At 37.6% G+C, this 61,257-nt stretch overlaps 1 protein-coding gene across 1 annotated transcript; it reads right to left on the bottom strand.

Moving 5' to 3' along the window:
* Positions 1 to 14,807: 14,807 nt before the first annotated feature.
* Positions 14,808 to 30,992, bottom strand: LOC139742772 (lactadherin-like). Its single transcript, XM_071653290.1, has 6 exons — positions 30,716 to 30,992; positions 29,500 to 29,840; positions 25,843 to 25,969; positions 25,217 to 25,416; positions 15,289 to 15,438; positions 14,808 to 14,951 (listed from the first exon to the last, which is right to left on the bottom strand). Exons 1-6 carry the CDS (start codon positions 30,990 to 30,992, stop codon positions 14,808 to 14,810), a joined length of 1,239 nt encoding a protein of 412 aa, XP_071509391.1.
* Between the last annotated feature and the right edge of the window lie 30,265 nt (positions 30,993 to 61,257).

Genomic DNA, 61,257 nt, shown 5'->3' with positions numbered 1-61,257 from the left:
TATCGTATTACATTTTGTTTCACTACTTGTTCAATGGAAAAATAAACAGAACTGAACTGAAGTGAAATGAAAAAAAAGAAGGAATCATTTAAATGATACTGCACTAGCTATAAAAAGAAAAACGTTTGAAGATACTATCAAAATGATCACAAAATATGTTTTGGTAATTTTCTTTCTTTTTCAGCTTCAATCTGAAAGTATCTAAAGTTGATGAAAATTGATATATTGGGGTTTGCGTTTATATTCTTCATATGAATAGATATATTTATTCATATACCCCCATTTCTGTATAGGACATCACTCTCCCGACCCTACAAAGAGGTATGCTGCGACTGACTATCAGCAATAATATTATCAATTCCAAACAGAAGAAATTGGGGATATATTTAAGTATGATATACTGAACGCTGTCTTCAGAGACGAAAGATTCACAGACCCCGCAGGAGATAAGACGCGCCCATATAAGCACGTTGGGTGTGGCGTCCTAGCTTATAATTATACTCTTCCACACACTTTACAAAATCTGGGCCCCGTTTCATAAAACTTGTCATCAGTGACAAGTTGTCATGGATGTGATAAGCTACTGAAATCCTTGCATCTGATTGGCTGAGAGCAAATTTGTCATAGAAATGTGACAGTTGTCACTGATAACAAGTTTTATGAAACGGTCCCCTGGACAGTAAAAATTACATTCACTGTTAGTGCACCCCATTGACCATGGTGCACCAACTAGCCACCCTAATAGTGCGTTGCATGGACTCAGCAGCTGCTGTGTACAAGTACTATTGAATCCAGTGTGACAGGAACAATACGTTTTTACTGCAAAGCAATTTCAACACATCATTAGCATCGGGGGCACTATAGGTGGCAGAGTGAATAAGACTCTTGACTCTCAAACGGAGAACCCGACTTCGAATCCAATCCAGTGCTTACATCCGGGACAAGAGGTTTCTCCTCATTACAGTGCACTCCCGTTGTAACAAACACGGTTATAAAAAAAAATTCCGGTTACAATGAAGTAAAAATTCAGGACGTAACATTATCCGCTCTATGTTTTTTTTAATCATTTATTTGTTCGGTTATAACGAAATTTTGATATAACGAAAGAAAACTTCCGGTCCCGAGGACTTCGTTATAACGGGAGTCCACTGTATGTCCCTCTCGACACAGGTGTATGAATGGGTACCTGGCAACGCTACGGTGAGAGTAATGGCAGGGCCATCTCATAGAAGAGTGTCAACACTGAAGAGACTACCCTTGATTGAGAATACCAAGGTATTATAACTACTATAATGTATTTGCCTCGATTCTTTACGTGATGTGTTTTGAAATCTACAAAAGGTAAATGAAAACGCCAGCACTTTGAACAAACAAAGATAAGTAATCTATATCATTACTTACGCTGGGCAGACTTATTGGCCCGAATTCACGAAGGTGGTACAATTGGAAACCATAGTTTAAACCATGGACAATTTGTATGGAGCGCCAAGTGTCGCATGGCCCATTACGAAATCAGTCATTTCGTCAACGAAATATTCATTTCGCCGACGAAATGTTGTCATTTAGTTACGAAATGATCACTATCATTAAACATATTCCACAAACACTTATCAACTGAACGTATCTAAAAGGGCAAAGGCAAGTACTAGTACTTGATGCTAAGAAAGAAGCACAGTACATTACAAATGAAACTACTGACGCGAAGCGAAACCTCTAGGCATTTCACATGCTATGTATTATGTTGTATTATTAAGGTATTATCATAAAACGTACATTACTATATTTTAGGCTTCTATAATCCACATTGGTTGATGCCATTGTATTTTGGCATTTGTTTGGTTACACATTTACAACTGTTCCTTGTAACACTCCAACTGACAATGACATCATTCCAAATAAGAAAAAGGTTCTACACCTTTAATTAGACAAGCGCTCTACATGAATATAAATATTCCTTGCTCATTCATGTCACCACAGGTTCACAGAAAATTTTCTCTGATGCTCAAGAGAATCAAATCCACATTTCATCATTTACCGAAAGATCAACTCTATCCAGAAATAAAGTCAATGTTGACCTTGTATGAATTCAAGTCAAAAAAGAAAACCAAAAAGAAAATAGGTAACAAAAGGTAACAAAAGAAAAATAACGGGAAAAGGCTAGTTCAAAGACAAACAAACCACATTTTACTTTGGGCAATGTAAGTGAATCAAGCATAGTACCCTAAGGGCGGCGAAAAATCATGGAACCAATCCATGATTACAATCTGAGCATTTGCTGAAATAATAGTCATTGCAGACCTTCTCCTGAAATCAAAATTAACAAAAGACATTCATGCAGAACTTACAGGTAGATTACTTCTTTGTGCATGGCTTTTCCCCCACCCCCTAACTGCTTTTCTGAAAGATTCTTCCATGTTTTGTATTGTCTGTGATTCCAGAGGTTATAGCAGACTGGTGCTAAGTGTGAAATGGCCTAATAAACTTAATTCAAGATCGGGTGACGGATCATATTATGCTCTTTTGCACAATAGCTCTTTCGCGCTTCTTCTGAATCGGTTGTTTACGAAGAGGTAGACGAAGGCGTTGCTGACGTGGTTCACCATTCGGAGCTGGTAGAGGACGATGACGATCCATTGTCCGAGAACAGTCTTTTGAATATTCACTTGCATATCGGCGGGGAAATTTTCGATGACGATGACTGGAAACAGGGACACGACAAAGACAACCGTGACGATCAGCAACATGTACGTCATAGCGCCCTCTCTAGACTGGCGCCTTCTGAAGACTTTTTGCTCATCACAATGACTTCCTTGGACATTGTTCAGTCCTGCCTTGTCAGGGTGGGATGTAACGCTTCCCTCATCCTTGGACGACATACCATGTACAGAAGAATGATTGTCATTTCGGGAGGTAGGTATTTCAGTACAAGGACCATTTTCTATTAGACCAACGTCCCGTCTGGACTTCAAGAACGTCTCAGCTAGTTTACGATCCGGATCCTGCACCGTCAGGTACCGGTCATTTGCAGGAGAGGACTTTGAGCAATCAGGAATGTTTGCGTTCTCGGGGGAGCATGTACCGGTTGTCTGTACCGGCCTCTTCGCACGAAAATTCTTGCCCCTTACTGCATCCCCCACGGTTCCAGGGATAACTTGATCAGAAATCATAGGGTGTATTTGCACCACAGGGGCTACAGAACAACCTCGATGGGGACGCATGGGACCTCTGCGCTTTCTGTTCGATGGATTTGAGTCTCCGTCAGCGGGAGGGGTACGATGAATTGCATGGTTTTTAGACGTTGACTGACTGTCCGCAGAATTGGTGTCAAGGTCTCGGGTTACCTGGAAAACTGGCTGTTCTCTCGCAGATATATTCAAAGGTCTCTGTTGTCCTGTTGAACTGGAATGCGCGCGGTGTTGCTTGATTTTCAGGTAGATATTGCCGTACGAAAATCCACTGACTAAAATTGCTGTGACAAACGATGCATCTACGACAATGTCCATGATTGTACCCAACCAAAATGGACCTGCATAGCCGCATATGTACTGACCATCAGAGTCCGTCACATCGCCGAAGAGCAAGAAGTATATTTGCGTGGAAAAGCTGTAGGCAAGTCCTGCTAGCACAGCGATGACGCTTCGCTGTTTCGTTACGAGCCATTGTCGACTGCACACGACATTGTAGCGATCACAGGCAATGATTATCATCTGAACCGAGGAAGCAACCGCTGTGCTGCGTCTGACGAAGTATAGCACACGGCAAAAGACGCGGTCCTGGAGACTCGGGACAAGCGTCCAGACAATCACCCCGGCGAGCAGCACACAAGACACGAGGTCAATTGCCGCTAGAGCAACGATGAATATATCTGTAGAGATTTTTCGCCGCTTTCTGGCGAAGACTGCTATGATCAATCCATTGCCGAGGGAGCCGAGAAATAGAAACATGACCAAGAAGACGACGTATGTTACCGTAATGACGACAGTCATAATTGCTTGTACGAAATGCTAATCCACTCTGTCACAAATATGTGGAACCGTCTTTAGACTTGGGAATTTGACTTCTAGCCTATACTTGTTATAGGCTACTTCTGTTCTGGAAATAATACGAAAGATTTAAAAACGATCCTTTATGACTTCCTTCTTCGGAAAGAGAGAAAAAGAAAGATCTCTACCTGATGCATACAAAGCTTCGTTTGAAAATTCCCTACGACTTGAAGCTCTGTGAACATAGAGAGCGAATGCTCTCAAAGTCTGAACGAACAGAACCACAACCCACTGACGGGAACTTGCAGCTAATCCCTATTATATATCGTAGTCCATTATAATTTGCTCCAATTCTATACACTCTTTTGTCTGTGGACCCACTCGATAGTTTCGCAGATACATCCGCAGCTACTGGTATTTACGAGTCATTAAAACGTCGACCGGCTCCTTCACACGATTTACAGCTCACACTCTGCCCATGATGGTATAAGATGTGAAGTGCCGAGTTCATTGACAGTATGCAACACTTTTCGTACGGTATCTCACCCAGGAGAAGCCTTTAGGCCTACTGTAGACACCATGACAAGGTGCTCAGCAATGGGGGACTGGAAAAATAAAATCGATATAAAGTGACCTTTGAAGAATAAGCAGGCACGAGAAAAGGAACGTTTCTTTTGAGCTTTATATTTTGAACAGATGCAGTCGGCATTAATTGAAGGAAAGACGCGTTATATTCTAAAATATTGCGAGAACATCGGCGTGCTTTTCAGCTCTATACTTTGAGCGGCATAAAGTATCGCAGGAAGTAAATAAGGTGAGGTATGATGGTTGAAATTATCAATTTGCGATTACAAAGAGATCCAACATACCTCTTCAATTTACTAGCGTTGGTAAACTTTCCACATTTAGACTGTTTTAATTTCCCATGAGATCACACATCGGTTGAAGATGTATACTTGAGATAAATTTATGATCTGTCCTCTGTACTTATAGCCAGAACATATTGCCATGTGATTGATATTGCACGTGTACAGGGCCGACCGGGAAAGTACTGAGTCCAAGATGACTGAAAACATGGACACACCTCTTGAATGACAGAACGAAATAAATGTTTTAATTTCTCATAGACAATGTGTTATCGGGTAAAATGAAAAGAAAGCATCAATCACGTTTAATACTTTTTTAGAATATGTCATGGCATATAAAATGTTGGTGTGTAAGCATTTACGATATATTTCATGCCTGCTGAATCAGTACAGTTTTGCCAAGCATTCATAATGGCAGGAGAATTAAGCGCCTTGGTGAATTGCTTGGTGAATTACTTAAAAAACCCTACTAGTGTCTGTGTGTGTGTGTGTTTATATTACTTTCCTTTTTCTTCCATCTATGTTATGTAGTAAAGTAGGGAACGTATGACAGGAAAGTAGAAGATACAAATGGATGTAGAAGTTGCAAGTTGTCTAAAACATGGTCCGTATGAAGATAAGATAATCATAATAAAGGAAATAGTTTCTTATTTAAACAGAGTCATTGTATATGGATAAGAGGGAGAAGACAATTTAAACAGATCGACTTGGCTTCTCGTGTGTGCAGGTAGGTATTTGGCCTGTGATTAATAGATGAAGTCAGTGTATTATCATTGGATTTAAGAGTGTACATTGTGATTACGAGATTGTGTATATTGTGAAAATGTCAGATTAGCAGTCAGATTTGGGAGCATTTATCTTTCGAGTATATTCCACACAATGAATTATCGTATTATGACCGATGAGGGTGAAGAGATTTTACTTGATACAATACTTGAATAATTTCCCCTGTCTGTCCTCACAAAAATACCCAATGATTATCCCATGTGCCAAGTTCGATGTCTATAGGCTTCAGCAATAAAAATCAACCATACCAAGTTCTTCCTCAGATAAGAAACATTTATTGTGACAAGAAAGCGCAAAATAATGAAGTGCCTCTGTGTTATCGTTATCAATATTAAACGTTTATATCCCACCACAAACTTATCAAGGATAGCTATATTTTGTTGAAAGAAAACACAAACAGCTTCTTCTTTTTCTTTCATTTTCCTCTTCGTCATGTGGCACTCGTGTAGCCCAATGCGCCTGGTTGAAAGCTATTCACCATCCAGGGCGAACCATTAGGGCCTGAATTCACGAAGGTGGTACAATTTTAAACCATGGTTTAAACCATGGTCTAGAACTGAACCATGGATTGTACCATGGTACAAATTTAGACCATGATTTTTCTGAACCTGGCTTTGTGAATCGTTCCAAGGTCTAGACCATGGTCTAATTGTACCACTTTTTACCAGCTTCACATAGACTATAACATAGGGCTTCAAATGTCCATGATTTCAAATTGTTTCGCTTTCATGAATTGATTCCTAGGGGTCGGCATCACTCGCCTGTTGGTACCATCTTCAGTCATAAGTTGAGGCTCCAGATATTATGCCTTGCTTGTCCTGGAGACCCTCCTGCATGGAAGTTGGATTTTTCTTGTTTTATATCTTTGTGTTTTCTCACGATGATTTCTTTATCTGTCATGTGCAAAGTTAGCCATGATAAATGAGGAATCAATGTGTATGCTTTCTAAAGTGATATGTTGACTCGTACAATGCAGTAACAATAAATAAAATGAAAAAAGGTAAGGATCTCGTAAGCACTACCTGTAGTCAGGAATAGAATAGACGGGTGATGGCCATTACGATGGGTTTTATTGGACGTCTCAGAACATTTGTTTGAATATTTCTTGTTCATTTTCTTTAGACATTTAAAGGACAAGTTCACCTTCATAGACATGTGGGTTGAGTGAATGAAGCGATAATAGGAGAAGACTTCTGTGAGAGTTTGAGGAAAATCGGACAATCCTTTCAAAAGTTATGAATTTTTAAAGTTTCTACTCACTCAAGGCTGCATGAAAAGACTAATATAGCTTGTGATGTCACATGAGTACAACGACATAAAGAAAGAATAAAGAAAAATCAACATATTTCAATTTTTCTCGCATAACAAAAGAACACTCGACTTCTCTCTTTCAAAAGGCAAGGGGGAATAATATTACCCTTAACATACATCAGTAATAAGTCAAAGAAATGTGCACTTTATTAAAAAAAAAAGAAGTTTCGTAAAATTCTCTTTATATTTTCCTTATATTGTTGTACGCATGTGACATCATACACTGTAGTAGTCTTCTCATCCAGCAGTGTCTGCACAGACATTTTTTTAAAAAAAACTTTTGAACGGATTGTCCGATTTTCCTCAAACCTTCACTGATGTGTTCTACTAATATTGCCGCATTCTCTCAATCCTTATGTATATGAAGATGGACTTGTCCTTTAAACGATGAAGAAGAAACTCTGATTGTGATATTCATGATTTTTGTGATGATATCATATACCACAATCATTTTTATCAACATGTTAAATTTGTCAGTTGATCATAATAAAATACTAAGAGACTGTAATGACATTTAAATCACCATTGTCACTAGTTGTTAGAGGAAGATGATTATATACTTTCTGTGAACTCCAGACAGACAACAGATCAAAGCATGAAATTGAATAATTTGTTGGTTTGGAATTTATTTCTAGGAGTCAGCTGTCAGCAATCATTCTAATTGACTTTACATTTTCTTCTCAAAAAACATAATTCCATTATTGTCATGTGATTGTATAACATTGTCACAGCAGCTCTGTTGCTTAAAGGTACAGTTTACCTTTCGGAGCAATGATTTCAAAAATTTTCGAGTTGTCGCATTTTAATGCATCTGTGTAGTTCAGATGTATCACAAAACATCATTATAAAAAATTTGCAATAAAACCTAAAATATAGGGATATATTACTGTTTTTCTCATTAAACCATAACTTTAGATGGCTTAGTCCTGAAACAATTTTATTATAACTACTGTCCACATTTTGTATCTTTAACAATACTTGACATTGGTTATACAGATTATCTTTTTTATTTTTTTTCTATGTCTAACTCCAATTTTAGAACTATCATGACGTACTTACAGCTGGGCTTTTGTTTCATCTGCAAATGGTAGATAATGCTTTTAAACAGGTTGTTAACAATTATAGCAAGCACAATTAACTTAGCTTGTAAAATCTACATCACTCATATTTCACTGCACACTGATTAATACATAGAGAATTGCTATTGCAGTATACCACGCTATAGTGTGTGTCACAATGTTATGTCTACTCTTCATGATTGTGTCTGACTGCAAGTTCAAAAAAAGAATAGATTATTATATTCTCCGAGAGTGCCTCATTGATATTGTACTCCTATAGTTGTTAACAGGTTAAACTGACCTATACCGTTCTAAAGGTGACTAATTCCATTGAGCAGATCAGACGAAACGAATGGTCGAAATTATGTCCTGGACTTATTAGCAATCACGCGAAATTCTAGGTTAATAAGATCTTTTACACAAAAATGAATTGCACTATTGTACATACGCTCTTTCTGTTTGCGAATCCTGGAATTTCATGATTTTGCTCTAGAAGAGTCAGACCATTCGAAATAAAGATTCACAAACCAACACACAAGGAAAAACACATATATTTAGAAGTATTCAGAAGTTCTATCAGCATACACGAAGCATTCCTTTCCAAAAGGTGCTAACTCTATTTTTAAAATAACAAAATAGAGTTATTGACAGAAAATGTAGTCATCTTTAGCAGTCCCACACAGTAACCTCTTCAAAGTGTTGACATTCTTGCGAGAAAAGGGAGAATTCAGCAATGAAAAATGAATTTTGTTCCAATAGGTGCCAAATCCATTTCTGTTATAACACCAAATTCTAAGTTGATAGGATCTTTTACATAGATACCTACATAATTGATAGATATGCTTCTTAAGTCTGGGAATATAGATACACCGGAATTTTGTTTAGACGCGCTAGAATAGTGAGAAATTCTTAAGTAACAATTCTGCAACCTACACACCCAGAGGAAAGAAATCTCAATTCAGAAATGCTAATATATGCACGTGATACCATGTAAATTCTTTCATATTACACGAAATTAAATCAGTTTTCACATAATTGTGTATCATTTCAAACTCTGCAGCTCAAATAACATGTTAATAAGTTAAAGCAAACACAATTAACTTAGGATGTAAATCTACATCACCCATATTTCACTGCACACTGGTTGATAGACATAATACAACCGCATTAATTAGTACATAATTATGCTTAAAAGTCTGGGAATACAGATACACAGGAATTTTGTTTAGACGCTCTAGAATAGCAAGAACATTTTAAATAACAATTCTGCAACCTACGCACCCAGAGAAAAATACGCATTCAGAAATGCTTTTACACGTGATACCACCTAAATATTTTCAGAATTACACGAAGTTCCATCCATAGTCACATATTTGTGTATAATTTCAAACTCTGCAGCTCAAATACCATATTAACAAGTAAAAGCAAACACAACTATAGTTTGTAAAATCTACATCAATCATATTTCACTGCACACTGGTTAAATTATAGATAGAGAATTGCCATTATAATATACCACGCTAGAGCCTGTAACCAAGTTATCTCTACTATATGACTGACGGAAGTTCAAAAACAAAGAAAATATTATCATATTCCACATATCATACATTAAAAATGGGGAAAGTTAAAACAATCTATTCCCGGGACAAGACTATTGATAGCATTTCTGGCATAATTGCTAAGAACTTTTGAATAATACAACCGCATAATTAATAGATATGCTTAAAAGTCCGGGAATGTATACACTGGAATTTTGTTTTTACATGCGCTAGAATAGCAAGAACATTTCAAATAACAATTCTGCAACCTACACACCCGGAGAAAAATATACATTCAGAAATGCTTTTACACGTGATACTATCTAAATATTTTCATAATTACACGAAGTTCCATCCATAGTCACATAATTTTGGAATTATATAATTTCAAACTCTGTAGCTCAAATACCATGTTAACAGGTAAAGCAAGCATAATTAACAAAGCTTGTAAAATCTACATCACTCATATTTCACTGCACACATGTTAATAGACAGGGAATTGCCGTTACAGTATACCACGCTAGCGCCTGTCACAAAGTTATGTCTACTAAAATTTCAAACTCTGTAGTTCAAATACAATGTAAAAAGTAAAACAAGCACAATTAACACATCTTGTAAAATCTACATCACTCATATTTCACTGCACACTAGTTTAGTAAACAGAGAATTGTACAGGAGACCACGCTAGCGCCTGTCACAAAGTTATGTCTACTAAAATTTCAAACTCTGTAGTTCAAATACAATGTAAAAAGTAAAACAAGCACAATTAACACATCTTGTAAAATCTACATCACTCATATTTCACTGCACACTAGTTTAGTAAACAGAGAATTGTACAGGAGACCACGCTAGCGCCTGTCACAAAGTTTATTATGACTGACTGTAAGTTCAAAAGCAAAGACGATATTATCATATTCTATATAATTATCATACATTGAAAATGGGGACAGTTGAAACAATTTATTCCCGGACAAGACTATTATTAGCAAGCCATGTCTGGGCTAATTGATAAGATCTTTTACATAACTACACCTACATACAATAATTGATAGATATGCGAATCTAAAGTCTGGGAATACAGATACACCGGAACTTTGTTTAGACGCGGTAGAATAGAAAAAAAAAATCTTAATACATGTAGTACGGTGTGCTATGTCAGAATATTGGATCCCGTGACATTTTCGTGCCAAAATTGATTTTTTTTTTTTATAGCTAACTTGGTCAATTTTGGGGTGCTGAATCCAAAAAACTTTGGTTCCATTTTTTTTTCGACCACGTCTTCAGCCGCCATAACAAACTGTATTTTGTTACCCATATCTCATGTTGCAATTGGCTGATGCTATGGGAAGTTGCCATTCCAACAAGAGTTGAAATCCTAACATCTTTTATGAAATGGGGCCCAGATCTTTTACACAAACAGCATTGTACAATTAATCGAAGATATGCTCCTTCCGTTTGCGAATATCGGAATTTATTTAGATGTGCCAGAGTAGAAAGATCATTTTAGGGTAACAATTTCGCAACCTGCACACTCAGAGCGCACCAATGCACAATGACTGAGAGACAGGGAATTTCTATTGCAAGATAGCACGTTAACGTGTGTCACAATGTCATGTATTCTAGTCATGTTGCGGCTGACAGTAAGTTCAAGAACAGAAAAGGTATTACATTCTTCGAGATTGTTTCACTGATACTACACTCCTTGTAGTTGTAAACAGGTCGAACTAACCCATACGATGCTAAAAGAGACTTTAGTTCATGGCTTAGAATTAGATGAACAGAATGACTGAAATTCCATTCAAATTGGACATAACATACGACTGCTATTAATTCCACATGACAGTATTACCCAAATATGTCGCTACTGCACAAACAAACTGCAAAATTTCATTATCTGACAGCTCCCTTTTTGCAGTAGATCCGATATATTTATCAATAGCAACCTCTATCCCCCTAAAAGTCGTTGCTAAGCTATTTTAAAACTACATGTATGATGATTTAATGTGAGAGACAAAAAAAAAAACAACTCACTCTTATTATCGAAAGTAAAAAAGGACATTTAACAAAGATATTCACTAATCATAAAGGACTCATGATGGAGTATGATGACGTCGTACACACTGCTGTAATGACTTATTACTCAGTTCCGACTGACTTTTGACATTTTAAATGCTGTACTTGACAATTCATCCATGCTTTTGTATTATGTTTATGGTTTATTTATGTGTTGAAATGTGGAATATGGAACAATAAAAAACAAAACAAAATAAACACAACATCTCCGATTTATGAAAGCTTGGATAACCTTAATATTCAATCATTTCTTTAATCCAATTTTCAATTGCTGAATCATTATCATGATTATACCATTCTGGTTATCTTTTTTTACTCTATTCACTATAACCAACTGGAAACATGATGCGGAATTGCACGTAACTAAACTGCTTCCCCCAAAATGTTCGGAAATCTGAGTTTGATTAATTTTTGCTCTCTTATCTTAGTAGTGATCGAGATGTGCTTGTTACAGCAACAGAAAGACAGAAAGATTGTTAAATTTTCTGTAAAATGATACCGTACTTTTTTTTTTAATAGCTATGGCTTTTAAGATTATGGGGAGGGGGGGGGGTGCAGTGCGCTGAAATGTGGATTAAGGTAAAATTGAAAAATTGCAAAATTACCAAAGTTTGATAAGTGACTCAATTTTTGTTCTTTGCGGATGAGTGAATTTCCTAATGTCCTTGGTTGATATGCATGTTAACATTCAGCATTGATATGTATTCAAACAATCTTATTTTATGTACAAGCAAACAAACGGTGTCTGTTGAACAGCCATTGCTGACTTCTTTGCAGTCTTTCGTACTCGGAGATGGATAGCTTAGAGGGGGGTTCTTATAGGTTGATCGGGGGGGGGGGGCGTTTCATCAACGAGTTCGTCGGAGGTTTTCACCGACGTATTTGCTATCAGCTAATCAGACGCAAGGATTTCTGTAGCTTTTAACAGTTGTCAATGTAAATCACTGACAAAAAGTTTCATGAAACGGTCCCCTGATACCCTGGGCTTGTATTGTGTACACCTTCTCATTATACTTTGCTGGATACTCTAGACGTTAGCCTGCGATCCTGCATAAAGCAAGCACCCATGATGTAACGGTTTATTGCCACTTGTCTAATAGCAGATGGTCTACTTCTCAGTTCTTCTAAAACCACTACGGCTACCAAATCTCATTTGGTCTACCAGCAATTTCGTCTAATGCCCGTTTGGTCTAATATTCACTTGGTCTATATTGTCCAGTTTGGCTAATTTTCATTTCGTTTAAGGACCAGATGTTCTTATTGAAAGCTGGATTCTTTTTGTTCTCATTTTGTCTAATAAACTGTGGGTATTAGACGAAATGAGCAAAGCCTTGAATATCAAATTCAAAATTCTACTGAAATTGGCTTTCATGGCTGACCAGCTGAGAACGAAAGACAAAACTCCATGTTCTTTATTGGCTCTTCTGGGGTTGAATTTGCAACTTTTGAATTTAGATATTATCCCATATTTTAAGATACTGCCCTTTCCCCAATGGCATAATCATAACAAGTAGGGTAACGTTTTAAAGAAAATGAAATAATCTTTCCGATGGAGTTACCATGCATGTATTGATTATCATATTAATGAGAAGATAGAAATAATGTATCAAACTCAGATTTCCATTTCCATTAGTTTATATCGAAATATCCAGAAGGTGACACGTTTCCTATACATACTGTATAATTATTTCAAAGGTAAATGTAAAATGTAATGATATTGAACTTTATTATAAACTTTTTTTCAAAGAGTTTTGTTTTGTTGTAAGTTCACTCATTTTGTTCTGTGGTGAGGGAATGGGAGAAACAAATTAGCCGATAACGAAAGGTACAAAACTTTGTCAACTGCATGTAAAAATAGTGAATATATCAAAGGACATCAAGGTAATATTATAATGAATTAGAAAAGGATTTGATGACAATCATTGCGCGATGATACACATTAAACTATTATCAGGCATTATAGTTCAAAATATACAAATGGAAATCATGTGATGATTGTTTAAAACAAGGGTCAGCATTCACGCCAGAAATCATAATCACTCCAACTCTTAACATGCGCATATCTATAGATGGAGGCTGATTGTCCTCGTCAACGCGATAGCCTGCTTAACTTCTTAAAACATAGAGGCATAAATACATACAAAACTAGAAATGTCGCTACGGCGACTGGTGTATGCCTCCACCATAATGCATGGTTCTCCAAATAGGTCTATAGTACAATGTCTTGGCAATGTGTAATGACAGTTTCACACAATTGGCAAAATACTGAATTGACAGGTTTGCCACAAATATGCTGAATGTTCACTTTCCTAAAACTAGGTTCAATTGGATGAATGATTAAAACGTCAGAGTGCAGGTATTTGGGGGAACTGATGATTTTTACTTGACTTTTGACCCTTTTATAAGTTTATGCATTGAGTAATTTTCGAGGTATTGAGAGAAAGTATAATTTCAGTATCAAATGGTAAAATAGTATTATCTAAACCTGGCCTTTGACCTTTGACCTCACAGTTCTAAAGAGAATCACTGTTAGGTAGAACATGCATAAATATGTAAATTTCATGATAATACCTTGAGTTACTTTTGAGATATGGAGGAAGAAGTGCAATTTAGCATTTTCACTTGACCTTTGACCTTTTGACCTTTGACCTTTTGGCAAGAAACTTCCCACAGAATATATATTGGGTTATACATGCATACATCAAGTTTTAAAAAAATCCTTCAGGCATTGCATAAATATAAGGAAAGTAGTGATATTTTGAGGAGTTGACCTTGACCTTTGACCCCCTGACCTTTGACCCATGACCCCCAACTTCCCTAGATAATCACTGCCCATCGGTACATGCATATATACTAAGTTCCATGAAGATACCTTGAACCATTTGCGAGATATGGAGAAAAACATGAAATTTCAACCTTTTTTTCACAAAATAACCTGTGACCTTTGACCTTTGACCCCGTGACCCTAAAATCCAAACAAAGTATCATCCCCCAGGATATACCCTTATACCAAGTTTGATGGAAAACCACCTCACGGTTCTTGAGATATCGACAAAAACAAAACGGGACGGACGTACGGACGTACGGACGGACGACCCAAAAACATAATGCTTCCGGCCACTTCGTTGGCGGAGGCATAAAAAAAAAATCCCAAGAACAATCGAAATAATGTAAGGGATCATTTAGAAGCCCTCAGATAACTCGCCCCAGAACTTCGACTCTCATCGATGCATAGACCATGAACGTGATTGGATGGATCCTGACGTAACGCGCCCTCAATGGGTTAGGTAGTAACGAAGTCACGTGAGTATCTCTGTCATAATTGGCTGGGTACACCTGAGATATCAATTTCACACACAAACACACACACACACACACGAGAAAAGGGTAAAATCTGATGTAATTGAGAAAGCGTTTACATGTTTACTTTGAAGAAACACAATATCGTTAACCAAATTTTACAAAGTCAATACGATATTTATTCTCACTGCAGTTGTAAAATGGCAGGTATTATGATTCTCAGTGGAGAAGCGGCATCAATTTTTCGGTGTTCTGTAGTTTGAGAGCTGCTGTGGTATCGTAGTTAATCATCGTGCAGGTAATAGTGAGCATGATGGGAGTAAAAGTGATAAAAGGGCATCAATTATTGTGCAAGTCTGAACATTATTCTTACCTTGGGTCCATTGGACAGCGGGTCGATTGCAAAAATCCAGTCGATATCATTCAAGGACGTGGAGATATGAATGGATGTCACCCACCATTCTTGGTTTTTTCTGCCTTGAGTTATGACACCTGTGACCATGAACACTTCACCGAGGTCAATCTGAAATACAAATGTTTGCAAAAAATACAAACACAACAGAAATGCAACACAAGTACAATAATGTGAAAATAATTTGAAATTGGCCAAAAGTACATGCTACGTCTTATGCATTACCAGAGCATTTCCACGATGTCAAAAGAATTACTGTTTTTTTTCCTCCAATATCAAATTTGTTCACCGAGGAAACATTACTTTAAAGCCTGTATGAACGCAGTTTTACCCCCATTTGAATGATGTGATTGTTGACGGACATTGCGACATTACTTATTATGATCATAATAAGAATGATTATGAATGTTTAGGTTGGATATATTGCTACTGTACATTTAAATAAATGAAAAGGATGGACGTGTGGAGGTTAAGTAATTCGTGACTCTAGGTAAAGGATATTGGCTAAACGACAAATTGCTCTGCATCATGGGAAATCATGGGCATACGTACTCGAGGAGGATTCGGACCTACGACCTCCTAATCACTGGAGAGGTGTCTTACCCACTAGACCACCGAGCTTCCCCGACAGTCAGTGCTAGTTTTAATCTTTATAGCATGCTGCGAGTATACTGCGTAATCGTTCAAATTGATCAAATTCTTGATGTTATTGACAACTCTACGCAACAAAAAATAATGGCAGTTGGGTATTGTGCTATTATTGCTCAGAGGACACCGATGTTATCTCATTTTTTAAATTGATGAAACCGTTGAGGATCTTGCAAAGAAAAAATACAGAATGACATTGCTTGTGGATGTGTATTGTCTCAGAAGAATGAACTTCTTTTGTAATGAAACTACATACTTGTATTAATGATTGGAGAAAAAAAATAATTTAGAGGTCATTGTACATGTTGTAATTTCTCAAAATATTTTGCCAGAATGTTTTGCTCTGACTTATCAAGGGAAATTTACATAGAACACAAGTCAGAATGCCCCTATGCCTTTGAAAACTAATGTGCTGTTTTCCCCATAAATTCTAAATGATAAAATCAGGGATAGTAATAGGAGCTCTTATATATCCCTTTCAAATTAAATCTGGAAGATCGACGTCTTAGAAACAGGGCAAATACTGGAAATAGAGAATGAATGAATGAATAAGCGAGCATTTGGTATATGTTTATGCACATAAACACACACGCACATGCAAGAGCATTATGGCATAGATATCATATATATACATATATACTGTAAACAGATACGGGTATAATATGCGCTGTGATTGGTTAGATTGTATCATGTGATCGTGCAAAAAAAAAAGACCGTTGAAGAGGTGTGAAAAATTTACTTGAAATTTCAAGCTGTTTCAATTTTTCGAAAGATAAACTCTCTATTAGATCTACTGATTACAAAACATTTGTCTTTCACTTTATATACGTATTAATTATGAAGAAATATCATGACAAAAATAGCGGTTTCAGAGAGTTTAATAGTCAAAAATCGGGAAACGGCTTCCTAATTTATAACTAGAAATGTCGCTATGGCGACTGATGCCTCCGCCATATTGCACGATTCGCCCAATAGGTGTATAGTGCAATGTCTTCACAATGTGTGATGACAGTTTCACATAACTGGCAAAGCATTGAAATGACAGGTTTGTCAGAAATATCTTGAATGTTCACTTTCCTTGAACTAGGTTAAAAAATAGCTATAATTTGTCTAAGAGTGTAGGTACATGTATTTGGGGAATTGAGGATTTTTACTTGACTTCTGACTGACCCTTTTATAAGTTTATGCATTGAGTAATTTTCAAGGTTCTTTTTTGCATTTAAACCTGGCCTTGACCCATAACCTTTGACCTTTGACCTTCTGGCAGGAAATTTCCAAGAGAATCTCCATTAGGTAATACACATGTATATAAAGTTTGAAAAATAATAATGCAAGCATTGCATATATTAGTAAATGAGGGAAATAGTAACATTTTGACGAGTTGACCTTGACCTTTAACCCCTGACTATTGACCCATGACCCCTAAATTCCCTAGATAATCCCTGCCAGTCAGTACATGTGTATGCACCAAGTTCCATGAAGATACATTGAACCATTTGCGAGAAAAGTTAAATTGTAACATTTTCACCTGACCTTTGACCATTTGACCTTTGACCTTATGACATGAAACTCTCTCTGGAGAATCTTTATGCAGTAGTACATGTCTGCACTAAGTTTCAAGAAAATATCTTCGGGCATTGCATGGATATGGGAAAAATAGCAACATTTTTAGCATTTGACCTTGATCTTTTGACCTTTGACCTCTTGCCAATGTCACTAAAATCTACTCAACTAATTGCCCCATCATACATCATCCTTGGACCAAGTTTGGTGAAAGCGGCTTCATCCAGTTTTGAGTTATCACGTAAACAGACAATTTTCATGATTTGACCTTGATCTTTGACCTTTGACCTCTGTCCGATTTCACTCAAAAATTAATCAAGTAATTGTCCCACCATACGTCATCTTCGGACAAAGTTTGGTGAAATTTGCTTGATCCAGTCTTGAGTTATCGCGTAAACAGATACAATTTCATGATTTGACCTTGACCTTTGACCTTTGGCCGATTTCACCCAAAATCTAATCAAGTAATTGCCCCATCACACTTTATACTTGGACCAAGTTTGGTAAAGTTCCATTTTATAGTACTCAAGTTATCGCGTAAACGAAAGCGGACGGACGTACGGACGGACGCACAACCCGAAAACATAATGCCTCCGACACCACTTCGTGGCGGAGGCATATTGATATGCAGAGACGTCATAACTAGGAAACAACACAGGTGGCACACCTCGACCGAGCTAAATGTGTTTACTATAGTACACTATCCATGCGATTTCGCACATGAAATATGTTTATACGGGGAGGATTATATGTTGGCAAATCAGTACATTTTTAATGTGTGATAGTTTCCAATTTCTAAAAAGTGTAGGAAATTATAGTCTTCGAAGGGTACCAACATGCCAGCTTCATAATTATGTTAAACTAGGAACAACGAAAAAAATTTAGACGTGTTCTCACGGATTTTTTCCCAAAATGGCCATGCAACCCAACGATCGTGGCCGGGTTCGTTTCGTGCGGAATGCCAAGCATCTGCGTGTGGCAAAACCTTCTTCGGTATACTGATCGGAACACTTCAAAGATGAAGGTATTGATAAATTTGTAGCCATGAAGAGGAAATGAGTTTCCCTTGTTGATTTAAGTTGAAACTATTCTCATTTACAACAATCAATTGAAGCACCAACAATAGTATGTTCTACACAACGAACTCTTTCCAATGCTAAGCCCGGTTCTGCACTATAGGTTTTCCTATTCTATTTTCAAACTTTTTTCATTCAATTTCACAAATTTTTACTTCAATTTCGTCGCGGGATGTCGGGAATAGACGAATCTTACATCCAAATTCGTCTTTCGTCGTTCATTTTCAAACAAAGTCCATTCAATTTAGTCATTTGGCATACATTTTCGTCATTTACAATTCAAATTCGTCAGTCTCACTCGCTAGCACTCAAAAAAGCTGGATCGATTTCGTCTTTTGCCAATCATTTTCGTTAAATTTTCATTCATATTCGTCTCATATCTCTATCCAGTGTGATTTTCCAGTCATTCATGCATTTTTTTTTTCTGTAACCGTTCACATTTTACATTCAGGAGTTAACATACGCACAAGTGCCTCCTCCCCACACACACACAAGCAATCCGAGTACACACTGATACAAACAGACGTACCGTCTCGCAAACGAAAACACTGACAAACGATTTCTAGGCAAACATGATAAAGACAAAATGAAAGTGTAGAATTGTAGCCTGTTTAATGTCAAAGAATGGATAAGAAAATTATGTTTCTTGCTTTCCAGGGTACAAAAATTAAAGTTTGCTTCATGCATTATGATGCGAAAACCTGAACATTACGAGTTTAAGTTCAAAAGGTGACACTGACATACTGTCCTGGGTTATGTCTTTTGACTTTCGTTTATCCTTCAATCAATTTTGGTTTGCAGTCATGTTTTTCGTGTGTATTGTCTAAGCAAATGGTTAGGGAATAATGTGTGAAATAACGAGAGAAACTAAAAATATATCGGCTTAAAGTTGGTTCACCATCAAAATAATGAGTCGACAACCTCTGACTAATTTGAATGAAAAATTAATGAAATTGTGTGAACAAAAACGAATTTTATCTTCACATTCTGCGATCCGTCAGAGGGAGGGATGAATTTGAATGACAATTGACGATTCTGAATGCTATGTCTTCGAAAATGTTTGACGAAAAACGAATTACAATGGCAATTGACGAAATTGAAGTTAAGATTTGCGTTCCACGTGCTTCTCGGGACGAAATTGAAGAATAAATCTTTAAAATTGAATGACAAATGTGCGAAAATGGATGGAAAAACCTATATAATAGGCCGGTAGTAGTGAAGTGCTGGGGTACGCCCTGTTGCAGCTTCATGCTCAACTGCAGCTGAGCCTGATGAGGCCTACTCTTCAACAGGAACTAGACTAGGCAAGTTCCAGTTTCAGTGGAGAAAATATCTCAAAAGAAAAACAAAAAGCAAGGGTATGTAGGCACATAGAACATTGGTATCTGTATCATTTGTTTGGGTTTCTAATCTAACGTTGTAATAGTAAATGTAGGCCTAATAGGCTAATTGCCACCCCAGAGTAGAGACAAAATTTAATACTCTCGTATCAATTTTCCACTGTACTGTCTCTAACACTACTAGAAGTTTGGTCCACTACTTGTTACGCCGGTCAGTAAATTTTTCACCTAAAGCGACCTAAGAAGAGCATTTCAGCCTCACTGAATCAGCTCTAGTGGAAGATCTAGTCCTAATGTTTGGCTTACCAATTTTATGAATTAATCCGAATAGATACTTTTCTTGCAAAAGTTTCGTAGCTGCCATCCAAAGTCACAGTCATAGCACCATTCAATATTCAGCCACACCGCCACTGCGCCTACGGCACGGGACAGAAAAGTTCAAATCACGCACAGAGCAATGTTCAAATCAGCTGCTAGATGCAGCTGTAGCTATGTGTCGTGCCCTTATCCGGGGTGTGCGAACGCACAGGGGTCCCCAACACTACGTTGACAGCAGCACCTGAATTGAACTGTGCTGTTTTAATTTGGAAGGCAACTGGAAAAATTGTGCGAGAAAAACATTTTTTTTCTTCATTAATTCATAAGGTCGGTAAGCCAAACATCATTCAGGAATAGATAAGGCCAAGATCTTCCACTATGGAGCTGATTTAATTCAGTAAGGCTGAAATGCTCTTTTCAGGCGTTTCTAAATTCTAGTGAAAATTTACTGACCGCCGTGATATGTGGATCATACTGCAGAAAAACCAGTTGATATGTGCGGCGCTGTGTTTTAGAAGGCAGCTGTGAGATCTGTGCAAGAAAAAAATCGAAATAATTCATAAAATCGGTAAGCCAAACATTAATTAGGTAGGCTTTCAACTAGATCTATGAGGCTGAAATGCCCTTTTTAGGGCGTTTTGGCTAGTCATAGCTGTTCCGCATAGCAATATATTGTCATACGAGAAGATTGTCTCTAGCTAGCTAGGCCTAACTAGGGTTACTCGGGAATGACCATATTTAGCAGAGCTACCAAGTCTCACGCATTTAGGGGCCATCTCACGACTCACGCATGGCACCCATTTTTCTCACGCATCGGGCAAAGTCTGCAACTTGGGCCTATGTAATAATGAGCATAGCTCAAAAGATTAAAGTGATAGTTGCAAATGAAGGTATATTTCCCTTTTGTCTTTCAAAATAAGTAAAAAATAATCACTTAAGTATGCACCTGATCGCACCATTAAGAGCTAAAAATTGAAAAAGCTCCCTACCGTGGGCGGCCACAGGGAGGAAAAACCCCTCCCACACCCTCGCTCGTGCGCACATTAGCACGCCGAGATGCCGAGTAATGAAAATCTCACTCATAAATTTTTTTTGAACTTGGCATCCCTGATTTAGCGTTACTATCACCAGGCCTAACGGGTACTATCGTTAGACAAGAATTAAGTCCAACGAAAAGAGACAGATACGTATATTTACTAAGATGACAAATTAATTTTGTATTCTTACGAACAGTCGCAGTATAATTCACACCGTCGTCAGTAAAACGGGTCTAACGTTAGTGATAGTCCGTACAAATCGCTCTTTAGGCCTATAATAATTATGTTATCAGCAGGACCATGACGGGGACGGGTGCACGTCACGAGACCGACACCCACGAGTCATACAGCCCACAAGTTATACAGCTCACAAGTCATACAGCCCACGAGTCATACAGCTCACAAGTCATACAGCCCACCAGTTATACAGCCCACGAGTTCGACACTGAGTAAATGAAGTCCACGAGTTCGACATCAAGTAAAACAAGCCCAGGAGTTATACGGCTCACGAGACCGACACTACGCACAAAAGGCTCATGAGACTGACAGTAAGCAAACAAAGCCCACGAGACCGACACTACACTTAAAAGGTCCACGAGACCGACGCTACGCATACAATTCTCACGAGATTGACACTAAGCAAAGAAGGCCCACGAGATCGACAGGATGAACAGCGCCACCTAAAAACCAATAAATTGTATAGGGTTCCCTGAAAATAGCATAGAAAGATAATATGAGAGATGGAAAAGAAGAGTTGCCATCTCCGGCAGGGTGTTACCCCATCAGTTGCCCCCCCCCCCCCCGAAATGATCAGGATCTTTAATTGTGTTTGCATGGGTGTGTGTTTGTGAAAAGAGAAAATGAACAAAATACAGTAAAAGTGTGTAACAGATCTTTCCACAGTAAACCTGTGAGGGTGTTGATTTAGTATTGATTAAAAATAAAAAAATAACGTAATCGTCCATTAAGGTAGCGTTAGGGATTCGGAAAAAACCAGACGCATCCATGAAAACAGCTATTGTATTTCCCGAAAAAAAAATGTACTGTTTGGAGGAGAATAACACAAGCCACAAATTGAGGTGAATCCTTGCGATATAAAACGTTTTAATCAGTAGAATTAAATTATAGTTACAAAGAAAATTACAAATAGATCTTACTGCAAAACGTCCAAGCGGGAGGGTAGAATTTCTACAATAGAATAAGTAACTAGTGAATCGGGAAAGAGAAGAGGTAAAAATTATATCCTGTCCATCTTCTAGCTAAAATCTGGGAAAGCCTATTAAAGAATAGCACGATGGCATTATCAAAGCTCTAAAATTAATCCATACATCGTTCTTGTCCTCTTTTTAATTCATTTGTGTTTTTTTTTTTTTTGGGGGGGGGGATGAAGAATACTAATTCTTTTTTTTTGGTGGGGGGAGGCGGGGGCATGAAGAATACAATTCTACAGTGTGTCTCTAAAAAAAGTAAACCCAACTTCATCAGCAAATTTTCAGAAAACTGTAAAATATTTGCACATTATTTTTTCATGGTTAGATAGTCCAATAAATCCTCTATCCAATGATACCACGTAGGTTATGTAATTCTCATGCATGACTGAGCATGATTCAACTTAGTGAATGGGTGTGAAATCATCACTGTGGCAAGTTATTTCTTGCTATTGTCATGCATTCAGGGCTTATTTGAAGTTAATTTTTTGTTTAGGCCTATGATTACATAACAACTTTAGCAAAGGTTGTTCCTGACACATTCACACTTCACATGCTTTCCAAACATGGTACAGTTGACAAGAGCAGAGAGTATTCCTGGTAACTCGATACCAGGAAACAAGAAGTTTCATGGAAGTTCAAGAGGCTTTTCGGGTGCAATTCCCTGACAGGCAGCCTCCTACAAAAAGAGCCATCTGGTACAATGTGAGAAAGTATGCTGATCACGGAACTTGCCACAGTGATGATTTCACACCCATTCACTAAGTTGAATCATGCTCAGTCATGCATGAGAGTTACATAACCTACGTGGTATCATTGGACAGAGGACTTATTGGACTATCTAACCATGAAAAAATAATGTGTAAATATTTTATAGTTTTCTGAAAATTTGCCGTTGAAGTTGGGTTTACTTTTTTTTTAGAGACACACTGCATTTTTCTACTTGATAACAATGTCTCTCCCTGACACACTTGCCCCCCCCCCCGAAGTATGTAGAAACACATAATTGATGTCGTTCATAGTTATGTAGAGGGTCACCATCTTTCAATTGATAGCGTGACGAAATTACACCCGCCAGTATGTTATTTTCCGTTCATGGAACACCCTGTACAGGTGATTGACATGTAGATGGCGCTGTTTATCCTGTCGGTCTCGTGGACTTTCTTTGCTGAGTGTCGGTCTCGTGAGCCTTTTTAGCTTAGTGTCGGTTTCGTGGGCCTTTTTTGCCTACTGTCGGTCTCGTGGGCTTTCTTTGCTTAGTGTCGGTCTCATGAGCCTTTATTGCTTAGTGTCGGTCTCGTGGGCTATGTTTGCTTAGTGTCGGTCTCATGAGCCTTTTGTGCGTAGTGTCGAACTCATGGGCTGTATGACTCCTGAGCCGTATAACCAGTGGGCTGTATGACTCATGGACCTGTTATTGATGTCGGTCTCGTGGGATGCCCCCGTAAATTTGTAGCATATCCTTCATTGTGGAAGCGTTGATAACCGTACCACGTGTCTTTCATGTCGTTGCTCAATTTTCCTTCAAAACAACTCGTTCTTTCGAGGGATGCGATGTACGTTGCATGCAAAATATGAAAAGTTAGCTGTCTATAATTATGCGAGAATGAGGACTGAAAAACAAATCGTCAGTTGAATGAAGTTGTCGGAGAAGAAATGCAGTTTCTAGATAGTACAAGATTACAAACAGACAGACAGACACCCACACATCCACACCCACACATTTCTCATGCAATAACCAACTTTTAATTTTAGCCTTATACGATTGTTGGACAATGAATTTTAGCGCCCGCCGTTCTCGTTCGGTATATTATACCCCTTTCAGTAACCCTCATGGCTCGGGCCAGGAGCAGACCAGTGGCCCGTTGCATAAAACTTACCTTTGAATTTCAATGGTAACTACCGTCAAAATTAGGCGTCACAGCCAATCAGCATTAAGGATTATAAAATTTACCGCTAATTTGAAGACTTACCGCTAGAAAGGAGCGGTAAGTCCAGCGGTAAGGGTTTTATGCAACAGGGCCCAGGAGCGGACCAAGGCGAAAATTTTGAGTTTATGAATGGGTGGGGCCAAAGTGGCCCGCGCCAGGTGCCGACTATTTTGGCGCTGCTGCAGCTAGCACCAGGCGCGGACCAGGCGAAGTGTTTATGAACGATAGCAGCGCCAGGCGCGAGCCAAAATTCCTTTCACGGTCAAAGTTCACAACTTAATTACACTGCTCAGCTCATAAAGCGTACATAATATCGCGCGAAAATGCACTTCCGCTCTGTCCATGAGGTGTTCTGTTACCATGGCAGTTATCCCTTACTTGACCGAGTTTATGAATAATTGGTCATCGTAAAAGTAGCGTGGCTCTGCTATAGTTACTGAACGCAATTTTTTACTACTTGGCGCGGGCTAAATCTATAGCTCGGACCAGGAGCGGGCCAAAAAGTCATGAGTTACTGAAAGCGGTATTAGACAGCTAACTTCAGTTTTAGATTGTGTAGGCAGCGTACGCCGCGATCTGTCGCGAAGGTCGAATTTGTATTGAGCGGCGCTTCCCCTCAAACGATTTCGTGTAAATTCGCGTGAGTAATATTATAAATAAGGTATTATAGTATGAATTATATCCTGTGATCTCAGTGTAATTTTGTTCTACGCCATTTGACATGTAGGGGTATACATGGATATACGAAAGTAGGCCCTACATAATCGCCCGTTTGTCCAGCTGTTCCATCTCGTCGGCCTCAACCCCCGGCTTAGCCGGGCTGCGACACCACCGCCTACTTCTGCCGTGAGCTTTCGCATCCAATAACTCCTCCAAATCCCCATTATATTTGCCGCTGTCATCACTCCTGGTTCCAAGATCACTCTTGTCTTTATCCTCATCGACTTCAAAGCTGTGGTTGAGATCGTCTTAGGCCATTTTGGGTCAATAAAAGTATCAGATTGCTTGAATTTCATTCACCGTGACTGAAAATGCACGCACTCGTATGCAAACAGCCGACGCGTTTACGCCAGTGGTATGCGTCCTTCAACACATGACATCATTAAGTAAGTGGCTGAATTCTAGACGAATTCGGAGGCCATGAGTGAGGGGAAATCAACCCATTTTGCGGATTTTCTTGAACAATTTTTGTTTAATGTTAGACTAAAAAAAAAATCGCATTCAGTATAACTTTTTGTCTTGATTTATAACAAAATTGGCCTGGTAAAAAGTCAATGAATAGGCATTTTAAGCAATTAATGCTTACTTTCATCCACCTGTCTTGATCATCGTCGCGTGGTTGCCATGATGCGCTGTTACCGCCCGAACTTGGCTGTTTGTCTAGTCTGCCATACCGCGCCCGATGAAGGACATGATGAGCAGACGAAGACGACATGCTAGAATCGGGAATCCGACCATCTCCGACACCAAGAGGGAGTCCCCGATCGAGTGGACAGAGCTCGCAGTGGTGATCGATATCGGCTAAAATTAGAAATCATTGTGACAAGACTATCAGTGTTCATTTATAAGGCAACATGGTTCTAATGCTGGCACTATCTGAAGTTAGCGAAAGGCTTATACAAATTGAACATTCGCGTTATATCAAAATGCGTACACATACATTGATATCACAAACAGCGTGACACACAGAGACTCACTTTTCAAAACATACCTGCATGCCATATGATTTGGATGCATGTTAGCTAACGTTTGCTCCAGAGAATATAAAATGCGGTGCAAATACAGTGTGCTGTATTTCTAATAGATTCTGTCTTCAAAAAGGCAATTAGCCTCGAGAAATTGTTTGCAAGTTCAGATATTGTGTATGATGTGTGCGTGCGTGTGAGTGTGTGTGTGCGTGTGTGTGTGTGTGTGTGTGTGTGTGATTGAGTGTAAATGTGTGTGTGTGTGTGTGTGTGTGTGTTATTGTCTGAGTGTGAGGGTTTGTGCCGGCAGTCTCTTCTGTTTGCCCAAATATTTTTTATACGTGTACTTTGGAGACTACAATATGGGATGCCCTAGTTAAATGAACCATGTCTTGTACCTCCCATATTTGTAATACAGTCGTGTCAAAAATGGAGATAAGTATGTCAGTGTGTGTGTGTGTATGTGTGTCCGTGCCTTCTCCGTTCATTAACTGGGCTGGTTTCCCTGTTAGCCTACATGCAAAACACAAATCATACACACAGACTGTGAAATTCAATGATGCGGTGCTGTCACAATCAATATACACAGTATGTGTACATGTCTTTGTCCGTAAAAACAACAACAACAACAACAACAACAACAACAACAACCCCCAAACAAAAATAAACACCCCAAAAAGAACGTGTCACAAGAAATACAAGTTGTATACCAGGTCCATGATCCTATTCTGGACACATGACAAGTAATGGCACACTTCAAGTATTATATCAGTGAACGAGTTACTATGATATTATTATATCCATTATAAGATATGTACAACAATATTTGATGATTGACAATACTGTACTATCAGACAACAATCTATTTGATAATCGTACATTTCCTCAGTTTACATATTTCATTTTTAAGTGTTTGAATTGTCATTTTTTTTAAGATAATGAAGATTTTAAGCGTCAATAATGATTAAAAAAAGCTTTATATCTATCCATGATACATAATTATTACATTACAGTGTCTCACATATTTACAAATTACAATTGCGTGTTTGGTACTGGTTTGATGGAATGTCATTAGTCTTTGGTTTGATTAATTTTTCAATTGGCCTTTCTTACACTGTCTAATATCATACGATATATTCAGAATATATAAACAAAACATATGGTCAAGGCTCGATATCAGCGGGGACCCGGCATTCCAGGATAACAGAAATATATTTAGGGCACATTTTAAGAAATTATACGGATTGGTGGCCCGACGGGTTGACGCGGAATTTGTTAATGTGTACCTCGATTTTGTGTATTTGTGTCATTTCGAATATGCTCAGTGTTTAATGACTGCACGTATTTTTGCTAGGGTTATTTTACGGCCGAATTTAGTCAGACTGATTTCCTTTTCTCACTGCTAAAATTTCTCTACCCAATAGTAGAGTTTGTTTGGTCACGTATCGTTGTTCTTTGTTTTCGGACCATTAAAAATAGAAACTTAGTGATATTTGTGGCCCGATAGTAGGTTTACATGTCTTAAAAGCAAATATATTTACCGATAGTATCTTGCAAAGGTCCATACCCGATCAGCTCCAGTCTGAGACACATGTGACCATTGTAGGTATTTGGATGGAGTCGAATGGAGATTGCTGTTATGGTTCTCCTGAAGTAGTGCCTTACCTCACTCGTCATATCATAATTAGCCGGGAAAACCTTTGAGGGCAAGAACATTATGCAAACGATTGTTTTAAAAAAAAATCCAAACGCAATGTTCAAACTATCACAAAAATGCCTCTTAGAAATTATACGTAAAACTATGCTGTTCACACGAACGTAAATAGTAGATACTTTCAGAATCATTATTACCAAATCTAAGAATTAAGTCACTTCCATTACATTTTAGTATGGTATAATTGGAAATACTTGATTTCCCCCCCCAATCGTTACCATGGCAACGAAAGAAGATGTCAAATTCCTAAAGGGCTCAATATACGTCAGTCATGTCAGTCTATACATATGTGCCGAATTTGGTGCTGTAAGACAAATTTGACCGTTTTTTTTTTTTTTTTACTATGCTGCTGGAATATTGGCGATGTTCCAATGGGGAAGTGAAAATCAGCTTGACCAATAATGACTGTTATTGTAGCTAGGAAAATTCATGGCCGGCGCCACGTTTTCAAAGGGGGGGGGGGGGGCACTTCAGACTTCTGGTGCCACTCTCGCTTTCATCAGCTAACAAGCAAAAAAGAAAAAAAAAAAAAAACAACCCTTACCATACTTCTAGGTTTCTACCTATTTCTTTCTAGTGCAACTTTATACGCACTTCCAGGGAAAAAAAAATATGGGGGGGGGGGGGGAACCAGAGTGGTGACGTCTAATGTACTCCTTTGCATGGTGCAAAAAAAGTGTCCCCCCTCCCCACAAATGGGATTTGGATGAAATAGCAATATCGTGGCTTCTGTCACCACTCACATCATACTCCATTTATTTCGTCACGGCTGGTGACAACTTCCCACCTCCATGATAATATACTTGCACACAGTGAAGACTACGCGCAAGTGAGTGGCAACATAAGAAAAAAGCACGCAGTAACTCAAATATATAAAGCCGTTCATAATTTATTACCGCAGAGTTTATGTTCACGTATTACATTAAGAGAATATTATTATAATGTACGCAATAATAATAGAATTGTATTTTTACCCATACCAAGAACGAATTGTTTAAAGCGAAGTCCGTTTTATTATGCATCTAAATTATTTAACAGTTTACCTCAAAATATTCGAAATATTGATAGTTTAAGCTTTTTTACACAAGCAATTCAGAAAGTAAATTTCCAGATATTATGTTATTTTTTTTTTTGCCATTCAATTGTTACAAATCTTTGTGATATTTATTTTTTTTTGATGACGCATATCATTTTCGTCACAGTTTGATTTTGTTGTCATCGAAATGCCTTCTCCATGTGTAAGCCATTTTATATTTGTATCTATATTTGTTCCAATTCTAGTTTTATTCACTCTATGCTATCTATGTTGTGTGTTTTGTCATTTTTTCTTTCAAATTATTATTGTGCCTGTTCCTTTGTTTTTGATTCAGTTTTGTAAATCCTTATGCACGGCCTTGCTGAAAAGCAGCTTCAAAGCTGATAGCAGGCTTTTTACCGTGTTGAAATAAATAAATCAAATCAATCAAAAATCAAATCAAACATAAACCACGATTTAGCCATTGAAATTCATCCATGCTCATGAACTTTTTTTTTTAAACTCAAAATAATTTTTTTTTTCGTGATATATTCTGCGGCCTTTGATCGATGCACATTAATCCTCAGATTATGTACACTGTCTATGTACGCTTTGGTTTCAGAGACATCAAACTCACCTTAACGCTACCTGTGAAAGGATCCATATATTCTGTCCAAACCAAGTTGTCTACGCTGGACGATATTTTATACGACGTCACATAGCGGTCATTAGCAGCAGCTGTAACTCGTCCCTGCGTGACGATACCTGACACCAGATAGTTCGACTTGAACTGCACCTGCAGCCACTGATCTGTGTTTAACTCGCTGGTACACCACTCTTGAGGTCCGTTGAGACGAGCGTATTGGGGTTCATGCCTAACACTGGGGTCGGAGTAATAGGATGAAGCGGTGATGCTGGAGTCTGGAATGGCGCCACTTTCGAGACCAAGAGGACTACCAGGAGACATGCTGGGACTCGCTGAGGGAATATGTTACAGGATCAAATTGTGACATTGCGTACCGTCATTCCACTTCATCATATAGGACCGATATATACATATTTTCAAATTCAATTTTGTAATGTGTTTTCATATTCTTTCACAAATAGAACAGGGAAAAAATAAATACACAATTGAACAAGACATGAATTAGATGAAACTAGTTGTACAATACTTTGTCTCGATATAAACATAAAGTCTGTATACATTAGAGTTGGGCTCTGGTCATTATGCGACGAATAACGATGGGGCCTGTCTAGAAAGAGCAAGCTTGTATAGTTACAGGTCCCGTGATAAATCACATTAGGGGAATTATGAAATATATATACAATGTATTATAATGAAAAATACAATCTGACAAGATGGCTAGTCATACTGCTAGTCGTCAACATTCAGCTATACTAAGCTTGACTCTCATGGGGTCCGAGTATATACAACTGGACCCCATGGGAGACAAGCTATTCTACTTAAATATCATATAAATAGCTATATCTATATATCTGATAGATCGATAGATATGGTTCGTATATAACATAAAACATGTACGTTCGTAGGTATGTCTGTCTGGATATGAGGGCACGAGTATGTAGTCTTTATTTATGTATGATACTGTACTATGTAGTCTTTTTTTTTCATAACTACGTATACACAAAGGCACATGCACTTTTACATGTAGGCCTACGTACAATGAATACGGTTAAGTGTTTCGCCCAGAGTACATAGGCTACAACTGGACCCCATGGGAGACCAGCTAGTACTGACTGTGGGCGATCAGCCACCTTGTCAGATGGAACATAAGAACAAACAGACAGGCACACAGATGCTAGCCTATACTCCATGTGGTGAAACGTCTCACCTGAACAACACACGATACCTATGGTAGCGTCTACGTCATAGTTCGTCTCTTCGCCAATCCAACAGTCAGTGATATTTGTTGCGTTCGTTGGGCAACTGACCGCACCCACTTTGGCGTACGCATCCTGTGACGATTCGCCGTAGAGGTTCCCATTAACTGTTGCGTAAGATCCCCTGAATCCGAGGTACTGGCAGACCAGACGAGATGCATTTGCCGTCCACCCATTTTGGTGTATAAATCTAAATTTGTCTGGGCTGTAGCGAGGGGCTAAGGCCATTCTCCCTTCAGCGCTCTTTCCTCCAATGATTCTGACAGTTTCGACGAAAGTAGCTGAGAAAAACGATCATGAAACCCAAGAAAATCCTTCAAATGAAAATATAATTTCTACACAGACATTTAAACAAAAGCAACATCTCCACCCATGTATCTATCAGGTTATACGAATGGAAACGAATACATGATTGCAGTTAAACTAATGGAGCGTAGAATACATACCCATCTCTTTTCAATCAAACTTGAGTTTAATTGGAAAAGAAAAACATATTGGTGAAATTAGTCTATCAGGATGATAGAATCTACCTCATCGAATAATCTTTCGAGACCGAAAAGGCGACAAGAACATGAAGAAGACATCTCATAAAAACAAAGACATCAAGTATTCTGCAGAAATTCTGTTTCCCACCTATTTCACATCGTGGACCTCGCAAACCATCGCGACACGTGCAGTTGAAACCCTCGTCCGTCTCAGTACACTGGGACTGGTGAAGACACGGGTCAGACAGACAGGCTGTTTCAACGAGAGATATGCGAGAGTATGGTGGATAAATTTGATTTGATTTGATTTGATTTATTGATTCCTGTATTATCATTGTACATGGACATACATGTAAATGTTTATATTCATACATTGTTGGAGCCATACATAAACATCAGTTGTTCACAAAATATTTTTTTTTTCTTCTTTGCCTTTACACAATGAACAGCAAAAACGTATCAGCAATACAACCGTACAATGAATAATACATTAGGGCTACAGTTTAGCGTTCATGGCTTGATTTACGTGCAGCCCTCGTATATAATACACATAGGAAAAAATGGGAAGGAGAGTGACTTGCGTAGAGATAGGATAGTAGAAAGGAGAAAGGGAAAAGGAGAGGTCTGTCTGCTTTCACTAAATGCTTACACAAAATCATTTCACCTGGATCACTGATCAGTAATCCTATAAAGGCATGACAAAATATTTTCACCGGTCGAGGTACAGGTGAACAGTTACAGTTCATGGTTGGTTACATGATTACATAGTAGATGAAATGCGGCGATATTTATATGAAGGAATTTCGGGTATTTTATACTAACAATGACAACGAAATTACTGATATCGGGAGAGTAACATTATTTCCATAGCTTTCCTAAAAGAATACATGGAATAAATATGTAAACATATGCCTTTGAGTTACATGGTAAATTAAACTTCAAGTTTCTTTACTTAATTGTCTGGCATTTCCTTCCCTGAAACTTTATCAACAACAATTAATCAGAGAAGCAAAGAAAAATGCAAAGTAAGCCAAAGTAAATACTCCTCTTCATTAAAACAATAGTGATAACTTATACTAGTCTCTGCTTTCCCTGTGTTCATTTCAACCAGCTTGTCGTGATATCAGAAAGTTGTTTGACGCAGAAAAGAAAAGAAAAGAGAAAACACCTAGGATTTTTCAGACTCGGATAAGCAGCGCATATACAGGAAGCTTATACGTTGTAAGTTTATTTTAGGTTAGTTGTGTATTCAAATTTTAATTCTCATGAAATTATATCAATTGCTAACTTTTCCTTATAATCCAATTCAAGGAATATAAGGAAAATATTAAAAAAAAATTCTGGAATATATCAATATTATCAACAGGAGGGTGACTACGGCTTCATATTGATGATATATTAAAGCTATGGGTAAGGATAATGTGCAAATGCACAAATGCACAGTTCGTCAATGAGGACTGGTATTGTACCACACCAATCAATAGAGACTCTTACGTATGTTTAAATTTAGATGTATGAACCTACCTGGTTTTGTGCAGACGTATCTTTTCAAGTCTTTTGGGATATTCATTTCAGGCGGCAGTTGTGGTAGAGTGTATGCGTTTGCCTTTATGGGCTTAGGTATGTACTGAATAACGGTACCATCATCTGACAGCACAGAAGGGCACGGGGCTTTGGTGAGGTGGGGGCAAACTTCGGAATCTTGTGATGCTGTGGAAGGAAATTGATTGAAAATAAATAAGTGATCGATTACTTTTTAAGTAAGAAATGTAACATAAACAGTCTATACAAAAAATCCCTACTTATTATCGTAAAAGTTTCTATAAGAAATACAGCACTACAGTGACCGATTGAAAATTAGCTAAAAATAAAAGTTATCAGAAAATGTTAGCCTAGCGTAATTGGAATAATAGAAAGACATCGGATGTGACAACTAACACCCTGGGGGGGGGGGGGGTGCAATGAAGAAAACAATTATTAAAGGGGATGACTAGTAAGTGATCAGTGGGAATCAGTGGGAATGCTGGGGATGATTGTTCAAATCCTTGTGGAATTCATTTAAGAGTACATTACATATCTACTGTTGTGTGAAAATTATTTGCTTCAGAATGGTCTCGTATTCAAGTGATGTGCAGTTTAATGTTTCCAGGTTACCATGCCTGTACAGTGACGGGGTGATCGTTAACGGGCCATTAACGATCGCCCCGACACTGTACGGGCATGCTAACCTGGAAACATTGAACTGCGCATTACTTGAATATGAGACCATTCTGAAGCAAATAATTTTCACACAGGAATAGAGATAATGTACTCTTAAATGAATCTCACAAGGATTGGAACAACCATCCCCAGCATTCCCACTGATTCCCACTGATCACTTACTAGTCATCCCCTTTAAATCTTATAAGTGTGCTAACAAAACAGTTGTTGATAAGAAAGAAACTTGTTATTCATTAAATACATTTTTCCTTGTCAAAATTGGTTATGAAATAAATTCTTATTTCATTGTTCTAACGAAAATAACTAACTCAAACACGTCAAAAAAGTTTAGCCAACGGCATACTTTAAAGGGGATGGCTGGTAACTGATCAGTGGGACTCAGTGGGAATGCTGGGGATGATTGTTCCAATCCTTGTGGGATTCACTTAAGAGTATACATTATATATCTATTGTTGTGTTAACATTATTTGCTTCGGAATGGTCTCATATTCAAGTAATGTGCAGTTTAATGTTAATGATCGCCCCGTCACTGTACAGGCATGCTAACCTGGAAGCAGGTTCTGAAGCAAATGATTTTCACACAACGATAGATATAAAATGTACTTTTAAATGAATCCCACAAGGATTGGAACAATCATCCCCCAGCTTTCCCACTGATTCCCACTGATTGGTTACTAGCCATTCCCTTTAAAGTGACTACAAGACAAGTAAAGAAATATTTGATACTGTCAACATTTTCAGGATGAAACAAGACAGTTGACATGTGATATGTGAATTGTTAAATGACCTATCCAATTAATATGTAAACCCTCATGTGCAATATCAATCATTGTACAGAATCTGTTATATTTCCGGATAGGCTGGGCTGAAGCTACAGTTGCAAGAGTTCTTGAGAGTGATCATTCTGATGTAATGGCAAATTATCTAGCCTGTCTAATTTCTCCTATTTTTTTTGAATAGATGCAATTACACTAGGCTTGCTGATTTCCTTACAAAGTGCAATATCATGAAGAAAATTCAGTATATTGACTATAAAGGGGACACTCCACATCTTCGGCTTTATTGATTGATCTTATTCACAAGGTGAACTGTGCAATACTGATTTTACTGAGCTTATCTTTAGACCTCAGTAAAGCATTTTATACGCTTGATTATAAGATACTTTCAGATAGAGTAAGTTAATTACGGAATTCGCGCTGTTACTTTAAAACTTGAAGAAAAAAAGATATCGAAGCAATTATAAACAGTCTGTATCGATTGATAACAATGTATCAGAATACACACATATAAGAGAACATATGAAAATGTATTTTGCTGATCTTTATCTATTTTATTGATTCACTTGTCTGATTCTCTTACTTTAGAAGTAAAAAAAAAAGTAAATTTAAACATAAGAGAACATATTAAAACGTATCTTACTGATTTGTATTTATTTCATTGATTCTCTTTTCTGATTCTCATACTTTAAAGCTAAAAAACATGATATTTCGGCAATCGTAAACAGTCTGTTTCGATAACAATGTATTAGAATATAAACACATATGGGATTGTTTCTGATAATTCAAAATGTCATTAGCAGATGAAATGAGCCTATTCTTTTCTCACGATGGTATTGATTCTCTTTAAGAGTTTTTTCTATTAAAAAACCGAATTGCAATCAGTTACAACCTCGCTATGAATAAACAAATTATCAATATATCAACAACTAATTTTACAAAAAAGAAATAAATGAAAGTAATGAAATTATAGTGTTGTATTTATCACAGTATAAGAAAAAAAAAACAACCTAATCTTTTAACTCACATTTTTCAAAAAGTATCTTTTGAAACTAATTTACAAAACAAAAGGTTTATTTCATTTGAATTTTTAATTCACCGTCTGGGCCAATGCTCATGAAACTCATTTTAGAATACTTTCAGTACCCCAAAACGTGCAATACGAATAATTTCCACTAAAGATAATGTGATTGAATGATATATATGAACATCAAGCGGGAATTTTTAAATATCTTTGTAAGAATGTATCATTACCAAAGATTCTCTTAGATTTCTTTAGTTTTGTTAATCACATTCAAAAATATAACATGAGATTCAAAAGTGATTTTCATTTGACTACTTCTATTTTTCGCACTTCATTTCATCAACAATCTATTATAATCTGCCTATTATCCATTACCCTTTTTTTACCATGCTGAATTCATAATTCTAAATATTCAACACATTTAAATCTAGCTTTTCAAAAAAGATATTCTCATCAAAATGACACCCAAACTTATTGCTGTTACGAGTATTTTACCTTTACGTTATGACACATCCTTATATTCTATTTGTTTGTCATTGTGTGTTTTGACATGTCTTTGCGATGCTCTTTAATTCTTACTTTATACGTGCCTTTAAACGCATGAAAAATTGGATATTTAATGAACATTTCTAAGGTAGCCGTAAATAAGGGTCATTTCGATTCTGGGTACTGACGACTATATAGCTTTATACCTGTAACCTGTGTACGTGTTCGTATTTTTTTTTTTTTTGCTGACTTTTACTGTATGCATGATATATTGTAGGGTATAATTTATATAATAGATTTGATTTTTTTTCTTTCCATACGTTTCTTGTTTGCTAAAACAAAGCAACTAGGACTGAAGTATTATAGTTATGTCAATATGACAAATTACAAATGATGCATATGTACGCGAAAAGTGACATGTGACATTTTAAAATATCTTTAATGTAGGCCTACTATAAGCCTTGTTAGAGAACAAGTCCACCTGCATATGCATGTGAATTGAGTGAATGCAGTAATATCAGAGCAGCTGCATATCAGTGAAAGTTGGGGGAAAATCGAACATTCCATTATATTTTTTTTAGAGTATCTACACAGTCATCGCTGTATGAGGAAACTACTTCGGTGTATGATATCACACGAGTAAATCGATACAACGAAAATATACAGAGAATTTCACAAAATTTTATCTTCTGAAAGAAAAAATGCACATTTCCTCGACTTGTCACTGACGTATGTTAAGGGTAATATTGTTATCCCTGCCTTCTAAAAAAGACAGGTTGCGTGGTTTTTTTTTATTATTATGGGAGAAAAGTGAAGATATGTTGAATTTTCTCTTTATTGTACTACTCATATGACATCACAAGCTGTAGTAGTCTTCTCATTGATGTTCCGTGTGTGAGTTAGCCTCGATTTCCACTTCAGCCACTCATTCATCGCAAAGAGCAGGGTGTTATATAAACCCGGTGAAGTGGTGCCCCTCTACCCACAAAGAAAACGGGCGAATGGTGCCGATCCCTTCTGGTTTGGTAGCCCAAGGTGATTACCAATATAATCAGTAAATGGTATCAACCAGCCACATTGTGCCATTCCCTTGTATGAACTTGGGCAATATACAGTGAACAATTGGAAGAGTAATGTGCAACGATGTGTATACCAATAATTTGATGCTTGCTACTCGACAACCACCACCACCACCCCTCACCCCCTCCGGTGGGAGCCTAAAGCCTATAAGGATTGCATTTTACTGCATGGTATGATGCGATGATGTCTTCCCATAAAATTCGTGATCTTTCTTAAACCTCACAGTGATCATTCGTTATGATCTTTAATTCATCAATTCTAATTTCTGCAATCTTTGTGAGGCAGTGTTCTCATCCATTTGAACCAACATCAATCGATCAATCAACCTCTTTGCTTGGTTTCTTTGCTGCACCCTTGTGGCCTTTCCCGTTCCAATTCTGAGTGACTAGAAAGATAAAACGGCAGTGCCCGAAACAAATCTTTGTAAATCTTATATATTTCTCTGTTTTTGTTTTGTCTTTTCCATGATTTAAAAATACATTAAAATCTTCTAATCTATTTATTCCGGGCTACGATTGTGTTACTTTTTCAAAAAGTATCTCTATAAAACTGTACTTCCTCAATGAATTCAACATTTCTAGAACAATAGTACACGCCATGACACCGCGAATTGTCCATTATGAGATATCGGTAATACGTGTGTATGTGATTTACAAAATTTGCCTTGATCTGGGTATCATCTAACTTGAAACTTAACGGGTTCACAAAAATCCCTTCATTTCTGTGCATTAATTTTGTTTCATTTCTGCAAATTGAAAGACAAGTTTTGATACAAAAAAAGTACACTCCTCTGGTGCAATTTTTTTCCTGGAATAATGTAAAATTCCTCCAGGTTGAAGATAAATATTCCAGCTCAAAAAGAGTTTTAAAGATTATAGAGTTTTTTCTTTTTTCTAGAAACAGAAATACAGACCACTCGCCCCAAGGAACATTACAGTCACCATGGTCACGTTAGACATTACATTGTACCACAACAGGCAGTGCCTTTTTGTTTTTGTTTTGTTTTGTTCTTTTTTGCCCTTGAATTGGCAAATCTATTATTTGCCCCTTATAGACGGACCAACTAGTCTCTGTCCCCTCCGTTTGTATTCTTTTTTTCAAGCTAAACGAATCTATTGCATTCATCTGATTATTGATGTATATAGTACTTCATGAACTCATTTGCGCTTAAATTACACGGCAGGTGATGCCTTACGGCATATAACTGGGAAAATTACAATGGGATGATGACGAAGTCGACAATAACAAAAACAACAACAACGACAACAAATTAATGAGACAGACATTGGTGGAAGTTTCATGGTTAGTCGCTAAGCGACAGTCAATTAAGGAGATCACTTTAATATCAACGGTCTAACGAGAGCTTTGGCAATGATCCAGTAGCTCTATATGTTTACTTTCCTTTTGTTCTGTTGGTTTTTGGTACCACTGGTGCATGTCAGGACTGTGCACTTTCAGTAATACACAAAAATAAGCAGTTTCCATGAACTTCTTGTATACAAAGGCATAACACATGCAGGCAACTCCCTTTATAACTATGTCCGACAGTTTTCTTTAGTTAGACATGTGTTGAAATTTCGTTGTAACTGAACAGTAAAGAATACAAAGATATGAAATGATAATTTTCAGACCTGAAGTTTTACTTCGTTGTAACTAGAGCTTAGTTACAACCATGTTCGTTATAACAGGTACTGTATAATGATAATTTATATATCTTGCTCGTGCAATGATTTTACATGCGTCATGTCTTTAGTGAGGATACATTCATGTGTCATGTTGAATCAATTGTTCCTTTCTTCTTCTTTTTTTGTGACATCATTTCGAGGCTGTGGGCAGCATTCTTGCCCGAATGTCCAAACTGGGCTTGCCGAGCAATTATTTGCTAAATTCTCCTAAATTCTTGTAGAGCAGTGGATCACATAAAGCTGTAATGGGATCAGCACTGATTTTTTTTTCTCATATCTTTCAAATGATTTTTACTTATTTTCTTATATAGACTACGATACCATCCATAGATAATATAACATAACTACTAGTACTCCAAGATTATGTCACGTAACAACTAACAAATGTGATCAAATGTGAGACAATTTCAAGTACTTTGCACTTATTACACATACACCGTCACATGAAATATCTTCCTGCGAAGTTTCATTGCAAAATGACAGTTACTATAGGGGCAATAATTGGACTCTAGAAACTGACATCATACTGACGTCACGGTTGAGTGATCATATGGAGAAATATATCATTCAAAACTTAAATCATGAAAAATGACTGACATGATTTTCCAGTCATAAGAAATTGAGCTTTATGTAAATAAATAAATTATGGATTATTGCAGAAATAGAAGGTAATCCGTGATCTCTCACGATCACCATAATATATAAACGAAAGAACAAAACAAAACAAGGCATACTTACCTGAAAGTTTCAGCAGTAGAAAAGAGAGCCAAATGGAGACTGAAATTCCCTGGAATAAATGTTGAAACCAGAGAAATGGATATTTTCCTCAACAAATGCAAAAAGAAAATGATAACTACTATTCTTTTCTTGTGTTGCTCTCTGAACAAGGTTACAGCTCGTTATTCCGAAGAGTCGTTATTCCGAAGATTCGTTATTCCGAAGGTTCGTTAATCCGAACATGTGATGAGGTTTGTTATTCCGAGATTCATTAATCCGAAAATTAAAATAAGGTTCGTTATTCCGAAGGTTCGTTAATCCCAAAATGAAAAAAGCTCGTTATTCCGAAGGTTTGTTACTGACCCTATATCATTTCGGATCAACGAACCTTCGGAATAGCGAGCCCTATTTCATTTTCGGATTATCGAACCTTCGGAATAACGAACCCTTTTTAATTTTCGGATAAACGAGCCTTCGGAATTGCCAACCCTATTTCATTTTCGGATTAACGAATCTTCGGAATAACGAACCTTCGAACTAAGGCCACAAATGTTCGGATTAACGAATCGTTTTTCATTTTCGGATTAACGAACCTCTAGGCATATAGGGGATTTGTATGTTTCGGATTAACGAACCTTTGGAATAATGAATAGCACCCGTGAAGAACATAGCAGTGTATTCAAAAATATTAATCATGTCTTTTTAAGTAAGTTGATGCAAAATGTGTCCAGAACTCACACTTTCCAATTTAACAGGTTATTATATAACTATTGCTGGAAGTACAAAGAGGAGCACTGGTAGCAGTGATAGCAGTAGCAGTCTAATTCCACACATTAAAGACCTTGGGTGGTATAGTACAAGTAATTTAATAATAATGTCACAAATCAAAGGCGTCAAATGTACCAAAATGGGTGAAAAATAGGAGGGCAAGGAATAAAACAATAAAAACATTATTTTTTGAGTTTGTTTGTTTGTTTTTTTTAACCAATGGGAGGTATATAATAACTCTATCGCTTCAGAGCTAGGATGTTGCCTTTGGCCTATAAGAACCATTATATTGGGAACCAATGACAATGTATCGTTCTTAAAATCCTAAGTTAAAAAACTATACGCATGCATTTTTCTCCCCGTTATTCTAACCCATAAGATTGTGTTGCTCGATATAAAGACATACAAAGTTGTTACCCAAGTTTGATCACCGCAAGACTCCCTACTATGTGGGTTTAAGCTTTGATTCCAATTCCCAAAGGCTGCGGATGTTTCGTTTATACACTACCTCTGGATCGTTCGCAGCGTTCACTCTATTATTTCAAAATAATGTCGTTAATTTACGGTGTAAACTTACCCTTTGGTGATAACGATTCATCTTGTTCTGAAAGGGAGTGATAAACTGTTTGCTCCGACATGCACTTATTCAAATAATATGTCACGTAATATGCTCAATGCACATGCATGCCTACATGACGTATGAAAGATTTCCCTTGTGGACATCACAATTCCCTTGCATATGGTGTTTCTGACAATCCCTGTCAGCGTTTCTGCTTCAACGACCGCGCGCGCTGTTGCACGCCCACAAAGTTATACGCGTGTAAGAAAAAAAAATGAAGAGCTAATTTCGGAAAAGCCATTGGTTTGGTGAGCTGATAAAATCGTACGTCACCTCACACTTTTCCATTGATTGTGTACAACCCCCCCCCCCCAATTTAAATGTTTCTTTTATTTTCAAATGTTAAACATGATGTTATTCATTATTGAATAACTTCAGAATAATGATCAGTTAGATATGTTAGGATTTGAGACTAGGACGTAAACTTGCGTTTGAATGAAAAACTGGAAATGTCAAAATTTCATGCACACTTATATAGCAAGCTGTGAAGGGATGACATAATCACTTTGCTATAAACTCGCATATTCATATTAATTGTTCAAGAAAAGTTTCCTGACAAATTACCTTAACTTCGAAATATCATAACTTCCTCAATGTTCATTCGGTTTTGATTGAATTTTCATTGCTGTGGTAAGAACATTGTACTCCTTCTTTTCAGACTAACTTTCAACTGCACTGGAATTCCTCCTGATTAAGAGACTCGGAATCCAACGCTGTTTTCTTCCTTATACATGTCACCCAAGAATTTTGACAGCATCACTGAATCTGCAAGCCCTTTCAGTGCTAAACCCAATCAGCAATTTGCTGCAAATGTGCCTAAAATCAGGTAGAAAACACCAACAATGCTTGATATATTATGGTAATGAATATTCTAAAGAGGCTGAATGAAATGCTATCTACGTAGTTGCTACATGATTTCTATGGGAGTGTACACACTCCATTCTAAAATGGATATGATAATTTCTATAGATAATTTGTAGATGCTGCTTGTTGGAAAACAAAATGAATATTTTCAGGAATTTTAAGTCTTTTTCGGGAAAATAACCAATACACTACAAAAAGCCTCAACAACGTGAACAAGTCATAGCTCGTTGCAAAAAGTGAAAATTAGAAAAAACAAAGCAAACAAAGTCAGTTTTTTTTTCTTTCTGTGGAGGAAACATGTATAGTTGTTGTCACGGTAACTGTTACTAGTGTATAGAAGGTGAACGTGCATACCCTAAATTTGCAAGGTGTTTGATAGGACTACCAGGTGGCGCTGATGGAATTAATTGAGTGATGAGAAGGTTTAAGTTGAGTGTGTCAGTGAAATAACGTAATCGACATTTGTCCTTCTGTGCAGTTAATCAAATGATCAAACGATCTCCTCAATGCATTAAGGCCACATTGTTTGTTGGGAGTGCCATCCAATCATTAGATTTTTCCATCCTGAGTAATTAATTCTTTCTTTGCATCAACATGACATTACTTCCCCCGAAACATGCAACAGCGTTAAGTTTATCTACTTAAGTAAATGAACGGGAGGTGTCGAGTTTTGTTCCTCACAAACACACAACCCCATGGAATTCCACTGAAGCAATTCAGTTCTTGTCACAAGATGAGAAGAAAAACCATATAAGTGCTAAAGTGAATCACATTTCTAACGAACACGCATTTTAAACAAGTATCCCCTTTGAAGTGTAGGTACAAGAAGACTGAGGACAACGGTTTTGTAGTTGATATCACATTGTCTAGAAAATGGTGATCTGCACCAGTGACACTATGCAAACAACATGAATTCACTGCAGTGTACTCCCGTTATAATGAACACGTCGTTTATCCCGAAATTCCGGTTACAACGAAGTAAAAAACTCAGGCCGCAACACAATTTATGTTGTTTATTGTTTATTTGTTCAATTATAACGAAATTTCGATATAACGAAAGAAATCAGGACTTTATTTGAACGGGAGTCCACTGTAATTATAATGATAATAATAATAATCATAATTGACAGTGCTTATGTTTTATAGCGCATAACACAAAGTGATGATAATGTCCCTTTGCGCTAAAAAAAAAATGAAAAGATTACACAAAAACATGCAATTCCAGTTACAGTGATGGTACCGATCTTCATGTTTGCTTACACTGTAAACAAATGCGTTTTCAAGGCAGACTTGAATCTCTTTATATCAGTGATTTGTCTTAATTTCTGAGGTAAATTATTCCATAAGGTAGGGGCAGTAAAAGCAAATGTTCGTTCTCCGTAAAATGTGGTTCTTCTGTTTGGAATAACAAATAAATTTTTACTTTTGAATGAAGGTTCCTCTCTGGTGTGCAGATTTGAAGTAGCTCCCTTAAGGACGTTCCTCAGTTAAAGTAAAGTCCATGTCATTTTCTTCAAACTTTCCATACAGTAACTTTGACCCATCCGAAGCCCAAATATGTAAATAAAACCATAGGTTCATGTGCTTGTTTTTCTTCTACGGGACTTTGAAGAATATGACTAATCTGCCGTCCTGTACCAAAATGATAGGGTTACAGGATCAAGACCATGATTGGTAACAAAATCTGGCAATGACAAACTTAAATCCCCGTAATTCTTTCAAAATCCACATTATTTTCTCCAAATTTGCAAGAATTGCAGAAAAAGTGTACCCAAAAACGAGGAAAAGGTTTTAAAGTTAGGGTTTTCACGCTCATTCTTGAGCAAGCAGCGCCCTCACGCGGCAGAAAACACCGAAATCTCTCAAATCCTTCTCATTGACGTCTTCTGTTAGGGGTGAGATAAATGACAAAGTTCATAAAACTTATGCTGTATATTCAAAACCCATGTCATTTTTACGAAACTTGACCAAATTGTAGAAGAAGCCTTACTAATTCCAGAAAAGCAATAAAAAGTGGGGGTTTATGTGCTAAATTTTGTGCTAGCAGCGCCCCCATGTGACATATATTATCGTAAGTCCCCAAAATCTGGTCAGTATGCAGGGATGCCCTGACAAAGTGGGTTCATAAAACTTATGCTGTATATTCAAAACCCATGTCATTTTCACAAAACTTGACCAAATTGTAGAATAAGATTTACTTATTCCAGAAAAATAATAAAAAGTGGAAGTTCATGTGCTCGTTTTTGTGCTGGCACTCAGCACCCCCATATATGATAGAAATCATCCTAGGACCCCAAAATCTGGTTATAAACCTATCGTGGGTGCCCAGATTAGGTGGGGTTCATGACTGTCATGCTGTACATTCAAAACCCATGTCATTTTTACGAAATTTTATCAAATTGTAGAAGAAGGGTTACTTTAAATAATGCAGAACAATCGTAAAAATGGGGGGGGGGGGGGTTCATGTGCTCGTTTTAGTGCTAGCAGAGCCTCCTTTGCGACAGAAATCTTCGTAAGACCCCCAAATCTGGCCAGGAACCAATGCAGGGATATACCCTGCTAGAATGCATGAATCTCATGCGGTTCACTCAAAACCCCACTTTCTTTTCTTTTTTTTTAAACAGGTGTAACAAAAAACGTGTCACAATTGCAGTGGTATGGTGAAAAATATTCAGAAAGGAAGGTCCTTATGCGTTTTTGTTATTATTTCCCTTACACAGCCATAATGAGTGGACGCAAGCGTGGAAAACTCCACATTGACATGCTTGTTTGTTTGTTTGTTTGTTTGTTTTACCCACTTGCTGTAACCATGTGCAGAAAGTGATAATGGAGGAAGAAGAATAAATATAAGGAAACGGGAATTTTGGCAGTAGTCTGAGTCGGTCCTCCAAGGGAAACACAAGTCTTAATATAATGACATTGATTGTAGATTGCATGTGTTGGTTGTTGCAGTGGTTGGCATTAAAGTGCGTGTTGTAAACCCCCCCCCCCCCCCCGAAAAAGATTCTTTGATTCTCCTTTCGTTACACCAGATTTGGTAATCAAAAATTAATATCTGAATGGTGAAAGTGATAAATGCTTGTTTGATAATACTTTTGTAACCTTGTATTTGTAATTAAAATAAAAAACAACAACAATATTTTGTATTAGTAATGACAAGTCTAGATCTAATTTAGATTTTAACAGAGACACTCAGATTGTTTTAGTTGTTAGACCTAAAGATGAAATGTGTGTCATATATGTTTGTTAAGTTGTTGTTGTTGTTGTTGTTCTTTTTAACACCTAGTCTAGTAGACTAGTAGTCCCCGACTAGGGCCTATAAGCCCCAGGTACCTTAGCACTCCACTTGACCATGTTGATAAACAGATAATGAACTGCATGTCACAAAACAGATCTATGGATTGAAAATGGAAACAGCTCAGTTCCACTTCCAAGCTTCCCGATTCCGTCGATCAGTGTTGTGCTACCTGGGTCCATGACCATGTATATCATGGAGCTCGGACCGCTGAACTCTGCGTAGTACGTACTGATTGTAACGCGTACAGTCGGCATGCGAGCCGAGCGAGGCCGCCCAGCGCGGCCGCGGTGGGGAGCTGTCGGGTATCCGTATGTGGTACCACACTCTAGCTCGATCTACTATAGCAGCTGCTCAGCTCAGCTAGCTCATGCTCATTTCTCGTGCGTGCGCTTCTATGCTCTTTAAGGTAATACGTCACTACCAACCTGCGCAGCTATGATGCGCACAAACTCAACAGAGGAATATCCTTCGATAGAGACTCCGAATCCAACGTTATTTTCTTCCTTATACATGTCACCCAACAATTTTGACAGCATCACTGAATCTGCAAGCCCTTTCAGTGCTAAACCCAATCAGCAATTTGCTGCAAATGTGCCCTAAAATCAGGTAGAAAACACCAACAATGCTTGATTATATTACAAATATGGTAATGAATGTTCTAAAGAGGCTGAATGAAATGCTATCTACGTAGATGCTACATTATTTCCATGGGAGTGTAGATACCCCATTCTTAAATGAGGGAAATATGATAATCTTTATAGATAATATGTAGATGCTGCTTGTTGGAAATCAAAATAAGTATTTTCAGGAATTTTAAGTGTTTTTTTCGGGAAAATAACCAATACACTACAAAAAGCATCAAAACGTGTACAAGTTATAGCTTGTTGCAAAAAGTGAAAATTAGAAAAACAAACTAAACAAAGGCAGATTTCTCCTCTTTCTGTGGAGGAAACATGTATATTTGTTGTCATGGCAACTGTTACCAGCTTAGCTTAATCAAGAAGGTAAACGTGCATACCCTAAATTTGCAAGGTGTTTGATAGGACTACCAGGTGGCACTGATGGAATTAATTGAGTGATGAGAAGTTTCAAGTTTAGTGTGTCAGTGAAATAACGTAATCGACATTTGTCCTTCAGTGCAGTTAATCGAAGGTGCAATATGGTGAGACCTGATCAAAAGATCAAATGATCAAACGATCTCCTCAATGCATTAAGGCCACATTGTTTGTTGGGAGTGCCATCCAATCATTAGATTTTTCCATCCTGGGTAATTAATTCTTTCTTTGCATTAACATGACATTAATTCTCCCAAATATGCAACAGCGTTAAATTAGATTAATGAACGGGAGGTGTCGGGTTTTGTTACTCACAAACACACAGTCCTGTGGAATTCCACTGAAGTAATTCAGTTTGGGTCAGCGAGATGATACGAAAAACCAGAAAAGAATCATATATCAACATTGGCCGTTTTAGCCATTTTAAAACACAAGATTGATAGTTTATTATTGCACAAATCAAAATCATACTGAATTCATAGGCATTAACATTGACGTAAGATTGCTTTTGAATTATCATAAAACCAACAAGACCGCTCAACAACATAATAGACAAAGCAAATGCAGTATGATTCATACAGTAAATATCAATCTGAGCCAAAAAAAATCATCAGTATGCAATCTCCAACGTTTTTATCCTACAATTTTTAGCCATTAGTACATTAGCATATCTAAATCATATCATATTCTTTTGCAAAAAGACGCTGTAGGAAATTCGCGAAATCTTCTAAATATATTTCATCAGTAGCCCACATTAACCCTTTATTTTGATCAAGTGACATTACTAAAGTATAAAATGTTTATGCTCTATTGCAATTTAAACGAAAGCTGCACTTTCACGGGTATTCAGAATCTTGTTCTTATATAATAGAAATCTCCTATTTTACTCTACACTTATGCGCCTTATAATATCAATTTCAATAATTCCAAACTCCAAATTGCTCAATACTCCCTTTATTACCCAAATACTAGCAAAAAATCTAAAATTTTTGATTTGATTTGATTTGACATATAATTGTTCGTTCCACATGTCAAACGTAAATATAGAAATACAATCGATATAGAACATTAAACATTAAACGTCGTACGCGAGAGAAAAAATATCAGTCATCAAATATGAGGAACCTACTGAAAGCAATCAATTTGGTATTGTATAGGTCTCTAGATGAAAATTTTAAAGTCTTACTAAACAACATGAAACAAGAACGTGGAAAGGAAGGAGAGCGATATAGAGGAAAAGAAAGAAAGAATTAAAGCAAGAAAAAAATACACGAAATTAGATTATAACAAAGCGAGATATCCACCTGCAAATTCATAAAAATTCCTCGTCACCAGAGCTACATATTTACATAACTATACAATATACTCATGATACACGATAATAGACAGTATCTGTAATGTGTTAAAATTTATAGTTTTGTTTCCCACAATTTATATGATAACGAAGTATTTCATTTACCTACTTCCTCCCACTTTCAATTCAATTCATCTTTTTTTTTTTCGTTTCCAAACAATATAGACATGGGTAACAAAAGCCTCAAATTAATGATATATTTCATGTAACATACTATCACATGATCAATAGCAATACATCTTGTTTCATTATAGTCTGGGTGCCAAAGGCTGAACCTTGTTTTACCGTCCACCCAATGTTTTTTTATGGTTTTGCCCTATTTCGGGAATGCTGAATCCGAATCTGCATGATGCAACTCTTGCATCCTTGAGGGTTTTGAGATATTCAAGATGGCCGCCAAAATGGCCGCCAAAACCGGAAATTCCGATGTATTTCCTTCTAAATGGTGAGAAATTGAAAACAATTGCAGTTCTAAGCTATTTCGAGGGTGCTTGATTCGAATCTGGCTGATGCAACTCTTGCATCCTTGAGGATATTGAGACATTCAAGATGGCCGTTGGCCGTCAAAATGGCCGCCAAAACCGGAAATTTCTATGTAGTCCCTTCTTAATGGTGAGTAATTGAAAACCATTGATAGTTCGAAGCTATTTCGACGGTGGTGAATCCGAATCAGGATGATGCAACTCTTGCATCGTTAAGGGTTCTGAGATATTCAAGATGGAAGCCAAAATGGCCATCAAAACCGGAACCGGAATTTCCTTCTAAATGGTGAGAAATTGAAAAACTGTTGATGGTTTTACCCTAGTTCGAGGGTGCTGGATCAGAATCTTGATAAAACTTTTGTATCCTTAAGGGTTTTGAGATAATAAAGATGGCCACCAAAATGACCGCCAAAAATCAAACTCACATGTAGACCCCCTTTTTCCTTCTGAATGCTGAAGAATTGAAAACAAATTGATGGTTTTACCCTGTTTTGAGTTTGCTGAATTTGAAGCTGCAGGATACAGCTCTTGCATCCTTGATGGTTTTGAGATGATAAAGATGGCCCCCAAATGGCCGTCAAAAACGGAAATTCCCATGTAGGCCCCTTAATTCGTTCTAAATGGTGTAAGATTGAAAACAATTTGTGGTTTTACCCTATTTTGAGGGTGCTGAATCCGAACCTGGTTGATGCAACTCTTGTGTTTTGGGGATTTTGAGACTTTTAAGATGACCGCCAAAATAACTGTCAATATTGAAATTTTTGAGACCCTATTCAGCACCCTCGACATTTTGTTGTTGCCATTTTTGCATTCCTTAGGATTTTCAGATGTCCAAGATGACCGCCAAAATAATTGGCAGAAATTGAAATTCCAATGTTAATATCTTTTTTTCTAAATGGTGAAAAATTGAAAATAAATTGATGGTCTCACCCCATTTCGAGGGTGCTGAAGGTTTTGAGATATTTACAAATGTCCTGTATAAACGAAAATTCCTTGATATTTTCTTATAAATTGTGAAATATTGTGCTATAACGTGAAGCGAGTGATTAAAAGCAATAATTCGTATCCTTGAATTCAACTCGGTTGATCAAATTTGTCAAATCAGCCAACAATTAATGGCATCCAAAATGACTGTCACAATGGTATTTTGATATACTGAGATATTCCGATATGTCTCAAACGGAACTTTAACACGTAATGGAAAGAAAAATGATATTGACATCATACTGAAACGTACAAACACAAAGATAAGACTGAATTTTTTTTGTGCACAATTGTTATAAAGTAATGCCTGTGGTAGCCAATAAAGGCTCCGCAGACTCATGTGAAGTTAATCCTTTTTGGCTATAAGAGTAATATTAAATTTTGGCCTGCTGGTATTTGGTATTGAAATTTGTCTTGTATTCTTATGAGTCTCGCCGCATGGGCGTCACCGGGGGGGGGGGGGTGCGTTGGGTGCGAACGCACCCCCCTTCAGACCAAAAAAAAAAATATCAGTCTGCGAGCAACCTCAACGCCGGACGCTAAATAATTTTCTTCTTTTTTTGGTTATTTCTTTTTATTATTTTATTTCCATTTTGCACCAGGGACAAGAAATTCGTGGGAGAAAAAAAAACGCACCCCGGGCTCTGGCAGCACTGATTTAATCTTGCAGTGTTCACTATTTATCGACCGTACAGTAAAATACATATCGTACGGTACGGAGCACGTTCACGTTTGCGTGTACGTGTACGTGTGCAGGGGCGGATCCAGGGAGGACCGCAACCGGCGCACGCCCCCCCCTTTATTTTTTTGTTGAAACAAAAGAAATAAAAAGAAAAAAATGGGGGAGGGGTGCGTGCGCCCCCCCTTTAATTTTGTAAACGCGCTTCCTCTTTAGGGAATTCCTGGATCCGCCCCTGGTGTGCTGCAAGGATGTAGTGTCTACTACTGCACTTTATTTCTGCATGACCAATCCAAATTGAAAATGCGAAACCCAGTGCGAGCCTTAGCCTTATAAAATTGTTGGAGAGGCAAGCATCTTACAATTTTGCCTTCCCCCTCCCCCAGTGATTCCCGAGATGAGATTTTCTTGCTTTTTTACAGAAAAAAAAGTTTTCTGAATATAAGCAGGATGTGCGCAGTGTACTCAGAACATCCGAACGGCAAAAAGAGTCTCTGCAATGTTGCGCAAGCCAATGTGATGTAGAATGTACACCTTTGTACCTAACGCTTCGCTATATCAAAGCTAGATCATTGATTTTGCAGTTGTGCTTTACATATAAGTCTTATATTAAAATGCCTTGCATTTCAAATAATAAGACTTCACCTGGCCTATTTCCTTAATTTTCCATGTATATAACACACACGCACACACAAACACAAACAATTACAATTAGGGGATGCTCTAAAGTGCAGATTTGGACATCTTTCCCCCGCTTGGTCACTTCGACGCCCCCTCGCTGGTCATACCTCCCCCAATCATGAACATAAACAGACACCCTTGACTACCAGTGGCGGTTCCAGGGGGACGCACCTAGCGCCACCCCCCCTTAATTTCTAAAGCGAAAAAATATAGCTACAAACGGCAGTTCTTGGACTGTTAATGTCAAAATTTTCAAGCTCGCTCGCTCCGCTAGCTCTCTCGCATCTAATCGCCATGCCATTCTACTGATGTTACTGCCAGTAATTGCCAGCAGTTGCGCACCCCCCCCCGCCTTAATTTCCAAAGCGAAAAAATACAGCTACAAACGGCAGTTTTTTGGACTATAAAATGTCAGATTTTTAAGCTCGCTCGCTTCGCTAGCTCTCGCATTTATTCGTTATGCCATTCTCCTGATGTTGATGCCAGTAATTGCCAGCACTTACGCCCGGTGCGCCCCCCCTTAATTTCCAAAGCAAAAAAATATAGCAACAAACAGCAGTTTTGGGACTGTAAAATGTCAAAATTTTCAGCTCGCTCGCTACGCTCGCTTGCATTTCATCGCTATACCATTCTCCTGATGTTACTGCCAGTAATTGCCAGCCTGCTAGTAATTGCCAGCAATTGCGCCTGGTGCCTCCCCCCTTTAATTTCCAAGCGAAAAATAAAAAGAGCTGCAAACGGCAGTTTTTGGACTGTAAAATGTCAAAATTTTCAAGCTCGCTCGCTTCGCTCTCTCGCATTTAATTGTTATGCCATTCTTCTGATGTTGCTGCCAGTAATTGCCAGCAGTTGCGCCCGGTGCGTCCCCCTTAATTTCCACAGCGAAAAAATGTAGCTACAAACAGCAGTTTTGGGACTGTAAGATGTCAAAATGTTCAAACTCGCTCGCTCGCATTTAATCGCTATGTCATTCTCCTGATATTACTGCCAGTAATTGCCAGCAGTTGCGCCTGGTGCGCTCCCTTTAATTCCCAAAGCGAAAAAAAGAGCTACAAACGGCAGTTTTGGGACTGTAAAATGTCAAAATTTTCAAGCTCGCTCGCTTCGCTCTCTCGCATTTAATCGTCATGACATTCTCCTGATGTTGATGCCAGTAATTGCCAACAGTTGCGCCCGGTGCGTCCCCCTTAATTTCCACAGCGAAAAAAATATAGCATAAACAGCAGTTTTTGGACTGTAAAAAGTCTAAATTTTAAAGCTCGCTCTCTCCGTTCGCTCGCAAATCGTTATGCCATTCTCCTCATGTTCCTGCCAGTAATTGCCAGCAGTTGCGCCCCGTTCACCATCCCCCTTCATTTCCATAGCAAAAAAATATAGCTACAAACGGCAGTTTTTGGACAGTAGAAAGTCAAAATTTTCAAGCTCGCTCGCTTCGCTCGCTCCCATTTAATTGCTATGCCATTCTCCTGATGTTGCTGCCAGTAATTGCCAGCAGTTGTGCCTGGTGCGCCCCCACTTAATTTCCAAAGCGAAAAATAAAGCTCCAAACGGCTGTTTTTGGACTGTAAAATGTCAAAATTTTCAAGCTCGCTCGCATTTAATCAATATGCAATTCTCCTGATGTTGCTGCCAGTAATTGCCAGCAGTTGCACCCGGTACGCCCCCCCCCCCCCGCCTTAATTTCCATAGCGAAAAGATATAGCTAAACGGCAGTTTTGGGACTGTAAAATATCAAAATGTTCAAGCTCGCTCGCTTCGCTCGCTTGCATATAATCGTTACGCAATTCTCCTGATGTTGCTGCCAATAATTGCCTCGCTTCACTCCCTCGCCGAGGATCTCACACCGTCACATAATGTACCCCCGCATTAATCATAGTACCTCACAGTGGATATTTAATTCCCTAGACTTTTGATTTAAAATGCCCAATAAACGCGACTATTATACTCTGTTTTTACAAAAAGTCCCTATCGTGGTAGGGGGTATCCCCCTCCCACACTCTCCCCCGTTCGGTCGCTTCGCTCCCTCGCCGAGGATTATTCTCACACCGTCACTACCCCCGTATGTTATAATCATAGTCCTTTACAGTTATTTTTCCACTATGTTTAACTTATGCTTCTAATACATGCCACTAACAATGTATGTAATCATACATGTATAATACAGTGTATTATGTAAATGTACATGATGATACAGGCACCAATAAATCAAAAAAAAAAAAAACATTTATTGTCAAATCGCACCCCCTTGAAAAAAAGCTGGTGACGCCCCTGCGCCGCGTACTCTTATGAAACCTGTGCCATATTCTGATTACGTCACTGGAAATGTTTGTATCCATGACCACTACAGTAGATATCAGTATATAAAGGGTAATTTCAAAAGCACTCTGCGTGATTATGATATTCGTAAGTACTGGACTATCAACTATTTCCTTACTTGTTGTCGTTTGTTTGTTTTTTATTTCTATTTTTTCACTGCGCGTTACCTGTGTTTTTTCCATCCCCTCGTGTGTATATATGATATCGTATCGTCGTTTGGGTGACAATACCCTGTATCTGAAATTTTAGTGAAAATGACTTTTTTGAATAAACAGTCAGATAATCAATTAATGATGTCCTGTCCAAACCTTAGCTGTCTTACCCCCAAAATGAAGCTACCATGGCATGTCAAAGGAAAGGTTTTCTCATTTGTTATAGTGCTTTGGCTGCCATGTTTGTTTGCTTTTTGTTTTTGTTTTTTGTTTTTCTCTCCAGAACATATGACATTTTGTAGATACGAGGTTTGTCGCCCCATATATGTATATATATATATATAAATATATATATATATATATATATATATATATATATATATATATATATATACCGGGTGTCCAAAAAAAGTGGAACGGTGGATTTTCAGTACCTTGCAGTCTAAAAGTTATATATCTTTTGACATCATTAGAAAGAGCATTTTCCGCTGAAGACTATGATACCAAAATCATTAAACTTGGTTCAGTACTTGTTATTCTACACCAATTTCTGAAAATGCAGTCATTGTCAAATTTCGCCGGATTTTTGCGACTTATGAGATAATAATTTGAGTGCGACACGCGATCCATACGGTGAATATTGTGTAAGCTCGGTGGTCCATGTCAACAAAAGATCCAGCTTTCACATTGGGCACGGGCCAGGAAAAAAAAAAACAGTGTGTGTGTGTGTGTGTGTGCGCGCGCTCCCAATATGAAAGCGTTATCTTTTGTTGACATGGATCAACGAGCTTACACAATATTCACCGTATGGAACGCGCGTCGCACCGAAATTATTATCTCATAAGTCGCAAAAAATTGAAAATGACTGCATTTACAGAAATTGACGTAGAATAAAAAGTACTGAACCAAATTTAATGATTTTGGTATCATGGTCTTCTGCGGAAGATGCTCTTTCTGATGATGTCAGAAAATATATCACTTTTAGAACGCAAGGTACTGAAAATCCACCGTTCCGCTTTTTTGGAACACCCGGTATATATATATATATATATATATTATATATATATATATATATATATATAATATTACATCATGTTGAAGAAAATTTTGAAGCAGAACTAAAAAACATGTCCAACTCTTGTCTTCAACAATGTCATCAAGACCATCAATATAAACCAATTAACCAATGTGAATGTTCATGGATGAAACGATTAAAACTGTTCACGGATTAAAACAGGTAATGTTGGGAATCTCAGTAAACTTCTCTACATCACTATCACGATATGATCGAGATGGGTATGTCTTGTTCACTGATTGTTAGTGTTCAAAACATATCCATGATATGTAGATGAAAGAGTGAAATCTTTCAAATATTCAACCGCATATTCTGTAGTTTTGCAGGATTCATTCCTGGCACAGCTGTATCTTACAAACTCCAAGATATCCGGTAAAGCTGGTTTCAATGAGACAGCAAGTTCCAACTGGGATGTACAATGTGCGTTCGTTTATCAGCAGAGTATGGTTGGGTTTAGATTTTGCCATTGACGAAAACCTGAAATAGGGTAAAACCATCAATTGTTATCAATTTCTCACCATTCTGACGAGCATTTTGGCGGCTATCTTGAATATCTCCAAACTCTCAATGATGCAAGGGTGGTATCGTCCAGATTCGCATTCAGCACAGTGATCGAAAAAGGGTAGAATCATCAATATAATTGTTCTCAATTGTAAAACATCAAAATTGAAATACGTGGAAATTTCCGGTTTTGGCGGCCATTTGAAATGGGAATAGGATAGAACTATCAATTGTTCTCAACTTCGAACCATTGAGAATGAAATACGTGAGAATTTCCGGTTTTGGGGGCCATTTTGACGGCCATCTTAAATATCTCAAAATCCTCAAGGATGCAGGAGATGTATAATCCAGATTCGGATTCAGCACCCTCCAAACAGGGTAAAAGCATCAATGGTTTTCAATTTCTTACCATTTAGAAGGAAATACATCGCAATTTCTGGTTTTATTTGGCGGTCATTTCGGCGGCCACTTTGGCGGCTACCTTGAATATCTCAAAACCATCAAGGATGCAAGAGTCGAATCATCCAGATTCGGATTCAACACCATCGAAATAGGGTAAAACCATCAATGGTTTTCAATTTCTCACCATTTAAAAGGAAATACATGGGAATTTCCAGTTTTGGCGGCCATTTTGATGGCCATCTTGAATATCTCAAAATCCTCAAGGATGCAAAAGTTGCATCATCCTGATTTGGATTCAGCACTCTCGAAATAGTGTAAAACCATCAATTGTTTTCAATTTCTCACCATTTAGAAGGGAATACATGGGAATTTCCGGTTTGAGCAGCCATTTTGACGGCCATCTTGAATATCTCAAAACCCTCAAGGATGCAAGAGTTGCATGCATCATCCAGATTTGGATTCAGCACCCTCGAAATAGAGTGAAACCATCAATTGTTTTCAATTTCTCACCATTGAGAATGAAATACGTGAGAATTTCCGGTTTTGGCGGCCATTTTTAATAGTGGCCATCTTGAATATCTCAAAATCCTCAAGGATGCAAGAGTTGCATCATCCAGATTCGGATTCAGCACCCTCGAAATAGGGTAAAACCATCAATGGTTTTCAATTTCTCACCATTTAGAAGGGAATACATAGGAATTTCCGGTTTGGGTGGCCATTTTGGCGGCCATCTTGAATATCTCAAAATCCTCAAGGATGCAAGAGTTGCATCATCCAGATTTGGATTCAGCACCCTCGAAATAGGGTAAAACCATCAATTGTTCTCAATTTCTCACCATTTAGGAAGAAAAACATGGGGATTTCCTGTTTTGGCGGCCATTTTGGCGGCCATCTTGAATATCTCAAAACCCTCAAGGATGCAAGAGTTGCATCATCCAGATTCGGATTCAGCACCCTCGAAATAGGGCATAACCATAAAAAAAAAACATTGGGTGGACGGTAAAACAAGGTTAGGCCCAAACAGTGGCTTTAGCACCCAGACTATTAAGGACTTGATGGAAATGAAAATTGATGGGCTTCTTTTTCTGCTGTTACAACTATTTCCTGCTGTTGTTGCTTCAGTCATTCTTGTTCTGTTCTGATGCCGATTGCTACCAAAATCATCCACTGAATCTTTCTCTCCCGAGGGGCCCACACTCTACAAGCTCCGTCTTTTTAGTGGGTCCCTCCGTTTTTCGCCTTGTGTACGTTGATATTCCACTTTATTTCAATTGACTTCAGGCATTGCAATGTATCTTTACTGTAAGCATGATAAGGACTGCTTTACTTTGTTAAACTCACTTTGTTTGTTCTTTTATATGATTCCTGTCACTGAAGAAAGAGTGATGTATGCCATGTTATTTTTTATTGTCGAAAAACGGAATAAATTTGAATTGAAATTGAATTAACAAGTGAACTTATATAGTGCAATGCCCTCACTTACTTGTGTTATATTATTAAAATACATTATTTTATACAAAGCTTACAAAAACTGCAATACCGAAGAAATTCAACCAATGCAAAAAATACACTTGTCATAAGCCGGGTTCACACGTACAAATTAGCGGGATGACGATCGCGATGCTCATCCCGAGTTTTTTTGCGAGCGTCCACACGTACCAAATTAGCGGGATAGCGGTCGCGATCGGTATCCCGCTAATTTGGCGAGCGTCCACACGTACCGAATTATCCCGCTAATTGCCGATAGAGATAACAGCAAAGCCTGCAAACTGGGTCACACAGCGCCCTTCTCTATCACTGCCTGCGCGCACTTACCTTTGTCCATTGTCTTTTACGCGTCAGTGGTGTGGTTCGCGCGCTGTTGTTGTTGTGCTCCAAAGAGGTGAAGGACCTCTTCGCAGAGGCCTTGCTGTTGTGATGTGCGCATTGCATGATGGGATGTAAAAACTCGAGATTGTAATCCCGACCGTTCACACGTACCAGCGTGGGGCCAATTATCCCGCTAATTGGCGAACCAGCGCAAGATTTCTTGGGATTAGCATCGCGATGCTTATCCCGCTAATTTTCGGGTTTTTTCTGTCCACACGTGCAAAAAACTCGGGATGACGATCGCGATGCAAATCTCGAGATTTGTATCCCGCTAATTGGTGTACGTGTGAACCCGGCTATTATGTCCAATTATGAGGCATCCATGGTAACAAGACGCATACAGCCGCGCGCGCGCGCACACACACACACACACACACACACACGCAGTCACATGAAAGAAAACAAGAACAAGCGGAGGGTGTCAATAAACTTTTTGATGATGAGCGTTGATACATTGTTATGTGTATGATGTATGTATGTATAATGCAGTGGTAGGCAGCGTTACCACAGTTGGAAGGCCACGGAATAGCATGAATGGAGTGACCCAACAGCAATTGAGATGTGAGCAGTAACCGAATGGATGAGCACACAGCAAGCAAGAAAGATGTTATGCTGTCCGTTTATTACCAGCACCATGTCAGTAACTAAGTTGCTTACTGCGCATGTCTTGTCCCATTTTGGTCTTGCTGTTTTTGTTTTTGTTTTCATATTTCTGTTTTTTTAGACTCACATGCGAGACGGAACTGTTTTTCACGACACGTGTTTCGTTTGATACAAAACATGAAGAGTCCATTTTAACCTACCCACCTATAAGTGACCTGGGAAGAACCCGTAACTCAGTCTCATAAATAATCATATGTATATATATATATATATATATATATATGTATATATATATATATATATTGTGTATATATATATATATATATATATATACATATATACATATATACATATATACATACATCCCGCCACAAGACAGCCACAAGACATCCAGGCAACGCAAACGTCTGCTTAGCAGGTAATTATATTATTTAGTTTATTTATGATATTTATTTGATAATCTTTATTGTATGATATGTTTGTATGCTATATATACTCACTATACACTCATTTACAGTTATACATTGTTGAATGTGTTGCAAAGTGCCAAAAAATGTTGCCAAGTATGTCATGTAACTATTAACTCATGCTCAACTTATATTTAATATATTGTGTTTATGACTTCAGATTTGTTATGCTCAAAAACATATATTTCGTTTCACGAACAGACATTAAAGCTGAGGAAGACCACGGTCGAAAGCTTCACAACTCTGCCGGTTTCGTGCGATATCTTCTGTTATCTACATTGTCTCAACTAGATATATATATATATATATATATATATATATATATATATATATATATAAACATGAGAGTGTATATATGTAAAACATTGGATGGAGCTCCACCATCTAGATGCTGTTGAGAGTGATAAATGCTTTGGCAAATGTCTGTAACTGGTTAAGAGGGTGTGTGGACTTACAAGACTTCGGAATAACAAGCCTTATTTCTTTTTTGGATCAACCTCTGGCTTGGGCACAGCGAACGTTATTTTGTCTTCCTACAAAAGAACCTTCTGAATAAAGAACCTTTGGAATTACTTACCGTAACTGATGTATTGTTACAGCTCGCCAACCCGACGTAAGATTGCACGAATGTTGTCCTTTCGTGAAGTCTAATGAGTATTGGCGATAAAAATAGTTGCGACATGTTTCATTCACTCATTCATTCATTCATTCATTCATTCATTCATTCTTTCTTTCTTTCTTTCTTTCATTGAATTTCCACAAAGTACATTCTTTAAATTTTACATCTGCATGCACATCAAACAGTAGAAACAATAACATGACAACATTCATAGTCTAGTTTTGGTGCTATATGGTTATGATATGTATACATATATCACGTTGTCTATGGAATATTTCTGCACTGAAGACTCTAAACTTCCGGCAGTTCACAGTTGTTCACTTATCGTTGATTAGAAACCATATGTTTAATGAGTAGTGTGTCTATTAATTAGCAACAACAACAACAACAAAAATACTTGCATGGTGGTACCCTTAATTTTCTGTTAGCTGTTGAGCGTGGTAAGACCAAAAATACATAGGTTTATGAGCAAATCCGGAATAATTTATTGTTCTGTTCCGATCCTTGAGTGCGACGCGGAATCCTTCTTTAGATCCTTTTCTTTCATTTAAAGGGGATGGCTAGTAACTGATCAGTGGGAATCAGTGGAAATGCTGGAGGATGATTGTTCGAATCCTTGTGAGATTCATTTAAGAGTACATTATATATCTATTGTTGTGTGAAAATTATTTGCTTCAGAATGGTCTCATATTCAAGTAATGTGCAGTTTAATGTTTCCGGGTTAGCGTGCCTGGTCAGTGACGGGGCATTAATCTGCACATTACTTGAATATGAGACCGTTCTGAAGCAAATAATTTTCACACAACAGTAGATATATAATGTACTCTTAAATGAATCCCACAAGAATTGGAACAATCATTTCTCAGCATTCCCACTGATTCCCACTGATCGGGTACTAGCCATCCCCTTTAAAGGAAACCAAAACCCACAGAGAAGTGTGGATTGAGTGAAAGCAACATTAGTAGAACATATCAGAGAAAATTTGAGGAAAATTGGACAATCGATGCAAAAGTATCATTTTTGACGACGTTCATTTAATTTAATTTCATTTCATTTCGAACGTGTATCTCACATTAAATTTCTCGGTATCACAGTGGACGATAAACTTTCGTGGAAGCCTCATATTATCAATTTAGTAAAATAATTTCGCGTAACATTGGTATTATCAATATCAGTAAAATAGTTTCGCGCAATATTGGTATCATCAATAGACTAAAATCTCATATCCCGTTGTCCTCTTTTTTGACGTTGTATTTTTCATTGATTATGGAATCTTAGCATGGGGTAGCTAGTGCTCATGAAACTTTGTTATTACAAAAAAGGGCACTTCGTTAATTTGTGGCGTGTCACCACGTTCCATGCAGATCCATTATTTGATGAATATAAGACTTAAAAAATGAAAGATTTGTTTTTCTTTCAACTGGGTCAGTTTATGTTTAATTATAACACAAATGTACTTCCCAGCATTTTTTATTAGATGTTTCCACGAAATCAATCTTTTCATAATTATCCCACCAGGCGATCTAATGAGTTTTATTTACCCCTCCTGAGAACTTTATTGGCTCAAAATACATTCATATACACAGGCCCTAGATTCTGTAATTCTGTAAGCCGTGATATACAAAAAAAAAATCCATCTTTTAATTCGTTTAAGCGCAAGTTGAAACTCTTTTTGTTGAATTCATACTAAGACATTTACAATTCATTAGCTAGCTGGTCTCTACAACCTAAGGGTTCATCATTAATCAATGAATGATCATTGCGTAATTTTTACATCATCTTATTTGTACAAACCTTGCTCACCTGCTTGAGCTCCGAAGCACTTCAATTCCCTCTTCCGATCCCGATGTCCAACGTGTTTCCTTTCTTTCTTTCCATTATTCTGTTGCCCTTTATTCCTTTCAATTGTATACCTTCTGTCAAGTCATGTCATGTCGTTGTGTTTCTCCTGTCCTGGTCTGTCCTGTCTTGTTCCGTCCCGTCTTTGTAAACATGTGGCACTCGTGTAGCACAATGCGCCTGGTTGAAAACTAATCACCATCCAGGGCGAACCATTAGGGCCTGAATTCACGAAGGTGGTACAATTTTAAACCATGAAACCATGGTTTAGCACTGTACCATGATTCTCCCATGGTACAATTTTAGACCATGATTTTACTTAACCTTGCTTTCTGAATCGTCCCAAGGTTTAGACCATGGTCTGATTTCTACCAGCTTCACATAGATTACTGCTTCAAACGTCCATGGTTTAAAATTGTATCATCTTGATAAATTGGGGCCTAGGTGTCGGCATCACTCACTTGTTGGTACGGTACCATCTTCAATCAGAAGTTGAGGCCCCAAATATTATGCCTAGCTTATACTGGAGACCCTTTTATATCTGTGTTCACTCACGATGATCTCTTTATCTGTCATGTGAAAAGTTAACCATAATGAATGAGGAATCAATGTGTAGTATGCTTTCTAAAGTGATTTGTTGATTCCTACCATGCAGAAACAACAAATAGAAAAAAAAATAGGTATCTTTAGTCAGGAATACAACAGACGGGTGATGGCTATTTAATGTTCCTTATTAATTTTCCTTTAGATATTTAAAAGAAAGGGATGAAGAGGAAACTCTGGTTCTGATATTCATGATTTTCATGATGATTTCATATATCACAATGATTTATCAACGTGTTTATATTTGTCAGCTGATCATAACAAAAAAAATAAGAGACTATGATGATTTTTAAATCACCGTTGTTACTAGGGGTGAGAGGAAGATTGTATACACTTTCTGTGAACACCAGACAGACAACGAATTGAAGCATGAAATTGAATGATTTATTGGTTTAGAATTTATTTCTACGAGCCAGCAGTCAGTAATAATTATAATTAATTTCCTTCTCAAAAAAACATAATTCCATAATTGTACAACATTGTCACTGCAGCACTGTTGCTTAATGGTACAGTTAACCTTTCGGAGCAGTGATTAAAAAAAATAAATTCGAGTCATCACATTTAATGCATATGTGTAGGTCAGATGTATCACACAAAAAAAATCACATCATATAAACAGTTTTAGATAAAACCTAAAATATAGGGAGATATTACTGTTTTTCTCATTAAACCATAACTGTAGATGGTTAGTCCTCAAACAATTTTATTGCAATTACTCTTCACATTTTGTATATTTAACAATACTTGACATTGGTTATACAGATTATTCTTTTTTTATTTTTTTCTATGC

The sequence above is a fragment of the Diadema antillarum genome, unplaced genomic scaffold (assembly GCF_040938485.1).
Source record: "Diadema antillarum isolate AM-2024a unplaced genomic scaffold, OU_Dant_1.0 seq00001019_RagTag, whole genome shotgun sequence".
In the NCBI taxonomy this organism is placed as follows: domain Eukaryota; kingdom Metazoa; phylum Echinodermata; class Echinoidea; order Diadematoida; family Diadematidae; genus Diadema; species Diadema antillarum.
The sequence above is the reverse complement of the archived record's forward strand: the minus strand, read 5'-3'. Positions and strand labels throughout refer to the sequence as shown.

What these genes read in the sequence shown, in the direction of transcription:
- LOC139742772 (XM_071653290.1), bottom strand. Translation starts at nt 30,992, where the DNA reads ATGGCCTTAGCCCCTCGCTACAGCCCAGACAAATTTAGATTTATACAC. An exon ending in CATGTCCTTCATCGGGCGCG is followed by an intron (nt 25,417 to 25,842) that starts GTATGGCAGACT and finishes AAATGGCCTAAG; the next exon opens with ACGATCTCAACCACAGCTTT. An exon ending in CGCTGTCCAATGGACCCAAG is followed by an intron (nt 14,952 to 15,288) that starts GTAAGAATAATG and finishes TTGATATCTCAG; the next exon opens with GTGTACCCAGCCAATTATGA.